At 32.7% G+C, this 71118-nt stretch overlaps 5 protein-coding genes and 2 long non-coding RNA genes across 19 annotated transcripts; 3 read left to right on the plus strand and 4 right to left on the minus strand.

The window, feature by feature from the left end:
- The first annotated feature begins 6567 nt into the window (after positions 1 to 6567).
- On the plus strand, positions 6568 to 10056 carry LOC7496548 (zinc finger protein CONSTANS-LIKE 15). Of its 3 annotated transcripts, none has more exons than XM_024596549.2 (4): positions 6572 to 7726; positions 8236 to 8439; positions 9088 to 9323; positions 9408 to 10056. In XM_024596549.2, exons 1-4 carry the CDS (start codon positions 6713 to 6715, stop codon positions 9508 to 9510), a joined length of 1557 nt encoding a protein of 518 aa, XP_024452317.1. In that variant the 5' UTR covers positions 6572 to 6712; the 3' UTR covers positions 9511 to 10056. The 3 variants fall into 3 exon arrangements, with proteins under 3 accessions (XP_024452318.1, XP_024452317.1, XP_024452316.1); XM_024596548.2 differs by having other exon boundaries at positions 6576 to 7726; positions 9055 to 9323; XM_024596550.2 differs by lacking the exon at positions 8236 to 8439 and having other exon boundaries at positions 6568 to 7726; positions 9055 to 9323.
- Positions 10057 to 14027: 3971 nt separating this feature from the next.
- LOC7481195 (uncharacterized) lies at positions 14028 to 15962 on the plus strand. Its single transcript, XR_002980845.2, has 4 exons — positions 14028 to 14246; positions 14404 to 14536; positions 14624 to 14678; positions 15701 to 15962. It is a non-coding gene; the product is annotated as an uncharacterized LOC7481195 (long non-coding RNA).
- An 8187-nt stretch (positions 15963 to 24149) lies between these two features.
- LOC7481196 (leucine-rich repeat protein 1) lies at positions 24150 to 26427 on the plus strand. The gene is made up of 7 exons (XM_006385824.3): positions 24150 to 24298; positions 24381 to 24513; positions 25124 to 25195; positions 25584 to 25727; positions 25911 to 25982; positions 26065 to 26136; positions 26238 to 26427. The coding sequence occupies exons 1-7, from the start codon at positions 24217 to 24219 to the stop codon at positions 26314 to 26316; spliced, it is 654 nt and encodes a 217-aa protein (XP_006385886.1). The 5' UTR covers positions 24150 to 24216; the 3' UTR covers positions 26317 to 26427.
- On the minus strand, positions 24197 to 33771 carry LOC7481197 (uncharacterized protein At2g33490). 8 transcript variants are annotated; one of them, XR_002980928.2, is made up of 13 exons: positions 33429 to 33769; positions 32936 to 33008; positions 31296 to 31370; positions 30499 to 30560; positions 30351 to 30419; positions 30119 to 30147; positions 29735 to 29939; positions 29428 to 29658; positions 29031 to 29084; positions 27456 to 28467; positions 26973 to 27067; positions 26606 to 26677; positions 24197 to 25228 (listed from the first exon to the last, which is right to left on the minus strand). XR_002980928.2 is itself a non-coding variant. In XM_024597449.2 (11 exons), the coding sequence occupies exons 1-11, from the start codon at positions 33543 to 33545 to the stop codon at positions 27057 to 27059; spliced, it is 1932 nt and encodes a 643-aa protein (XP_024453217.1). In that variant the 5' UTR covers positions 33546 to 33769; the 3' UTR covers positions 26840 to 27056. The 8 variants fall into 8 exon arrangements, 4 of the variants coding, with proteins under 4 accessions (XP_024453217.1, XP_002304659.2, XP_024453218.1 ...); XR_008058757.1 differs by having other exon boundaries at positions 26606 to 26772; XR_008058759.1 differs by lacking the exon at positions 26606 to 26677.
- Positions 33772 to 40634: 6863 nt separating this feature from the next.
- On the minus strand, positions 40635 to 45322 carry LOC7496549 (pyruvate dehydrogenase E1 component subunit beta-1, mitochondrial). 4 transcript variants are annotated; one of them, XM_024598225.2, is made up of 16 exons: positions 45132 to 45322; positions 44929 to 44965; positions 44705 to 44770; positions 44303 to 44383; positions 44194 to 44220; positions 43998 to 44060; positions 43804 to 43890; positions 43434 to 43559; positions 42835 to 42968; positions 42685 to 42757; positions 42491 to 42556; positions 42043 to 42081; positions 41832 to 41956; positions 41626 to 41740; positions 41091 to 41197; positions 40635 to 40974 (listed from the first exon to the last, which is right to left on the minus strand). In XM_024598225.2, exons 2-15 carry the CDS (start codon positions 44938 to 44940, stop codon positions 41129 to 41131), a joined length of 1083 nt encoding a protein of 360 aa, XP_024453993.1. In that variant the 5' UTR covers positions 44941 to 44965; positions 45132 to 45322; the 3' UTR covers positions 40635 to 40974; positions 41091 to 41128. The 4 variants fall into 4 exon arrangements, with proteins under 4 accessions (XP_024453993.1, XP_002304661.2, XP_024453994.1 ...); XM_002304625.4 differs by having other exon boundaries at positions 44890 to 44965; positions 45132 to 45281; XM_024598226.2 differs by having other exon boundaries at positions 45083 to 45249.
- A 4367-nt stretch (positions 45323 to 49689) lies between these two features.
- Positions 49690 to 51527, minus strand: LOC112326891 (uncharacterized). Its single transcript, XR_002980888.2, has 2 exons — positions 50665 to 51527; positions 49690 to 50110 (listed from the first exon to the last, which is right to left on the minus strand). It is a non-coding gene; the product is annotated as an uncharacterized LOC112326891 (long non-coding RNA).
- A 6550-nt stretch (positions 51528 to 58077) lies between these two features.
- Positions 58078 to 60081, minus strand: LOC7496551 (NAC domain-containing protein 83). Its single transcript, XM_002304626.3, has 3 exons — positions 59449 to 60081; positions 58917 to 59203; positions 58078 to 58677 (listed from the first exon to the last, which is right to left on the minus strand). The coding sequence occupies exons 1-3, from the start codon at positions 59627 to 59629 to the stop codon at positions 58378 to 58380; spliced, it is 768 nt and encodes a 255-aa protein (XP_002304662.2). The 5' UTR covers positions 59630 to 60081; the 3' UTR covers positions 58078 to 58377.
- Between the last annotated feature and the right edge of the window lie 11037 nt (positions 60082 to 71118).

The following is a 71118-nucleotide window of genomic DNA, read 5'->3' on the forward strand; positions in this document are numbered from 1 at the left end:
TTTTTTATTTTTTATTTGAAAAGCTGTTGGCGCGTGTTCCACACGCCCCCAACAAGTAGGCGACGCTTGTGCCGTTAAGGAGGTGCATGAGACACCTCCTAGCGACCAAATCTGGCCATACGCCGTCTAGATAGATGCGCGGACATGCCCTCTTCCATATGGTGCGGCGCCTGTAGACATATCATGGTTGGATAGCCGCCGATGATCGATTGTTTGTGTTTTTTCTTTATTTTCTCTCTCCTAACAACTTAAGTGCACAATTGTCCTCTGTTTGTTTGTTGATTGCTTGGGTCTAATAAGGGTTACCGGACCCAAGCACCTTGGATCTAGCCAACACGTCAAACCCAAGCTACTTAGGTCTGGCAACAATGTTAGGCTCAAGAGCCTTAGGTGTGGTAACCATGTTTGATGTCAAACCCAAACGTGGGTCTAGAATGGCCTCAGACTCACGGCTCTTGGGTTTGGCATGGCCCTAAATCTATTTCTCTTGGGTCTGTCAAGGTTGTCTGACCTAGGCGCAGGTCTGGCATGGCCGCTAGACCCAAAGGATTTAAAACATTCTTTACACTTTTAATATTTTTTAACATTTTAAAAAAATAATATTGACTCACTACGAAGCGCGGGTCAATATACTAGTTATATATCAAACCCCCTAGCACATTTATTGTGGAGCGTGGGTTCTTACTGCTGATTTTTGGGGTGTTTTTCAGCCATATATAGATTTATTTGGGTATTTATAATAATTTCAATGTAATTTTAGATATTAAAAAACGATTGAAAATTAAGTTTCAGATACCGAAATTCTTTATACACCACCATACTGGCTGGACTCTGTTTGATGTTTGGCGAATTTTTTATAAAAATGATTTTGTTAAAACAAAAGGTGGGCGCTGACGACAGGAAAATGGCGTTGGCCAAGTTGTCGAAGTGCAAGTTTTATAGCTTTTAGGCGCAGGTTCGTATCTCTGGCTCAACATTTGCCTTTTGTCTCTTTTGACATTTTTTGTTTTAATTTTTATTTGACGATATTAAACAATAGGATCATGAATTTTGATTCAATTCAACAAGTCAAGCTTGGGAAGTCAAAGGGCAGATTTTCCAACTTGGAATTGGAAATCAAACGTTGCCCAGATAGAAATTGTGACGGCAAAAACCTCACTTTTTTTCTCAACTGATTTTTTTTCTTTGATTGTTTTTTAAAAAAAACACCTTGTTCTAACCCGTAACTTAGCATGGAAAGTAACTTGAGTACATTCTAGGCTGAATAGATAGCGGATAAAAAGGTGAAGGTGGAGGATTATACAGACGAAAGAGTTAAATAAATTCCTACGACGGTGGAAGTGGAACTAACCCAAAACGAGCAGGAGAGACGTCATGGATGACGAGTTGTGACATAGGGGCCCACAAATCCTTTCCTCTTATGTGATGCTGCCGCACCTACACCTGACAAAAGGCTTATCTACCTCCACTCCATATGCCTTCGCACGTGAGTTGTTTTTCAATTTCCTTCCATGGTCCCCGTTTTATGGTTACTTCCGCCGTTTGACAATACTGTGTTGGTAAATGTAGTTATAATTATTTTTAAAGTATTTTTTATTTAAAAAAATATTAAAATAGTATTTTTTATTTTTTTAAATTATTTTTAATATTATTATATTAAAATGATTAGAAAACATCAAAAAAATATTAATTTGAAGTAAAGAAAAAATTAAAAAAAATTTAAATTTTTTCAAAAACGTTTTTGAAACACAAAAACAAATAGGTCATTTCATAATTTTTTTTTTAATTTTTAATATTAGATATGTTAGAAGACATGGATTTAAAAGGTTAGTTAAGGTTTTTAGATTGCTTTTTTTAATTGTTTTTTTTTCAATTTCATCATTCAATATTAATTTATTGAAAATTGAGTTTCTTGATTTTTTTATTTGTTTTTTATAGAGTTATTTCAATCTCATGACTCGGATCACGGGTTTGATAGGTTAGTCCAATACCAAATTTAAAAAACAAGGACCCCAATATATTGGCCCTTTTCAAATTGGATACTTTTCAAACACATGACTCGGGTCCTAAGGTTAAGGTTACTCCATAAAAGACAAATCAAAAAAATCATGAAGCTAAATCCTCATTCAATAAAATGTTAAGGAATGGAATCAAAAATAAAAGTTTCAATAAAAAAAAGATCTAAAACAAAACGAATTGCAATCAAAATAATAGGGACAAAGTTTGAAATAAAAAAAAAATCAAATCAAATGACGTAGGATGAAACTGAAAAAAAATTATATTAAGAAAATAATTAAAAAAAATAGCTATAAAAAAATAAGAATCAAATATGTCAGATGAAAAAACCAAATGAGGATAAAATTGAAAAAAAAATGTAATTTTATAAATTACTTTTAAATAAAATAAATAGTATTCAAAATATCAGAGACCAAACTCAAAGGAAAAAATAAATTAAATGGATGCTTTAAAATTTTGAAGGGTCGGGTTTGAAAATTAAGAAGAACAAAGAAAAATAAAAGAAAATGTTGTTGATGCCGGTCCAAAGATTTGTCGGGCGCACTCGTTGCTCAGGCATGAAGGGGCTGCCAAGTCAACTCAAACACCATCGCAAAAGCTGGTGTTTGCTCACTTGGCGACTCCATATGCTCCTTCCAAAGAGTGTGTAGGCATTCCAAACGTCAGCTCGTGCGACGTGCGTGCCAATTATTTTTTGTTTTTTATTTATGTTATGTATTTATTAAAATATCAAATTACTTCCGATCAACTTGACTATAACAAAAAAAAATCAAAATAAAAATAAAAAAAATCCACTTGAAAACAGTTGAAGAAATTGTGCTTTTAAAGGCAATTAAGTTATTTTTTAGTATTTTAATAAAGAAGAGGTGAAAAAAAACCCTAGACTCTCGTTAAATTAATTTTGGTCATTAAATTAATTTTGCTTTTAAGAATAATTTGGTAATTATATTATGTGAGAAAAGTTGAAAATATCAAATTATTCATAATCAATATAATATTGATCATGATGAAATACCATATCACCCATAATAGGTAGTTTCATTGGTTTTTATGGAGGGCAAAAAAGCAATTATGTTCTTGTGATGAGTAGTGATATGTGTTCAGGGGCACAATGAATTCACCCCGCGTCTAAGTTTTTTTTTTTTAATGGATTTATCCACTTTTGCGACAAAATAATGTTACATTTGATGCATACTTAATCTATAAATGAACATTAAGTCAAATAAAAACATCTATAAAAAAAAATACAATATCATGGTTGTCTTCTACAGTACAAGAATACTACACTGAAGCTTTTTAATTTATTAAGAAAAGTTAGAGATGGGTCCAATAAGGCATAAGTTTTAGAGAGAACAAGTAAATATTAAAGACATATTTTATAAATGTCTCATAATTAAGCCATGTATGTATATAATTTTAATATATAAGGAAATTATTAATCTATAAAGTTAGAGATGAGGTCCAATATGCATAAATTTCAAGAGAAAACAATTCATATTTAAGTCATATTTTACAAATATCTCATAATTTACCCACCCCCCGCCAAAAAAAAATATCTGGGATTTTCACAGCAAAGGCAATGTATAAATAAATTACTATTTTTCCTTGGTAAAACTCAGAGAAATTAAATAAACTACCTACCAATAGTCCTACTCCTTTAATAGTTTCATGGGGAAAAAAAAAAAAAGAAGAAGCATTAATCTTGGACGATCGCGACTTTAAAAATGAATCTAACATGCCAGCTCAGCCAAAAAGTTCAAAAGATCAAGTATAGTGGAAAATACTATTCCAGATGGTTTTCCACTGTAGCTCATCACAGTAAAATTATTCTTTTATTCTTTATTATTTAATTTTTGAATTTTTACTTGGAGGGTTTGATAATCTTTATTTATGACCAATTTATTATTTTTGATTTGTTCGGGGGAATATTATTTTTTATTTTATTTTAATAACAATGCAAGTATCGCATCGCCTTTAGAAAGCAAACAATTAGAAACTCTAGTCTAGGAGTCGTTTGATAATTTCAATTTTGCCACGACAAATAGAATTACGCTGATATTTTTACTATGCAAATTTATTAGCCTCAGTTTTAGGAGCTTGATTGTTATTTTCTAATGGTTTTTTTTGTTATTGCTATTTAGTCTTAGAGGCATTTTTATATATAATTTTATGAGTAGTTGAATTACTCCATTACCCTTACCATTCAAATTTTTTAGCCTTGACTTAAAGGGTTTAGTTGTAGTTTCATAAGGGTTTTTTGTTATTGTTGCTTTGTCATAGGGGCATTTTCAGTTTTGTGCACATAAAAAAAGGGTTGTTGACGCCTGCCTGGCACGCATCAGCCACTCTGCTATTTTTAAGTGGTGTGTGCGGCTGACGACGATGATTGAATCAAGCTTATGTTGCATCATTTTTCCTCCCTGGATGGAGTGTGTATAGTAGTGAGGTATAATTTGACACCCATTGACTTTTTGTTTTCTTTTTTTTTTTCTCAGATTACATGCTACTGACCATACAAAAACTTGTACCAGTCCTTTAATTTTTTTTTTTTTTGATTCGGTCATTCTACTTTTGATTGCAAATATTTTATTTATATTGATTGTTTTTAATTAGATTTTATTTTTGATTTCATTCCTAATTGTTTGATTTTGTTAGTTTTTAAAACAAATGTGGTCTTCATTCCTTTAATTGCTATTTTTTTTTGTTTTCAATAATTTTCTTGATTTATTTCTTTTTCTTTAATTTCATCCCTATGCATTTATTTTCATTGAATTTTTATGTCAAGTTTGGTGCCAATTCTTTCAATTGTTATTTTTTCAATTGATTTGTTTTTTTCAATTTCATCCCTGAACATTTAATTTCATTTAAATTTTCCCTAAACATTTAATTTTAGTTGGTTTTTACGTTAAATTTAGTCATAATTATTTTAATTGCTATTTGTTTTATTTTGCATTGTTTTTTTATTAATTTTTTTCCTCGATTTCATCATCGATATTTGTTTGGTTAAGAATCATGTTTCTTTTATTTTTTCAGGTTTCCCTTTAAGGCAGTAACTTTGATCTCATGACCTAGATTATAGATCTGAAAAATTAGCCAGAGTCAATTTTGGTTTTTTTTTAAATATTTTTTTGCCAGTATTTTTTTCCGCTTTGTTATATATGGGGTAATCCCAATTTTATATCCTAGATCATATATTTGATTTGTTCACCCGAGCTAACTGTCGGGTTCACTTTAGACTTTTTTTTAATTTTTTTTATATGTTTTCATCGTACCGACAGCTGTCCATTCCTTATATTTTTCTGATGTGTTTGACTTTTCATAATATTTTTTATGGTGTGGGTTTATCAATAATTTTTGTTTGTATTTATCGTTTGAGTCATGAGTTTTTCATGGTGGATTTGTCATTCATTTATTTAAATAAAAAAGTTTAATAAACATAATTAGATAAATATCTCATTTTTACATTTTTTTTCTCTTGGTCATTGTTAACAACTTTTTTTATTTACATAAATAGTTATCGATTTATTCAGTTAGATGATTGCACAGGCTTTTCAAACGACACTTTTATTTTTTCATGTGAAAAAATACATTAGAGCAACTTACATACCTAGTATTGTTTTTTTTTTAAAATATAACTTGCATGCCAAATTCATGATTTTAATGTTTCTTTAGTTTTCCTTTTTTCTTCTTTGCATAGTATTGTTTTTTTTAAATACAACCTACATGCCGAATTCATGATTTAATGTTTCTTTAGTTTTTCTTTTTGTCTTCTTTGCATTTTTTTTTCTAGAAAAAATATTATTTTTTAATTATTTACACTTGGTCTATTTATACTATTTTATTTTTTTCTTTTTATTTTATTTTTATTTTTTTCTTTACACGTTTTGTTTTTTAAAAATTTATTCTATATAGACTAAGAAAATTATGTTTTGCTACAACAATTGCAATATTGTTCTATTTTTTTTTATTAATGCACATGATATTTATTATATTTTATTACATTTAATAATTGACTATGTGATTTATAATTATATTTTTTACTTAAAATAAAAAAAAATATATTAATAACATTTGCATATTAATATTTTATATTAAAAAAAACAATTCGACATACAATTAGACGAGTTGAATAAACATGTTAACACTTTATTTTTTATATTTATTGACACAAATAGTTCTTATAAATTTTTTAATTTTTAATTAATTTTTTTTAAAATAATTAAGAAGCTTATATATTTATTTTTTTCCAAAAACAATTTATTCAACCGACGGGATAATAGGGATCACATAACTACTATTTTTAGGCTCCATCTTTCCTAGTTTTGGGATGTTTAACTGCGTTTCAACAGAGATTTGTATATTTTTATTTTAAATTATTTTTTGTTGTAATATAATAATATTAAAAATAAATTTTTAAAAATAAAAAAAATATTATTTTAATAATCAAACAAAAATAATTTTGAAAGCGATCTATAATACTATTCAATAACTTTATTGATACTACAACAACATCCCTCTCATGTACAAAAGCTGCTGCTGGCTGTTGCTCTACATTGAATTATTATTATTATTATTAATTTATTCACCTTTTACTACAAAAAGAAAGAAAGAAGTATCTCTTCTTCCTCCTTTCACTCCCAAAACACTCTCTTCCTCATTTCTCTTTAGGGTTTCGCTTTTCTTAGCAGATAAAAATATGGTTACCCACAATTCAAAGACCAAAGAAACAGTACCATGTGATTTCTGCAGTGAACAAACTGCAGTTCTTTACTGCAGAGCCGACTCCGCAAAACTTTGTTTATTCTGCGATCAACATGTCCACTCCGCAAACCTTCTCTCACGCAAGCATGTCCGCGCACAGATCTGCGACAATTGCAACTCGGAGCTTGTTTCTGTCCGCTGCGCAACTGACAATTTGGTACTCTGTCAAGAGTGTGATTGGGATGCTCACGGTAGTTGTTCCGTGTCCGCTTCACACGATCGTACTATTATTGAAGGGTTTTCCGGTTGTCCCACAGCTCTTGATTTGGCTTCTATATGGGGTTTTGATTTGGAAGAGAAGAAGCAGGAGCCGTTGATTGAAAAATGGAGTACTAATAGTTGTGGGGTCGTCCATGATTTGGTGAATGAGCCTTGGGTTTATAATAAATCTAGTGGTAATTTTAGTTTTCAGGACTTGATGGTGCCAAATGAAAACAGTAATAATGGTAATAGGAATGTTGACAATGTTATGGTTTTTGGAAATGTGAGCAAGAGTCCAAGTTGTGGGAAATACAAGCATGTGATATATAAGCAGTTGGTGGAGTTGTTAAAGAGGGATTTGATGGGTGGTGGTGGCGGTGGCGGTGAGGGTGGTGGTGGTGGTGATGATGAGGGTGGTGATTTTGGTGACGGGGAGGGTTGTGATTTTGGCGGTGGTGATGGTAGAGAAGGAGAGAATTTGGTGCCAGAGACGCAGAGTAGGAGTGCGTGGCGGGAGGGTGTGGGATTTGGGAATGGGAATGGGAATGGGAATGGCGGGCGTTTTGGGAATGATAATGTCGGTGGTGGTGGTAGTGATGGTAATGTTAGAGGTGAGCAATTGTTGCACGAACAAATGCCGTTTACTTCTTTGCTTATGCTGCCGACGGAGGTGGGTGTCAAGTCTAATGGAAAACTTATCGGTGAGGATATAATGTGGGACAGTAATGCCAATGCTCATGGCACTCAGGTAAAAATATGAATTACTGAGCTTTTCCAAAGATATACCATGTTTTATGAGTATTTCTTCTTGTTGTCTTTGTTAATGTTGATCGAGTATAAACATTGCCAACCAAAACAAGTAAATGTATCGCTTGCTCATCTTTCAAGTAATACAATGCTCAAATTGATTGCGGCTTCTATTTGGGACCTAAATAATTATACAATGAAAAAATTTTGGGGTGAAATTCGCTGGTCTATCACGAGTATGTGTTGCATTTTGCTTGTAGTTTCTTGAAGGTGTCATTAAGGTTTGAACTTCAAATGCTCCTTAATGAATATAGCATTTTGCAATTAGAAAATTCAATTGTTTAAGGATTTTCAACTGTCCTTTCTAGGAAATGTTTGCCCTGAGGTCATGTCCCTGCTCCTATTATTTTTATCACCTCGCTCAGATGACTGAGTAGTTTTCTATGTAAAATCTCCAAAGAAAGGATATCACGTGTCTCCAATAATAACAGAAAATTCCTACCTTTTCAGATATGGGATTTTCATTTAGGGCAACTGAGGAGTCATGATGAATCTGGCCAATTAGAAATCGAGTATGGTGCAAACGATGCAGGATTTGTGATCAAGAATTTCAGTGAACCAATGAAAGAAACATCTTTAACCAACACGAAAATGTTGGGAAACATGTACCAGATGAATTGCTCCATCGTGCATGATGATATGGCATCATTTAATGTAAGTTCTATTGATAATTTTGGGAATCTTGGCTGGAACCCCTGTCAAATCTTTGGGCAGGAATTTCTTTGGTTTTCTTGCAAACTTTCTATGTTTTAGTTGGTGCAACAAAGTTTTCTTAGGAAGTGTTAACGCGCTACTTATGAAGATAGGATAACGTTTAAAAATCTGATTTGGGATGTCAAATCCCAGTATTTCTAGTTTTGGGCAGTAACAACATAAATTTTAGTCTAATAGAAGGATTCGTTTAAAATGTACTCGCTAATATTGTAGATGGAATTAGTTGAAATTTGTAACTTATATTATTCTGTGTGTTCACTAGTAATCTAACTAACACCAGACCATTCTAACCAGTTTTAAATTATAATTTATAAGACATAGCTATGTGCTTTGAATGTTTAAGCTTTTGAATGCAGTCCTTTTCTGTATGTTCACATATATGATATAGAAATGAATTGAGCTATACTGTTGGGCATTTGATTGCGAAAGCTCCTTGACCTTAATGTGACTGGACCTGTTCTACATCATCTGTTGCCTATTTATGCCAATCCCTCTGTGCATTGTCAGTGACTCATCTGCCTTCTCTTCTTTGTACGTTGTATTTTTTAAATGCAGAACAACTTAAATAATAACTTAACATCCAGCCAGGGACCAGCAACATCTGAAAGTAACAACCTCCCTATTGCAAGAGTGTTGTCAGGCACAGCTTTTTGTAAACCAAAATGTTCAGGTAGCTCTAAAGATGTCCAGTTTATGGAACAGTCTATTCTCGTAAGAGGTGAAGGCTTCAAAACAGAAGCAGCAACCAAGGTTGACATGGAGCTGTTGGTGCGGAATAGAGGTGATGCTATGCAACGTTACAAGGAGAAGAAGAAAACCCGAAGGTATGCCTACCTTCTTTTGCTAGTTATCTCTACTGCATGCTTATCAAGTAATGCACTCTGTACTGTTAAATTTTGTATTAATAGATATGATAAGCACATACGGTATGAATCAAGAAAGGCGAGAGCTGATTCCAGGAAGCGAGTGAAGGGTCGATTTGTGAAGACAACTGAAGCTCCTGACTGTTGAATTCATGCTTAGTTAGAGGTCCTTGATATCACTGTAAATATTCTTTACGTTCGTCTCGTAGAGAATGTATAATTTAGTGGTGCTTGTCTCCGCATCTACCTTTCTTGCGCACATGTGCATTGTTCTTGATCGTGCCAGCATCTCCTTAACATGTTTGCATTTGAAGATGTTTTGTCCCACTTAAAAATAGCAGTAGAGGTGGGACAGCTGGGGAGAACAGCTGTTGGAGAGCAGGCATCGTGGGGATGATGTGGTGACAGCAGGCAGATCTGGAGCATCTGAGAGATGGAGTTTATGCTATATAACCTCTTAACTAATCATCTTTTCCAAAGGAAAAAGGGATAAGATTCGGTTTGGGAGGCAAAATTATAATACAAGTCACCCCTGGTCATCAGGCTTGGCAAATTATTAGATTTTATTGTAGTTATTCTTGCTGATATTCCAAAAGATTGGTTAAAACATGTAGTTGGATACCCGAAATGCCAGTGAACCGATGCCATTTTTTGGAACTTGAATAAAATATACATGGAGAATCCGTATTCTAGATGCGATGACCCAGTTCAATGCACACATTGATTCCGAACCGTAAGTGGAGCAGGTCGTTAACTTCAAGTTTCAGCAAAGATCTTTCGGACTCTTTAACATCAGATAACATTTACAAAATTATTCTGGGATACTCTGACTCCCAAATTTAAATTAAGAACCTTAATCATCAAATTTATTCCTTGCTACATTAGTTTGTTAAAGAACATTTGACATTGCATTTTATTTGTGGTTTAAAAATTGTTTGCCGGTGAATGTGTTTTTTCAAATTTTTAAACATAGTAAAAATAATATATTTTTACATATAGAGTCAACAAAATTTAGAAAGGTTAACCAATGATTTTCTTGGCCTTTTACAATATTTGTAATAAAAATATTTTTTTGCTCCTAATATATAAAAAAAAATAGGCTGTTGGACAATGTTTTTTTTTTTTTAATTTTCATATATAGTAAAATAATGCTTTTATCCTCAGAAAAGATAAAAAAAAGCTTTGCTTTTAGAGTATTTTGGTATTTTCACATGAGTATTTTATGTAATTAAGAGGATTATGGGGGGTATTTTGATATTTTTTGATATTTTTGATATTTTATTTTTTATTTTTTAATTGAAAAGCTACTGACATGTATTCCACGGGCACTAATGAGTGGGCGTGTGCCCGCGCTATTCAAGTGGCGTGTGTGATGTCGCCTGGTGGCTAAATCTGGTCATCCACCGTCTCCCTAGATGCGCAGTCGTTCCCTCTTTCATATGGTGTGGCACGTGTAGATGGATAATGGTTCGATTGCTGCCGGTGATCGATTGTCTGTATTTTTTCTTTCTTTTCTCTCTTTTGACAACTAAAGTGTACAATTATCCTTTTTGTTTGTTGTTTGTCAATTTCAGTCCTCATTCTTTGAATTTCTTATTTTGTCCTTATTCCTTTTATATAAATTTTGTTTTTTCTTTCAATTTTGTCATTCAATTACAATTTTTTATATATTTTGTTTTTCATTTCAGTTCTCATTCTTTTAATTTTTAATTTTGTTTTTATTCCCTTTTAGTTTAAGTCCTCCTAAATCCATCCCTATTTTTGGTTTGTGTTTCAGAATCCATCCTCTTTGTTTTGATTTTTTATTTTGGTCCTTTTCTCTTTTGTTTGAGTTTTATTTATTTACAATTTAGATCTTCAATTCTAATTTGTGTATGTTATGTTTTTCAATTTTTATCATATAATTAAATAAAAAATATATAAAAAAGTTATTAAACCCAATAGAGTCCATGACCCAGGTCGCTCGAGGGGGAGGGAGAGGTTGATCCTATATGTCATCGTCTCAATATTTTTTCAAAAAAATTATCATCTTGAAGTTTTTTTAAACGCTAAATCATGTTTTTATCGATCATCAAGGTTGCATTTAGACCTATAAAATCGATCAATTTAAGTCGAGTTAACTCTCACACGGTTTAACTAAAAACTTGAGTTAGGCAAAGAGTTGAGTCGGAAGATTTCAAAATTAACACACTTGGTTAGATTTATTAATACTATTAAAAAATTCTTCATATTCTTAATATATTTTTTTACATTATGAAAAAAATTAATATTAACCCGCGGCGGAGCAATACCGATATTCTAATACAAGCTAAATGCAGATGCAGTGGTTTTTGGCTTAATCTGTGGCTCTATTGTTGCACTTTGGCCTCATGGTTTGAGTAGAGTTTTGTAAAATTTTGAATTTTTATTTGTTTTTTTGTGTTTATATAAAAAATAAATTTAAAAAAATAAAAAAAATTAACAATTATCTGAATCAGCTTACCACTCATTACTCACGGTGTGCTTGCAACAATTTTCCAAGGAGCTCGTCATTAACTCAAGGTTATACTGTATAGTTTATTCTCTGTTTCGGCTTCAATGGCTCCTGCTGTGATGTATCAGGCTTCCTATTTGTCTTTTAAATACATATCCTGCTGGCTGTTGTAATTACGAAGGTAGCTTGTAATTAACTTGGAAGCTGTGGATATTATCTTTTTGCGCCTGACAAATCTTGACGGTTGATACCGAAGGATGCCACTGATATTGCCATCATCTGATATTCAAAACTTAAAATTTTTGTAGAACTCAAGGACAGAAAGACTCTAAAACTACTTCATCTTGTTTTCCTAACAGGTGATGACCTTCCATGCGTGGAAAATCTATTTGATGGGCATCTAATTCTACCTCTACCATACGTTCTCTGCTGTAACGAAACCAAACCAGTGAAGCTAGAGGAGGGAAGAGGCTGAGTTTAACCAACTCCTGGATTCATTCATGATCATAATTCTATCACGATAGTACAATAAAATAGAAGCAAAAGCATATCTAATTAAGGGCTTTGACATGTTCAATTATTTAGACGGTGGAAAACTATGTATTGCTGCTATGTACGTATACCTATATCTTTCGAGGGTTTCTAGTAATGTTCAATTAATAATGATTCATGATCTTATGATTTTTAAGAGATTTGATTACTATGATGATGTGGGCTGTTAAGTATGTTTATTTAATTCTTATTTATGTTTTTTTTTTTTAATTTTTAAGGGAGTAGTGAGGGATGAGTGTTATTTGCTTTTGATTTAATGGTTCTTGGAGACATCACCATGCATGACTATATATTATCATAAAAATCATTTTACATTTATGAGATTGCACTGAATTTGATATGATGTTAATACTACCATTAGTTTTAATTAATGCATGATCATAAAAACATACATGAATATAACATAATTTATACAAACAAGTTATCTGAATCTAATTGACAATAAATGAAGTAAATTAGCCTATAATGTGAATAAAAGGAATAAGTCATGTTATAACATGAGAGCCTATAACAAGATTTGATTCTAATTCTTTTGATTGTTATTTATTTTATTTAAAATAATTTATAAAATTAGATTATTTTTTTAATTTCACCCTCCAACTTTTTCATCTGTTAATTTTGATATCTATTTTTTTAATAAATTTAAAAATATATATTATTTTTCAGCTTATTTTTCATAGCATAGCTAAATATTAGAAAGTATTTTTTAACTTATTTTCTTATTACATTATCAAATAAAAAAATAATTTATTTTTTAGGATAATATATTAAAAAACATTTTCTAATGCTTGTAAGCATATAATGAGCCACCAAGATAATCGCAAGCCCAAGTCAAGGGCCGCATTCATGACAAATATTGTGTCACAAAGGCACCTCTGAACCCAATCTATGGCCCATTAGCACACGAGCCTAGTTTATGTATTTTCATTTGTGTAAGCTTCGAGACTTACGATTATTTTAGGCCTGCGTCTATACCCAGCCCAATATTGTATTGGACGAGGGTTTATGGTATTTGTCCAAGGAGTATGAGCCCTCGGGCCCATAAAAAGTAAAAACGCCGCGGAGGCCTGCTTCAAATTATGGACTGGAGATTGCAGACGATGAATTTTTTTTTTTAAACTCCTTATAAAACGAGGAGTCCTTATGTTTGTTTTTTTTATTTTTTTTCTTTTAAATTAATTTTTTATATATAATTTTAGATCTGTTTATATAAAAAATAAATTTTAAAAAATAAAAAAAATATTATTTTAATATATTTCTAAGTAAAATTATTTAAAAAACAATCACTAAAATAATTTCAAATAATATCCAAACCATCAAAATTTCCTTAATCTACCAAATCATTTATAAGACCTTTGAGTATCATGCTTCTTGTTGTTTTACATGGTAGTTTAATTGTATTTTTAAAAAAAATTATTTTTTTAAATTTAAATTATTATTATTTATATATTTATATTGTATATTAATATTAAAAATAAATTTTAAAAAATCATAAAAATTTTATTTTAATATATTTTCAAATAAAAATCACATAAAAAATTACCCATATTACACTTCAAGATCTGAACTGTTCAAACTTGACTTTTGAATTTTAAAACGACGAGGACTTCCTGGCACTTTCGATAAAGTTAATGGTGAAATTTCTCTGGAACTTCACTGAAGTTGAAATATTGATTCAAACCTAATATTTTAGATTTCTATTCTTTATTGCGTGTAGGGATCGTGGGAAACTGCCAAATTCTATTCTATACATATCAAAATGTTCACATGGAAATTCAACTCCAAAATACTTTGATCTCTCCTGTTCAGATTTCTCTAATCAATCCTGATGGCATCGTCTGTAGAGTGCAACACAGAAGGTATCAGAACTGAAACACACACCTTTTGGTCAAGCCAAAGTCTGGGGCTATAAAGATCTTTCCTAACGATGATATCAAATCCCTGTTAAATTCAATATTTTCTCTTTGGATATGGTAGTCGAATGCTGCTTATGATAGTTAATTTCTTGCTCAACAGGGGATGCTCTTTCTGCTTGGAACGCAAATTTGGCAGATCCAAGCAACTTGCTGCAGAGCTGGGCTCCTACACTAGTCAATCTATGTGCATGGTTTCAAGCTACTTGCAACAGCAATGACAGTGTCGGCAGGGTGTATGTGCCATCTTTCCGAACTTTACTCTTTTTTAGGTCATTGCCATTTACGTTTTGGTAATTTGAAATTGGATTTGATTATTGAAGGGACCTTGCTAATACTCGTCAGTGAGCTTGGACTTGTCACCAATCTTCAGTATGTGTAAGTTAAATACTTTTATTAGCATATCATGTTCATGATAAGAACTAGTTTACTTGACCTGTAGAGTCTAAATTCTTTTCATTCACCGTCGTCTAACATGCACCGAACCAGTTTAGATTTATGATAAGAGGTGAAAAAAGGACACGATGTTATTATTAGACTAATTGATGCTTCCAAGTTCCATCTAACTGAAATTGGTAATTTGAGAAATTCGAGAAGCTTGGCCCTGCACCAGAATCAACTTACTGGAAAAATTCCGGAGTCTCTTGGCCATTTAAAATCTTCGAGGTTTATGTAAGCATACATATACATATCTCTTGAATGGTTGAGGAAACCTAGATCAAATGACAACAAATATTATAGCATGATATGGTTTGTAGGAGGTTGAACTGTAACCACCTGAGTGGAAAAATACCAGCAGCTCATGAGTGAGGGCAACTTGAGGTTCTTGTGACTTCATTCACTTTTTTGTTATTCCACTTCCGAGCCTCCTCAAACGCTAAAAATGCATTGTTGTCAGCAGCCTAAAACTAAAGAAAAGCAGATGTTTTCGTTTCATGTATGAGAGTCACTATGAGGTGCCAATCGGCCATCTCCACGAGCCATTGTTTGCTGTGATTAACTTAGTCTTCTTCTGTTCTTTTCCCCAGAATCAATTAGTCTCGAAAAACGAACAAAGATGGTTATAGTCTGCCTTCACTGTTAGAAATTCGGGAGAGAGGAAGTGGGAGACATCATGGAACGTCTTTCATTTGTTATACCCTTATTAGTATTATGGCTTATTTCTTACAAAATATGTATTTTGAACCTCCAAGAATTATGTTTTATCTCTATAATCTTTCATTTGTTGTTTGATTTTTAAGCTTATCCTAATGTTTTTAAAGTCAGCGCCCCCATCTTTTAACTTATAGTCCACTCCTATTTGTTACTAATTATTTAATTTAATCGTTGTGCTTAGGCATTTGAATATCTACTTAATTCAATTTTTTTCATTTTTTTTCCTTTTTTTTTTGTTCTATTAGCATTTGAAGTTACAGTGATTATACAAGACGCTTGAGCTTCAAGGTAGACTAATTGAACACCGGGGGACAAAATACCAGCATAAATGCCACTGTTCCAAAATAAATTGTGTTTTTCCTTTAGCCTTATTCTGCACCGTAATAAATAAAAACATGTTCTTTCTTAGTGCATGGGCAGGTTTGTTTGTTTTTTTTATGAAAGTTTATCTGTACAATTGGATTTACACCTGAATTTTATGAAAAATAAGTATGCTTATCGATGCTATATTTTATTTTTTTCATAATTTATTTTTACTTTACGGAAGTTTTGCGTGCATGAAACTCCATTTCAGCTTGTTTATTAATTTATTTTTTGGTTACAAGCTTGTTTAATTAATTGAAGATAATGAAATGAGAAACAAAAGTTCGCTGATGAGGAAACCATTTGGGCGAGGCCATTGCCGTGAGCCCGACAGCCCGTGTGCCAATTGAAATGGGCTTAATTATGGTTTCTCCGTCGATAGAAGAGGTTGATTTTTTTTTTTTACTTATAGAATTGAATTTAATTAATTTCAAAGAAAATTCCTAGTTTAAATAAGAGGTTTTAGTAGGCCGGGCTTCATATGATATGGTGATTAGCCGAAGCCCTTCACTGCATGCCCACCTATCCCTCCTATCCTCGTCAACAGGTGAAAGTTGACTGCCGTATAGCCTAGCCGTAGCCTTGTTTATATATATATTATTAAATTAATCAATATTTAACCTAGATATTAAATTTCTTTCATTTTTTTTAAAAACATAATCGTCCCTCATTTTGTTTTCTAGAGTGAAGAATTTTTGATGTGGCCCGCTAGTTTTATTTAGAAATTGTTACATGTAGATGACCTATGAATAAGTTAATAAATTAAATATATACCTAATAATTTCCTAATAAAATGATGACATAAAGACGCTCGATCCTTTAAGATTGGCGCTACAAAAAGAAAGTTTTAGTTAAACTTACCAAGTAATAATGACAAGATTTTTCGTTTCATTTGCAACAAAGAAAATTATTTGGACTTATCATATGAAATTAGAAATAAAAAATTTTAGTTATAAAAGTTTGAATTAAACTTACTAGATATAATAACAAGGTTTCGTGTCTGAGGGTTTGTTTTTACTTGTTGAGATTTATTTTTTTGAATTATATAAATCAAAGGATAGAAATTATGGGCTTGCCTTTAATATTCAGTCTGCAAACATAGCAACCATCACCATATGCCACCATTTTAAAAACTCATTAAAGCATGCATCTATCTATCATATAAGAAATTATACAAATCATAGTTTTTAGACCCGGTCCGGTAGCCAGACCGGTCTAGGACTCTGGTTTTGGATTTTGACCGGATCACCGGGTCGCCCAGATAAAAAAAAATTTAAAATCAAAACGACATTATTTTAGTTTAAAAAATCAACGGGTTGAACCGGGTTTTTGACCGGGTCTTGCCAGGTGACACTGAGTTTTTTCTTTCCTTATTTTTTCTTTAACTTGACCCAGTTCCAGCCCCGGATCGACCTATAAATTTCATAAATTAATAGATTTCATAATAATAGCGTTTTCTCAACAATTAATGACCTATAAATTTCATATTTTCTCTGAAAATTATTCTATAATCATAAAGTGCATATAAAAATAAAATACTCACTTCCATCCATGGTCAAACTTGCGAGGAATAGTCTAATTTTGGTGAATTAACCCAACATGCCCTGTCCTTATATTTTAAGGATTTTCTCCCAGTATCATTAATTACATGTTTAAATTAGCCACTATCTCCCTAAATATATACATAATCTTTAATGGGTCCTTCCATTAAAATTTTTCTTTTGTATAATTTAAAACTGATATATTTTTATGCGTCCCTTGTATATGACTTATTTAAAGATAACTTTCGAGAAAATTATATATCCTTTACCTATTGACACATCCCTCGCTGCATAAAACGATATTAAAAGTTTTCAAAATGATTATTTATTTTTTGGATCAACAAAATGATTATTAATTTAAAAATTGAAATACCTTAACTCAGAAAAATAAAAAAATAAATTATTTATTTAATCAAGGAAAAAATCTCAAATACAAAAGTTTAACAAATGATAGAAATTATGCAGTGTAGAAGTACGAGAATTATGGAGCATTGTAATAAATAAATAAATAAATGGTCAGGAGTTGAAGATATTAATTTGCATATATTAACTAACTGGTTATTTTGGTTGTTGAAGTTATTTAAATTGTTTTCAGGTTGCTGTAAAATGAATTTCAACTATCCAAAATAAAGAAAAAATAGAGAAAACAAATCAATTAGACGACAGGTTATTAAAAAATAAAATATTACTTCATGGATGTACAAGACACGTGTATACAAAGATGAAAGAAAAATCATAGCAAGCGTCGCAAAAATTGATTTAAATATATTTACCTATAAAATCTCTCTTCTATTTCTCTACTCCAAAATAATATAGAATTTATCGGATATATCATATGGTGGTTGCCACCTTTTATTCTGGCTACGCATCGCAGAGGCCGATTGAGTTTGTTGATTTGGACGACCCCAAAACACCAAGAAAAGTAACCATGGATGGATGAACACAACCCTAGGTTAATATGGGTGAAGCTTTAAAAAGATAGTAATTGAATTGAAGTATGGAGGGAAAAAGGAGATGGAAAGAAAGAAAAGCAGCTACAACTTGCTCGCTTTATTGTTGACATGTTGGACTACAAACATAATTCAAACTAAAAAGATCTTTGACCCCCGATTCGTCCTTTATTCAAGCTTGCCATGGTGAATTCAGCTTTTCCATGGGGCCAAGAGTGCATAATTTAATTAATAAATAGTTTGTCAATTCCGGGTTAAATAGAACTCAGCTTTTCCCTTCACTATAGAACTATTGTTCTCTCAAAGGTAGATATGGGTCTGTTTATTACACCTAGGAGGACTCTCTGGTGATTAATTAAATTAATAGCGTCGGGCTTGTGTTTTGTAATGTGCATTGGAGATAAACGAGGGAGAATTGCCTCGAGCAAGGGGTTCCGAGAAAGGGAAAAAAAAAAAAGCAAAAAAAATTACGAATATATTGTCTGAGGTAATTATATAAATAATAAAGCTAACAGGTGATCAAGGGGCATCTGTTGATAAATATTTAATGAGGCTAATTATTGTTGATCGCCAAGGGATAATTATTATATATTAAAACCCCTTTATTAAAATTTAAATTCACTAATATGACCTTTTTTCCATTTCTAAAAGTTTCTCTCTTTTTTTTTAACTTTAATGATAGCATGACCATTATTTTTTTAGGGGTATCAATTTAATTCTCCTCCTTTTATGGATGTTTTAGGAATTTCTTGTACCAGTACAAAAATCAGTACTCTTTTGTTCTTTATTATTATTTTTTCGTTGAGGAAAACTCCTTCGTATTTTTTTTATATTAAATTATAACACCTTCAATAAGAAGGGTGAGAAGGAAAAAAATAATATGAAAAAAGAACATTTGGTACAAAATCGAAGTATGATTTTTTTAGTTATTAGTTATAAATCTAAATATCTCTTGTCAAAGGATAAGAAAGTCCCCAGCGAATCTCGATGATGAGACTCTTTAGTTCTAGGCTTTTTAGAAAACTTTACTAGATTATTTTACGCGTTGAATCAAATTCTTTCTCAGATATTATTAACGTGTTTTTAAGTAAAAATATAAAATTATAAAGAAATTGATTTGATATGATTTAATTATATTCACATGTTTAAAAATAACTTGAACGACCAATAAAAATATGATTTAATTTAAAAATAAAATCAAGACAGCTTCATTTTTTGATATTAAAACAAAAATACATTAAATCGATTCAGATCAACTCGGGTTAACCTGTTAATCTATCTTCTAGGTCACGAGACCCTAATAACCATAACGAAACCAAATAAAAAAATCATTAAACTCAATTCTTAATCAATCTAATGTTGAAATATGAAATTGAAAATAAAATTCAACCAAGAAAATAAGTCGAGTCAACCTGGGTTAACCTGTTAAACCTGGATTATGATATCGAAATAACCTCATAGAATGCAAAATAAATTATGAAGCTCGATTCCTAATCGACTCAATATGAAAATGTGAAATTGAAAAAAAAATCAACTAAAAAAGGACAAAAAAATGAGTCAACCAACTTAGCTCGCGACCTGGGTTTTCTTATAATTGGGTTCGTGATTTTTTATTTGTTTGTGCTATACTAGGTTATCTCAATATCATTAATCAAGTTGCGAGGTTAGCAGATAAATCTGGGTTGCCTTATTTTTTTGTTATTTTTTAATTGATTTTTTATTTATTTTTTATGGGGTTATTTTAGTATTGTGACCATGGTTGCAAGTTTGACAAGTTATCTCGGGTTGACTTAGGTTATTTTTTTGGTACTTATTGTTATTTGATTTTTCTTCTCAAATTCATCATTCAACATTGGATTGATTAGGCATCGAGCTTCATGATTTTTTAATTTGTTCTTCATGGACTTACCCCAGTCTCATAACCTATTGATAAGCTAATCAAGGCTGGCTTAGATTATTTTTTTTCAATTTCATCTTTCAATATTAGATTAGTGGGGAATTGAACTTCATATTTTCTTTTCATGTAGTTATCGCGTTATCATGACTCGTGTTGTTAGCCTGGAAGGTTAAACCGAGTTGAATATGTTTTTTTTTTTTTGTTTTTTTTTTAAATTTTGAATGGTTTATTTCTCCTTCAACATTTTGTTGATTGAGAATTGACTTTCTAAGTTGTTTTGACTTATTTTTTATGAGATTACCGCAGCCTTGTGGATTTAGCAGGTTATCTAAAATTAGTACATGTCAATCTAATATGTTGTTATTTAAGTATTTTAAAAAAATTACATCCAATATATTGTTATCTTAATATTAAAAAATACGTTACCCAATGTGCATTGAATTTTAAATTCATGATAAATATCCTACTAAAAACACGCTGGTAATACCTCAGTATTTGTTTTTACTAAAAAACAATTAATCAAACCTAGTGTTTGTAGCACCTGTTTGGTATTGCGTTTCAAATGATGGTCAAGTAAAATTTGAATTTTTTATTTAAAATTAATTTTTTATGTTTTTAGATTATTTTGATATTAAGATAATAATTTTTTAAGGAGAAAAGTCTTTTCTTATATCTTTCTCCTATTTACAGCCATGGTAAAACTTATTTTTATTAATTTTTTTTTTATTTTAAATTATTTTTTAGTGTTATTGTATTGTTTTTATGTGAAAAATAAATTTTAAAAAATAAAAAATAAAAAATAAAAAATTATTTAAATATATTTTTAAATAAAAAATATTTTTTAATTCACTCTTAAACACCCCTAACCCTAGATTGAAAGTTGTTCTCTAGTGTCTTTTCCACTAACGGTTAAAATCTTCTTTGCGAGTTACTGTACCTTTTGTTTTATATTGGTTTGGCCTTCCGTTTTCTTTTTTACTAATGTCAATTTTTTATTTTTAAAATTACTTTTGCTTTCTTTTTTAAGTTTAAATCACTCTTATATTATACATGTCAGAATAAAAACATGATATGATTTCATATAGTTAATGATTTAATAACAACCAGATTTTCTAATCAAATAACGACAAAAAGATAATTTTAAAAATAAAAAGTTTTCATCGGTATAAAACCAAGAACAGGGAGACGAATAAAATTTGGCCGCTGTATAGATAGATTGTCACGGTTTAGAGGAAAACCCTACCATGCATGTGCAGATCTACCATGAATTAGCAGTGTTTGGGAACACGTTCAACCCGCGTTCTCAAAAAATTTTAATTTTTTTTTTATTAAAATTTAATATGGTTTATATATTTTAGATCGTTTTGATGTGTTGATGTCAAAAATAATTTTTTAAAAATAAAAAAATCATTGACATGTATTTTAGCACGAAAAGTTATTTGAAAAGCACCCGCAACCATTAACAAGAACTTGTTTTGTACGATGGCTGCCTGAATGTTTGTTAAAAATTTAAATTCAAATTTTTTATTTAAAATTAATTTTTTAATATTATTGAATGGTTTGATACTAATGTTAAAAATAAAATTTAAAATTTAAAAAATAAAAAATATAAATTATTTTAATATATTTTAAAATAAAAAATATTTTAAAAAATAAAATAAAATACAACACTATCCAAGTAGAAAGGCACTGGAAAACTAACCACGGACTCCCAAACGAACAATTATGTCAAACTTTAAAAGACGAGTCTCACATGCCACCAACCACACAGTCCCATCTCCTCCTTGCTAGTGGACGTGGTGTCGTGGTCCATTAACCAGCTAGCCGCAACTTCCAAGTGCCTCTCCAACCAAAGAAGCAACACTTTACTTCCGAGGTAATGACCGCGATGGAAATCGAAAAGAATCAATATTTGGAAAGATCATCATCCTCTGAAACTTTTGAAATTTTAATCTTAGCATTGCTCATATAGTTTGAATTCTTGCTTCTTTTAGCATTTTCTCTGACGTTCGAAAGGATAGATAGGTTTCACCTGAGGAGATCGAAGATGGTTAATTGGATATTTAGGCACACCATTGATTGGGTAGACGCAGAGAATGGTAATGAGAGCAAACAAGATCAATGCCCTTTTGTTTTGTCACTCTTTCTTTTGTGATAAAGACGAAGAAAGTTCATTGATTCCATTCACATGGAGTCAATGGTGAATCTAATTCTACCTCAGATTGCACTAAAGACAGTTTGGCGATGAAACCGTAAAATCAGGTATAAAATCATGATTTTTTTTTAAATCAAAGGTTGTGATTAATTAATATATATGTAGACATTATAGCTAAAACACTCTCGTAGGTTTATCTCCGTTTATTGAGTCGAACAGGCACCTCCCATTTTTAAAAGTGAAGTCAGGAGTATTGCTGACATAGTTGAGCTATCTGAAACTTAAGAAAATATTTCAGAGCTATCTGAAACTTTTCTAAATGTAAGGAAGGGGAATTAATTAGGTCCCATATGACCATATCTATCCAAAGACAACTGTACTCGATCGTATGCAAAGACTGTTGGATGAACAAGAATAGAAAAATGTTCGAGAGCCAACGAATCTCCTCTAAATTGGTTGACTTACAATTTGGTTAATTACTAGAACGATGCTTCCTTCGCCATTAGTGAATTGAGAGAGTACTCTACTCCTCTGAAACTGGGCCTTTCAGTGCCGAATCTACAGTATGTATTTAAGTCCTCGAAACGCATTAAATATACGTTATTGAAGCAACTAGAGGGAGGAAAACAGTAAATAAATACATAGGAGGCGTTTGCTCGACCACAACATATATATTTCCAAGTGATATTATTCTCTTATGCTTATGCTCTTCGGACTTGTCCATATCTATATTTTTAACACCTCTTAAGATACGCAGAAAAGGAAGTTCATTAAGAAAATCCATGCTTTAAATATTCCTTTTCATGCTCGGGGAACTTGAAACTTGGAAGTGGGAAATGGACAAGCTTAATGAGTCTCAAATATTCTCTTCTATCTTGTTTTGGCTCTCTTATTCAAAAAAAAGTCTGTTGATTTCGCTCATTCCGACGCTGCATGCACGCAGCACTCTGCAATCTCTATGACTAGCTACTGTCGTTATGATTTGTTCAAAAAAAATATGATTACCAAATACAAATAGCATTGAAAACCTGCTTGGTGCTTGGATTTAATTAAATCTAATTACATAAGTAATTAACAACTACTAATTTTATCAAAAAAAGCAATCACTACTAACTCGATGATAATTAACAGAGAAGTCTTCACTTGCGATTCTCATTATTACATGGCTAGTGAACACTACACATGCGTGTTTGCTTCTTTCGAGTTTCAACCTTACTCTGTGGAACATAAAATAGGAAATTCCTCATGCATCCAAATGCAAGATATTAATAGGTATATAGTTCAATTTGATTGAATTTGCATCTTTTATTTGTTAAAGTATACCCAAAGTGTCATGGTCGGTCAAGTATGAGGACCATACAGTGGTCCTCAGTGAACTGGACTAGTCTTGTTTTACTTGCCAGGTCTCTCTCTGCTGCTACTCTCCTACCTTCCAAGTTCTGACATGGCCAGCAATGGCTGAAAAGGAATAGGAATATAGACACTGCACAGGTGATGAGGACAGAATCGTCCACGTAGTGAATGAGTAAGGGTAGTTTAGAACGTGCAAGGACTCTTGGCAGCATCAAACAGAGCAACTAAACAATTGAAGAGATAGACCCACTTCTTAAGAACTTTGCAGTGGAGAAATTTGTTTTTCTTTATTTATTTTTTCTTAATGCACAGTAACCGAACTCTTTTATGAGCTCTATAAATTCCCCGACAAATGCTGTTTCCCTTGTGCTTCCATTCTTTATACAAACTTACTGAACTCTTTACTCTCCCTCTCTCTTCCTCTTCCCCCCACACCCCCCCCCCCTACCCGTAAAAGTGCCATAAGCATCTTGACTCTTTACCCAGGCCTAAAGTTCCCTAAATGGCAAGCTGTACTGTGTTACATCTTCTCGTTCTTGTTCTTCCATCAATCATTCTAGCACTAACAAATGCAAATTTAGAAGGTACACATAGGTTTTTCTTTCATTTTTCACCAACTGTGAGTATAATTGAACTGTGATTTTAACCTTTTGGTCCATGAACTAGGGGATGCTTTGTACGCTCTGAGGAGAGCAGTGAAGGATCCAGGGCATGTTCTCCAGAGCTGGGACCCAAACTTGGTGGATCCATGTACTTGGTTCCACGTTACCTGCGATGGTGATAATCGGGTTACCCGACTGTAAGCAGCATACGTATATTTACTACTAATCTTCCAGTATCCCTATTTTTTATTTTTTTTCACATTTTATTTGAGCCTTCGTGCATGTTTGCTTTAGTTTTTGTAGTTTGTGTGTTGTCTGGTTGTTAAGGTTTGAAAACTATGACTATATTTTTGCTTCTCAAAACAATTATCTAGACCTTAAATAGTCCAAGACATCTAATTAGGCACTAGAGACAAGCCCCTCATTTCTGAACAAATTTACTAATCTGCATGCGTGCGTGATATCTATTTGTACATGATGATCTCCTGGGTGGACAACTTTTTCAAACATGATGTTCGAAGATCATAGTACTACTATATCCTTAACTCATTTTTGTTTCTTTTTTACAACTCAATCTTTGAAACAGGTTGTGTGACTCTGATGTGCTAGTAATAAAGGAGAAGATAGGGAGAAAAAAAATATGAAAGTCGTTGCTATGTATATTCATGCACATGTAAATTTAAGAGTAGCATAAATTCTGTCATGGAAGAAGTAACTCAACAGAAATAATTATCTGTTAAATTGTCAAGGAAGTCGACAAATTATAGAAGTAATAAATAGTGAGTACTAAAATATTGGCTGTTGCAGAGACCTGGGAAACGCAAAGCTTTCAGGCAGTCTGGTTCCTGAGTTGGGGAAGCTCGTCCGTCTTCAGTATCTGTAAGCACTTCAAACTATCCAGAGAATTTAAACCTGCCATAGGAGCAACACCATTTTTTTCATTTTCTTAAATACATAGATTAACCATCAAAACGTTTGATGTTTAAGTGATTTGAATTCGTTGAAAGAGCACAGCAAATTGGGCTAAAATGTAAGCGAAATCGGGTTTTATCAGTCTATGAACTAACTGGATCTTATCAATCGAGTACGGTCAATAGGGTTCTTTACTAGTAGTTTATCCAGGACTAGATCAAGACAACATTCACCTCACCTACCATCTGGTGGACTTGTGATCAAATGGATACTAGCATTAAATTCGACATGATTTATAGTGTGCTAAGAGTTTAATGCTAACAATACTAATGTTAGGTTTATGTTCCCTATATAGGGAACTGTACATGAATGAACTGGCGGGTCCTATACCAAGGGAACTTGGAAACCTGAAGAGCCTTGTGAGCTTGGATCTATATCACAACAACCTCACTGGGACCATTCCTGCTTCACTTTCTAAGCTTTCCAATCTTAAATTCCTGTAAGCATTCTTTCAGATCTGTGTTAATTTTAATTACCCACACTTTCATTTACAGATGCTTGATCAGAATCAAGTGGATAAAATCATTAATATTGTCAGGTTCGTTTTCACTTTTATGACGACCTAGCTAACGTATTGCTGATGGTCCATCTTTGCCTGGTGTGTCACGTAATTTCCACGCAGGAGACTGAACAGCAACAGACTGACTGGAAGGATACCAAGAGAACTGACCAAATTGGAGAGCCTAAAGATCATGTGAGTCTTCTTTGTGATCTCCAAATCACCTTTTCTTCTACACAATCTTTTGCCCGTCCAACAATCTAACCTCTCTGTGCAGTGACGTGTCAAACAATGATTTATGTGGCACCATACCTGCCTCAGGTTCTTTCTCCAAGTTCACAGAGGAAAGGTAAACAGACTGATTTATTGGAATCAAAAGCTTTCGTTTAATTTCTTTGTTGGAAGTGTCTTTTAATTGTTCTTTCCTTGGTGCTGGTTGTTCGAAAGCAGTTTTGTGAATAACTCAAGACTGGAAGGACCGGAACTGATGGGATTTGTGAGATACGGTGCTGCCGGAAGCTGTAAATGACAGGCCACTAAGAGGCAGTTACCTAATTCCATATATTAACTCATTATATGGCAACGGTTGTGTGCTTGTTTACTCGTATAATTAATTATTAGATGCATCTAGTTAAAGTCACACCAAGAAATCACTTTATTATGAGAAGAATCTCTAGTCTTCCATCAAAAAAAGAGAAAAAACACAGTAGAATCTCCTAGAACCGCAGTTCCTTTTGCGGTTACACAATATAACGATAACATGTAGTCCACTCTTTGATGATATTAACAAGGTGGAGATAAAAAGAGAGGGAACGAACCTCTGCTGTCAGAAATGGAGGTCATTATTTTTTTATCTTTGGCAAGTCGGTGAACATCATGGAACATGATTCCTGTGGGACAGCGAAATCACTCGAGTGAACATGATACATCACGGGAAATGTAGAGAATAATCTATCCGGTTAGCACTCCACTAGACAACTCAACTCTGCTATGCGAAATGGTCCTTAATTAAGGACAAGAAATCAATGAGATTATACAAATGGGGGAAATGCTTAAGGGGAAAATAAATGGAATTTGGCTATTACTTCCAAGGAGAGCAAAAAAAATATAAAAATCAACGGATTAACAAAAATAACAAAGCAAGCCAGAAATCAGTAGACAGGGATTATATTTACAGTTCTCCACCTGTACCAAATGATGCGAGAATCGTGTGAGCTCAAATTTTGGTTGCTGAACTTGAAGCAAAGCTATCACTATAAAAGAATAGAATCAAACTGCACCTGCATTCACCAAATGTGAGATTTAGAAATGATACCACTGTCATTAATGAAAACAAAGCTCGGATGCATGAGTATGTATACATTAAAAAACTAAATTCATTTACATTTGGTGCATGTTCATGTCTATCTAAGCAACTAAAATTATGCATCTCTATAAATTATTTAAATGGAAAATTGCAACTGATGAAAAAACATGCAAGAGTTTCTCAGATGCATACAATTTGTTCTCATTGGGACTTCAGCTAGTATAAGAATGGTTTTATGCGATCCAAAAATGTACCTAGATCAGTCTAACCCCCAGAACTAATAACCCCACTGTGACGGTGATGCGTGAGCATAACTTATCCTAAACTAAATAACCATTCAAATGCTTTGGATTATGAATTACCTCTGATTTGAACTGTCTGATTGACGATCCGGGAACCAGTGGATGATGGCTGGGTGTTAGATAAAGATATTGGGGTTAGAGGAGGTGAGGCAACATTCTCAACAATCCCTGAATTCTGAGCGACCATTACTCTATGTCTGCTAGAGGGTATTGAAAAACTGCGAGGGACAACTTGAGAAGGTGTAGGCAGTTGAGATTCTACATTTGATGCTGACGTTTTGCTTGTACCAGGAAGCATGTGGCCTTTGGGCAACAGTGGAGCTGAATGACCAACCAAACCTCCAGCCCCCGGAGACTTGGAGGTTGAACTGACTGGGGGTCTGGGAAGCTCATGTAGCTCGCTGATTTTGGGTGAGGACACAAATGGAGGGGAAGAACTAGGAGATACTTTTGGTGAAATTCTTGGAGACACTTTCGGAGGTGATGAAAATAATTGGGCCGTTGGATTTCGCAAAAGGGGTCCAGAGAACAATTGTGGATGTTCTGCGGAGACTGCCTTGGTAGACCATGGCTGGGATGAAATAGGACCAGAAAAGGCATATCTTTTGATTTTCTTAGATTCAGCGCCAGCTGGTGGCTCAAGCCTTGAAAAAAAGAGTCCATCAGCTAGAGGAGGAGGTAATCGGGTGGATGCCGTGTTGTTGTTGCTCTCCTTGAGTACTGACTGCGAATTTATAGCAGGGGGCTTGCTAGACATTTCAACTCCTAGTAACTTATCATTTTTTTTATGGCCAATAGGGGATGAGTGCCACAAATTCAGAGGACGTCCACTCAAACTTGTCTTTAATGTTTGAGAAACCGGGCTACCAGGTCCTGTAGAATTTGAACTCTTTGGGTCTGCTGGAGTAGGCAACACATAAGTGTTGAACTTTCGGGTGGATGATGGCATCAGTTGTTTTGTTTTTCCAGCTGGATTAGATTTCACTTGAGCAAAAAGTGGAGCTGATTGGGTGCCTGCACTAAGTTCTCCCTTAATAGGAAACGATGTCCTGTAACTTGTATCTGGATTTTCCTGCAAGCAGTCCAAAGAGAAGTATAAAACTCACCATCAGTCAAAGATCTGATGTCCTGGTTTTGCATTATAGAAATAGATTACAGCAAACATTCATGTTAGCGCTGAAATAGAGCAAGATATACGGTGCTCTATGAGTAGAAAGGGTGAAAGTCTGTATGTATCTGTCAACACATCCAACCCAACTCAATTACTCAAATGGGAGATCTATAAATACACGTTCAAGTGGATATCCAAAAGGAATAAATAATATTATCTAATAGCAGGAAACACTAAGAGCAGATATGGCATGTATTGTGTTCCATTACGTTACTTATCATTGAGATTATCCATGCTAAGGCTTTCATACTGATTTTGCCAGGTTATTAGTTCAAGCACACAAATCATTTTTAAGAAAAAAAGTTCAAGCGTGCAAGGATGGTGAAATATGATAGTAGTTCTTAGATTTAGAAAGCCTGGCCAGGCAGATTAGATCACTCATTAACAGGCCTACAATTGCATTACACAGATATGAAATCAGCATGATCACTCAGAACACCCAAGTCCATAATATGAAGGTTTACCTTTGCCATTTCCAATGTCACAACTTGGGGAAATGTAATGTCCTCTAAATCCAACTGCACAAATTGTTATACAGCAAGTTGAAGTTAAAATGGAATAGAAATTCAGTTGAAGGATGCATTGATTGAAAAAATGGAAATCATGACGAGTGACTATAAAAGATCGTCTTGAATTGTTTATCCTGTGGAATACGTTTCAACATGAACAGGTAACACAGAAAGGTCAATCCTATAATTCAGAATTCATGCACTAGAAACCACAAGTGAAACGTGCAAATTTCCTCCTTTAAAAGGCAATGCTATTCATAAAATCCTAAAACACAATGCATTATAGTTGCTGTTCTGAAAAGAAATGGTAAGCTGATTGGCTCCACTGATGACAAGTGCATTGAAGTCTTACCTCCATTGACTTTATTGATTTGGAAACTTCTTGCTCCTGGTCATTTTGTCCATAGTCAAAGCTCAATTCTCCATCATCAATGGCATCATCATAATCTTCATCATCATCATAATCCCTCCCATCATCATCAAGGCCACTAAAGTGGTAATCTATATGCTGCTGTTCTGAGACCAATTTGACATGCGGCTCAACAGCTTCAAGAGATTGAAGAGCCTTCTTAAAGAAGCAGAGCTGCTTTCAAGAAAGAAACAGAATTAACTATTAAACCAACAGGTTTAAAAACAAAATTGTTTGAAGAAAAAGAAACCTGAGCAGCATGGTGCCGAGCCGCCTGTGTAAGAAGACTGCGAGATTGTCCTTCCTTCAGGGATTTAAGACGAAAAACAAACAAAGTGGCCTCCTCATCATATTCATCATGAGCTGCTTGTATTTGCTGCATAGAAAAACACTCTCCCTTTCCATTTCTTCCACTCACTCTTTCTCTCTGTCTCGCCATGTGAGCATATACATCTCTGTAAACCAAGTAACACGGGGAGAAGAAATTTATATCAAATTTCAGGGCTTTCATTTTATTTTTTTTATTTGTTTCTGATCTTTCCTTCCTTCCTTCTTTAGTTTTTCTTTCTTTCTTTTTTTGAGTGTGTGGGTGCAGGTGCAAGTTTAGAAAGGTGCTTGAAATAGTACCACAAACCTTTTCTCATCACACTGCTGCTTCATCTCCTGTATGAATGAAAAAAGTCTTCAGCGACTGCTCCTTCAGTAAAATGCTTTAACTACCATATACAAGATAATAGAAAAAATAATAAAATAAATGTTTAAGTGTGAGCACTGATTTCAATCATTAAGAAATTAAGCATTTTCCAAAGATAATTTAACATGAAAAGTTATAGATAGTCCAGGTTAATGAAAGCTTGTAAGCTGACCTCAACTATTTGAAGTTCATTCAGAAGAGACTCTGACGGGCTTATGATTGTCTGATTTATGTGAGAACGCTGAAAATATCAAACTAAAAATCAGTACCACAACAAAGCCAGGACTCTTAGTAATTTTTATTACAAAACAACAACTCACATAGCAGTCAACAAGTTTCTGGAGTTCAAATTGCACTTTTCCCAGCATCAGCAAGACCCTGCCTGCAAAGAAAACAGAGCCAACTTCAGCTTCACTTCCTGTCACCTTCTAGGAATGCAACTATATGTAATTGAATATGCACTCAAAAGGAACAAATTCATTGAATTAAAGACCAATTATTATCATTGCATTAAAGTTTGTCTAAATGTATCACCATAATCTTTTTGAAAATTGAAACTTGAAATGGTATCTTCAGTTAAAACTGATGAAAAAACAGGTTAGATTGTTGATTCTGTAACAAATGCAAAAGTAAATTCTCTAGCAACTTAAAGAAGAGAAAGCAGAATCAATTTGAACATTACTTAAATAAAACAAATATGTTAATAAAAACACAGTTTCCAAAGTACAGGCTCATGAAAACAACTCTAGTTAGGACCCTGGATCTGTAGCATGTATCAAGACAGTAAAATATTGACTGTGAGTTAAGTATTTCTCAGTCAAATGTGATTTTCTGAAGTAAGAATTAGTAGAAAAGGATTAGGATGGTTTAGCTTTATATCTTCATTGCAAATTTCAATAAATCTATACAAAAGAAATGCAACTCAGATGTTACAACAAACACTGAAAAGAAGTCCTAGTCCCCACTAACAATTTTCTTTTAACTTTTAACACCAATATCATGATGAACAAACCTGTCCACCATGAAGTTATTAAGATCCTTAGTAAATTAAGTCACCTACTATCTATTCAAATTATCTACTGAACAAGACGAGTAAAGAAAGTATTCATTAACTTACCACTTTCTTCATCATCATTCAATGCAGTTTTCGCAAGAAGGCAAGCACCCATTTCACGCAGTGATTCTGAGAATTCTGAGGAAAGATAGAAGTGAGAACATTCTAGAATCACACACCAAAACAGGATCCTTCAAAACATGCAAGTGCTCTAAATCAACACATAAAACACTGTGATGTTCACTAATGAACTCATTTTAAATCCTCACTCAGTAAATCCTCACAATCTATAAACCAAAAGGCCAACAGCAAGCTAAAATGCTGGAAAGTGCCACATGTGCATAACTTAGCAGTAGCCAGTCATGGTTTCATCTGGTGGGAATCTATCGCAACTTAAGCTTCCAAAACAGGTTTTAATCTTAGGGATGACTTTCTTTTGGATAATATTTTGAGTCACAACATCCCCCAGGTATCACATAACAGTCACGGTTTATTTAAGAAACTTGTTAAGCAATCAACATAATTTTTAATAATTTTAAAAAATGGTCATTGTAGTAAATACATTTAGTAATTAATATCACAAAAAAAAAAAAGCAATATAAGATGCTACATAATCTTGTTGATTCTTAATTTGTACAAATAATTTGCAAAATCAAATGTGGAAGAGAGTTGAGGTATTTGGATTAGATCTTAAAATGATCGCTAGGATGTTTAGTTTAGATGCAGAATCTGAAGAGTGAAGATTGATATTGGTGAAATTATTGAACAAAATTAAAAGTGAATGTGAAGAGTTGTTGGAGACTATCAATGACAAAACAAAAAACAAATTGGCTGCAAAACCGAGGTTTTCTGTAGCATAACAGCCAGAATATGCATGATAGCTCTTGTGGTTATGTAATAGGCTGTGGTGGTGTGAAATGAAAAAATGCCGCAGAAGTGGTTTGTAATGATAAAGGCTGCCTGATTTCCGTTATGTTATGTATCACCAGTGTTATGCAAAAATTTAGTTCTTGCCCATTTGTTATGTACACCAAGTTTGTTCATGAAATTGGGTACTCCACAGACCTCCAACTCACTCATTGCAGAGCAATCATCATGCTCAAAACATGATTCATGTGATCTAAATAACTCCATACCCAGTGCCAGCAAAACAAAGCTAATAAGATATTTTAATCGCAACTACTAAGCCTTTCCTTTCTAAATGTTTTGTTCTGTGAACCATAATAATTAGCTTTTGCAATGTTGCCATTGGATGTTAGTTGATGACTGGGAGCTGAGACTTCTTCAAATTTATAGCATAACATTGCCTTAAAAAACTTCAAGCTTCATTTCTTAAGGGACGATATGGCTGCCACTTCGTTCTAATTGAACCACCAACTATCAATAAAGGACTTCCACCAAAACATTATCATTATTAGTTTCACACTTCAAGTTCCCCCTCCCAGAAAAAGAAAAAAAAATTAGTAAATGAATGCGAGTTTTACGCTTCATTTATTTAAGCAAAAGACAATTTGTTGAGGGGAAATGAGAATGGCACTAGTGGACTAACAATCAAATGATAGTGTTAGTAAAACTGTAAATACCCAGGCCGATACAAGAATATCAAACTCGATGCCCCTTCTTATGAATTGACGGTGGTATCCATGGAAAAAGAATACAAGGAATTCAAGTAAAATACAGCACGAGAAAAAAACGAGGAGTACCAAAGGCACAATTGGCGGTTCCAGCGGCAGCAGAAAGTAAGCTATCATAGCAATCTTTCATATCTTTCATGTCCTGAAAATAATAAAAAGCAACCAAATTTTATAAGAAACAGAAACAGAATCCCAAGAGATCAAAAGCACAGAAAAAAGTAGCAAACATTCGATCATTAATATAGCTTAAAATAATGGTTTATTAAAGTAATTATACATAATCTATTCACTAACCAAACCAATCATTTCATTGTTTATGCTTTCCCTTTATTACAATTATTACTACTATTATTATTTTTATCCAAACAAACTCAAAAGACTCTGATCAGATCAGATTAAGCTTAAAATCCTCAATTATCTATTCAACAACAACAACAACAAAAAGTTGCAATTGACCGACACAAAATGAAAATTATTTAAGTAAGAAGAAGCAGCAGTCGTGTTTGGTTGCTGCGAAATCAAGGCAAAGCAAGAACGAGGGAGGGAGAGGAGTGAAGAGTACCTGAGAGGCTTTAGCAAGCTCATGTGATTGAGAGAAGGAGGGAAGATCCCTTGGGTTTTTATGTACTACTTGTTTGTGAAGTGAAGCAAATCCTCTCAATTTCCTAAATGATTTCATCTCCTTGCCTTTGATGAGGAGGGAGGGAGGGAGGGTAGGAATTGAATTCGTTTCTCTTGCTGGTGTTAAAATCCAAAAAAAATCAAAATTGAAGAGCTTTTCTTTAGTCTACAACGTAATTAATGAATGGGAAGGAGGAAGTGGGAATGAATAATATTCCCTCTTTTTTTTTTTTTTATGGAATATATACAGAAAGGAAGAGAAGAAAGATCAAAGCAAAGAAATCTCAGTCTCACCAAATGACGACTATTCATTTCATTATTTATTTAAATTAAATCAACAAACGACTTAAAGGGGCAGTAAAAAAATTAAGAATTACTTTAAGACAATTTCTTTTGTTTCTCCTCTTCCTTCGATTGTTTCCTTGTTTTTGGACACTAATAATTAATAATTAATAATTAATAATGATGTATTATTTTTTATTTTTTATTTGAATTTTAAAGTAGTATATTGGTCAAATACGAAACATACTTTCTCATTTTTGGTCCACGGTCAAAACCACACTACTTCTCATTTCTCCCCCTGGACAAATACAATTTTTTTTTCTCTTTATGATGATTAGGTTATAATCTCGGTTTTTCTCCTTCATTTTAATCAATTTTTTTATATATATTTTTTTATTTTTTTCTATTATTTTACTGGTATAAAAAATAAAAATATATTATTTTATTTTTTAAAAATAAAATTCTTTTAAAAAACAGTTATTACCACTCTTTCAAACACCCCAACTAAAAAAATAAAATCAATTCATCTGTCTCGTTGGTGTTATATAGTTTTGAGATGATCATCAGTACGTAAGCAACACCACCAATGATAAGATTTCACTTCATCAGAGAATTTGTAAGTTTAAGATTTACTTGTTAATATTATTATTTATCGTGTATTTAAGATGCTGATGTTTCAAATAAAATATTAAGATATTTTGCAAGTGACTCTATAGAGGTCAATTCAACCAAGCCCTCCCATAGTTATATCCTATCTCCGTCACTTACTGTGCATGATTCTAGAATGCCACACATATCTTTATTAAGGATATGCTGGACAAGGGATGAGTGGAATTAAATATTAGAAAGGTAATTGTTAATTTTGTTTATTTGGTGTTAAATTATTTTTTTAACAAAATTATATTTACAATTATTTTTTTATGTTTTAGAATAGTTTTAATGTGTTGATATTAAAAATTATTTTTTAAAAATAAAAAATATTATTTTCATGCATTACCGAGTGAAAAACACTTTAAAAAATAACTGCTACTATACTCTTAAACACCCTTTTAATAAGAAAAATATTTTTATCTTTTCTTTTTTCTTCCAACTTATTATAATTAACTCAATTTCCTCTCTTTTAAATCATACTCTCTAGTATACATTGTTAGATATTTATTATTTTATATTTGATTATAAATGATCTCGCTAATACACTTGATTTTAGCCTCCAAGCAATCAATCTTAAAAGTTGACTTTCACATCATTAAATATTACTTTTGTAATTGTTATATATTTCTCAAATAATTCACCCTTCATTCTTTTAATCTTGCACCGCACACCACCTCTAAGGGGAAATGTTATACACTCAATAAACATAAACCAAGAGTCTATATAAAAAAACACCGAGACTTGTGGCCCAGCGGCAGAGACAGGGTTTCTTTGTCTTTGTCACTTGGGTTCGAGCCTCAGCGTGCACGTCTGTCACCCCCGCGGTGTCTTACCTGTTTACTGGGCTTGCAAGATGTTTAGTGGATCTTAAGATTAGTTGTGGTGCACGTAAGCTGGCCCGGACACCCCGGGTTATCAAAAAATAAAAAGAGTCTATATAAAAATATCTGGAAAGGGGTAAATATGCGAGTGTACTCCTTCTAGCCCTTTTATTGTTTCACAAATAATAAGTCGAGATCTTTACTTCCATTTTAGATCCTTTGAAATGAGAATCTTAATCGAACAAATACCAGGAAAGAAGAACATTTCCTTAAACGGAAATTTTGTCCATACAAATTTCTAATTGTAGGAGGCAGGAGACATATGAAACAGTTATAGATAAATACAAGGGTCAAAAAGATTTTCAAAACTGTATCGAGTAAAGTGATCATCAATAATTATTTAGACTGTGGGATTCTATTGTTGACCTGGAAAATCATAAATATTAAAATAATATTTTTTAATATGTTGTTACGGTTGTTTGTTTTTTAAAAAAATTTTATTTAAAAAAATATATTAAAATAATATTTAATTGGAACGACTGAAGATGGGATTTAGCAACAGCTTAATTGGGATGAAACTAACTAATATTTTTTTAACTAAACTATGTTTTTTTTTTTTTTTTTTTTTTTTGTTAATCCTATGCAACTAAACTAGAAACCGTGGAGATGGAGACACGGTTTGATGTAGGATTGACGTCAGAGCTTTGAAAACTTATATTTTAATGGATCACGTCCCGCGTTCGAGTACCAAAATATTGACCACAGAGGAGGGAAAGTGGTCATTTAATCTCTCATTTCCCCAATCAAACAATTCTACAGACGGGAAGCCTGGGAATTGTTGTTGAGATGCTGGAGGGGACAATAATGTGTACTCTACGGTTTCCAATTATTTGCATGTATATTTCTTTAAATTTTTATTATAATAATGATTAAAGCCAGGAGGCGTAGACTTTCTATGGTCAACAAAATCGCCTTCCTTGGTGTCTAAGTTAAGGAACCTCCTCTCAACCTCCATGACCTTCCACTTCAGATTCGACCGATGAATCTGCCGCGTCGGCGACTCCGGTAATATTTGTTATGATGAGTCAAAAGCAGTCCCAGGTATGTCTTTTTTGACTGACGTTTACTTTACTAGGAGATTGACGATGTGAAAAGATAAAAATCCAATATGCTCGCTGACCCGAAATTATATATACTGTCATTTCATAAAATTATATATTACATTTTAAAAATCCCCTTGAGCAACATAAGAAAATGATTTTATTTAAGAAAAAAATGACGGCTGGGTATTTTTTTTCTTATTTCTTAAGGAATCTACATAAAATTTTATATTATATCCTTATTATATAGATACAAATTGAGCCATTTATCCCATTATAGTTTCTAGATTTGAAAATTATGAGCTAAAATATAAATTTAAAATGTAGATAAGCAGATTTAATTATACTTTGAGGAGATTAATGTGTCATTTTAGTTATTCATGAAATTAAATTATAGATCAGATTGTGTCCTTTTAATTGTTCATGATATATCTAGATCTTTACCAACGGAGGATGTAAGAGCTTTTATGGAAATCCCAGCAAAACTTAGTAGCATGTGCTCCAATTAAATGCCATTAATTAGATCTATTGTCATTAAATATATATTAGCAATAATTGGCTATATATTTAAGATAATACAAATTAAATATAAACTAATATATTATAATCTTAAATTGGGACCTACTCTCATTTTCTCTATAATTAATCTGGGTTTCTTTTAGGGTTTTATTATGAGTTGTCCTGGTGTAGTTTTCGACAGCAAGGCTTCTTCTTTATTTTGTTTATTTTTCATTCAATAATCCTAGATTTAGTATTCTTTCTTCTAGATCTAATATTTTTTTATATCATATTTGTCTAGCTTACCCGATATTTTCTTTAGTTTAAGGCTTGGTCTTGATCTTACCTGTTATTTGTTTTTCCTGTGTGTCCTCTTGACCTTTTATGGGTATTAATTTGGAATGTAATGAAGGTTTATGTAGATTGCTAATATTTTAATTTTTCTAAAAAGGCGTATCAAGTGGAAGATCAAGGTAGTATATATATATAGCTACTGATAGATCGATACTGATTAAAAAAAAAAGTGTTAATTGTTCGTCCATTTGTAAGATGATTTTGATTTTTTTTCTATTTGAATTTTAGATCTTTAGTTTTCTTTGCAAAATTCACGTTGTATTTTTTATTTGGACGTCCTTATAATAACATGTTAAATCATTTCATTTTCTATGCAGAGAATTGTATTGTATTAGGGTTGACTTCATATCTAGATGTCGAAGTCTTCTACAATTTTAATTTAATGAAATACCTATCTTTGTCAAAAAAATAAAAAAATAAACTTGGACCTGCTTGTAGGTTTCACTAGTAATCTAATGATACATGTGTATTTTTTTAATGTTTAATTAATATATATTAGTATTCTCTTAAAAATGCTTCAAGCCTCAGTAAATTGTAAGAATGTACATGTATTATTAAAAGAAATCTAATTAGTATGGTGTTTTTACTCTACATGCACCATAGCAAGTAAGGATAAATACTATAGATTGTAATAGTATTTTCCTTTATGTTTTTTTAGTCATTTGATTTTTTTCTACCCCTATCGTTAAAGTTTTTTTTTAAAAAAAATTATTATTCTGCATTGCGTTGAGAATTATGCTTAATAATTTATTTATATTTATTTTCTATATGATCATCGTGGTGTTAAAAAATATTTTCATATTGGATAGATACTTAATTTTACTTGCAAAAAATTATTTTCATTACTTGCAAAATATTAAATAATAAGAAGACCAAAAGTGAAAGTGAGGTAACTATTCACAATTTTTTTAACTGTTCATTGAGCACCTTTTCAAAGATTTTGGCCTATAGAGACTTTTCATTTTCTTTTTATCCCTTTAGTTTAAAACTTTTACTTTTAATTCAAAACTTTATTTTATTAACATTTATGTGTCTAAGTTTAAAGAGAGAGATGTTAAAAAATGATGAAGGAAATGAGAGGCTATGTGGGTTTGAGAACTTCTAGGGCCAAAGTTCGTTAAAGAACAAGAATCTTGGTTGTGAAGGGGAATTTAGTGCTGAAACAAGCTTCTTTCAATGGCAGAATAAGCACCCTGAATTTTAGTCTGAAAGGCTGGCAAAATTTAGCAGAAAGCCATTTTTTTTTAATAAGCTTGTCGATAAAACAATGCTAAAGCCACGGTATTACCATGGGCTGCACTAACTGGTTTACTGCTCTGTCTATTCCTACTGTGATTCCACAACCAATGAACTTCCTGGTTATTGCTTCCCTTCTCCGCAACTTTTTTCATGCTTAGATACTTTGCTTCCCATCACTTATAATATTTGAGAGGTTCAGGGATGGAGAAAAGAAAAACAGCTGAATAGAAGGCCCGTCATGAGTAAACATAGAAGAATGATTTAATTTGCCGGAGCCAGATGAAATTGTTCCAAGATACCGTGCAGACAAAGAGATAAGAATAGAATTGGAGTTTATATCAGACATTCTTAGCTCAATTCTGACGAGAGGCAGCTAGGGTCAAGCCAACCAGAGAGTAGGTATCAGCCCCCAGCATTATTATTTTGGAAACTACCAGTGAGGAGTAGCAATTTCCTTGTTTTGCTTTTCTTTATGATAATTTCGTATTGCGTTCTTGAGTAATACTAGATCATCTACTTATTACAAATTATTTGATTTTCATTTTTCCAGGCAAGTTGATCTGGTCTCATGTAACCTTGCATTTCAAAAGACCATTTTTGCACCTGAGGGTTATAACCCAAGTTTGTAGTCCTCTGTTGGAGCTACTTTCAGAGTTCATGGATCTCATTGTTGAAAAACCTCACCAGACTCCCTTGCCGGCGATCTCATTTGTTGGTCTCAGATGCATTGGTTTATTGCGTCCGGACCGCTTCTGAAGATCATTCTATCAAGATCACGGCATTTATGGTCTGTTGCTGTCCATCAATGCTATGGTTTATGGCAAAAGCTTTTAAATGTTATGCCGAAATTAGACATACCACAGTTTGCTTATAACACTGTTGATCACTGTTAGATGTTTGGTCACTTTCAAACTGACAAGAATTATTTATTATTGTGGTAGATAATCCGACAAACTATGGGATGGCCTAGTTGCCAGCGTTTCAGACTACGCGCATAGCCTTTGATGTGTGCTTTACAGGTCCGAGGGAGATGATGCGCGAGACAGATGCTTTCAAAAGATTTATACTGGGTGGGGGTGTGTGCGTTTTGAAAAGCGAGCGAATCCATGTTTTTTTAAAAAATTAAATTTATTTTTATTTAAAATAATTTTTTTTATATTTTTTTTAATAGTTTTAATCTTAAAAATAATTTTAAAAAATAAAAAAATATTATTTTAATACATTTCAAAATAAAAAACATTATTAAAAACAACCGATTAGTAATGACTGAGTGATTTGTAAAAATATTTTTTTATTTTTTATTCAATTATGATTGGTAATTTATTTTTGATTCAATCATGATTAGTAATGACCGAGTGATTTGTAAAAATATTTTTTAATTAAAAATAAATTAATTTTTTTTATTTTTAAGATTAATATATTAAAATAATAAAAATATCTTAAATTAAAATGAAAGCAAAAGCAAGAGCACCGCTCATCCAAAACCAAACAAGTGCGCACTATATTTGTTTTTGACACTTTTTTGGACCATTTCCATGCTAAAAACTTACAAGTCGAGCAAGCAATGAACCCTGTTTTTTCATTCGTGCAGCTAAAACAGAGTCGAACATTTTGGACATTTAAAAATCTAATACTAATAAGTTTATCTATAATTTATTTACGAACTTACAAGAAATATGACTAAATTGAGCGTTTATACCGGGAAGGGTCCTGGACATTAAAGTAATAATATCCTATTCAGTGGGGAACCTGACAAGACGAATCCAGGCCACCTAAATCCACTCGAATCTTTAATTAACCAAATCCAGACGGAAGACAAGAGGACAGCAGATATGAAGGAATAGAGGAGAACAGCTAAACATTGCCAACTTGATTAGATAACTTTGATTTTGGTCATTTCCTGATAAACCCCATGTACTATCCAGTTCATCACAAGATTCTTAAGTACAAAAAAGGAGCGGCAAAATGGATTGATATCTCGAGATAGGAATAACTTCGGAGGGAGTTAAGCCCCAAACAATGAAATATCTTGGAACACATAGGTTGAGTGCAGGCTGTGACTGGTTAAATAACTGTGCCTTTGTGTCAAGAAAAACCAGAAGAGAACATGTGTTAATCTCAATGACCTTCGTATTTCTAGCAATGTTAAACAGAAGCAGATGAAACTTCTCTAATGCGTGCATTTCACATAATATACTCGAGTAACACCCAGAACACGTTAATTTATTAACTAGGGGCTCTAAAATTCAAGCTGATGTCATGAAGAGCATGTAATACATCAATTTATGAATAAAAGGGAATCAAATTGATCATATGAAGATAAACTTGGAAACATCATGGACCATTCAAAGGAGAATGCGCTCTAAAAATCCACAAGTAAACATATTTATTGGCTCACGTGTGAAACGGGTTCATATCAGGTACCAAATTTGACAAAACATGGACAAAAATTCCCGCTGTCATCAACACACTCCATGTTATTCAATGAGCTGTTCCTTCCCAGCAGAAACCAGGAGGAGAAAAATGTACATCTCTCAGATTCCTGAAAGCATCATTGTTTGTCATTACGAGAATAACAAAATAAAAGTGAAGATATTATGCAAAATATTACAAAACAAAACTAACCAATGATGGGCAAACAGCCAGCAGTAAACTGACCTGAATTTAAGAGGGTTTCTAGACTTTAATGAGTATCATCAAGCAGCTGCAGCCATTGGCACAGATCTGTAGCAAGCTCTCTTTGCTGCACGAACAATATCTTCAACCTGCACATGGCATGAACCAAAAGATTAAAAAAACCCAAAAATGCAGCGTGCTTGAAATTCCCATCATGCAAATAAGTCAACATATAAAAGCTTTAGCTATAAAGAGAACAAAACAAAAGGCCATATAAAAGCAGTACTTGGAGGAAAACGGTACTTGGAGGAAAAGGATTCATAGGGGAAAAATTTTTGTCGAGAGGAAAGTAGCAAAGACATCTATCTGATTTAATTCACAGATTGTTTATATGGATACAATTTTATTAAATGTTGAAAGGATTCTAACTAACCAATAGGTTTTGGAAGTCCAGTGGAAACAGCTAAGAATTTAAACATCTAAGGTAGTAAGCACATCTATGGCACGCGCCAGAAAATGATCAAACTAGAAGAATTGATATATAAAAACCAAAAAAGAAAGAAATGAAACAGCAGACCTGTGGAACAGCCAATCTCTCTAAATTAGCTGCATAAGGCATGGGAACATCAGCTCCAGCAATTCTCTCAACTGGGGCATCAAGATAACCAAAGCTCTCTTCAACAACAGACGCACTGCCCACGAAATAGCATATTGTGTAAATACATGTGGAGCCAGAATAATTTTGCAGGAGATATTAAATATATTAGTGGAAAGAATACGAACCAGATTTCAGCACCAACGCCATGCTGAGGAAACCCTTCTTCAACTGTCACCAGTCTGTTAGTTTTCCTGACTGAAGCATTGATTGTGTCTCTATCTAGCGGCCTAATTGAGCGCAAGTTAATCACCTGCATTAACAAGATCAGTTATTTTTGTCATCAGACCTGAAAGTGCTATAAGCTGTATGGGCTTGACTGTCCTAGCAACGGTTTACCTCAGCGTTGATTCCTTCCTTTGCAAGTATCTCAGCAGCCTGTGAAACAAACAACCTTGTGATTTCAGATGGAAGGGGAAATGTTTTGTCCATGGCATGTGTTATATATAAAAACTTGGCACAGGGAATTCTCCAAACAAATGGCTTCATATCAGAATGTTAAACACATCCCATTCTGCACTACAAAATAAATACAGGATGCCTCCCAAAAGAGGGGCTCAACAAAATAACAATACAATGTCACATCACAACATTAAAGTAAAAGTAGCATCCACAACCTCCACCCAAATTCAACTCCATCAGTTATGGGGGCCTGAATATTAATGCAATGCCATGTCATTAAAAGAAGCAAGACCACTATAATAGCCATCATCTTTTTCCTCCTGATAGGTGATGGTAAAAAAATATTAAATCAATGAGAGGAGAACATTTGAAGCACAGAACAAACCTTGAGAGCATAGCCAACCATTTTTGAAAAGGCTGTAATGGTCACATCCTTCCCTTCTCTCTCAATCTGTTGAAAGTAAACAATTTGAAGGGAAAATGTAAATGCAGAAATAAATAATTAAAGAGCACAACTGAATAGCAGATAACTGCAGAAACATTAAGAGGAATAATCTTTAAGACTTCAAAGAGGGGTACCTTGGCTTTCCCAATTGGAACGCAAAAACTGGAGTCGAGTACTTCAGCAGAAACAGGGAATGTCTCACCATATCTGAATAACAAAAGATCAATCAACTATGGACATCAACCTAGGAAAATGTAATAATCACCACTTATCAAGATACTTACAACAACTCATTTTCAAGGAAAACAACGGGATCAGGGTCCCTTATGGCAGCCTTTAACAGACCACGGGCATCTTCAGATGAGTAAGGAGCCAGTACTTTCAACCCAGGGCAGGAGGCATACCACGAAGCATAACACTGAAAGGAGTGTCATCGAGCATTTAGCCCTCAATAAACTGAGTTACAATCACTACTCTGAACAATTTGGCAAGTACACACGCATATACACAGAACTTGCTAAACAACATCTTCAACAATCATGTTTCCCTCTTTCCACTATCAAATACTGGGAATCAGTTGTAATCAATAATTGTGTTTGAACCAAGATTCTCCTAAAACAAAAGAACAATGTTGCTGTCCTCTCCAAGATTTAATATGATCAATTATAAAACCCAAACAATAAGACGGAAAATAAAAAGCATGCAGCTTCTTTTCAGAATACACTGGACTCTGGAGCAACAACCAATGACCACATGACAAAAATGATTTAAGCCATCAAGCCATATACTCTAGTATCAAACTACAAAGTCATCATTCACAGAGACACAAAAGATGGGAGAGCTTGCAAAATGACAGATAGATAAGAAAGCACAGCCACCATACGTGAGAGTGTTGAGCACCAACTCCAGCAGCAGCACCATTAGGCCCTCTGAAAACAATGGGCACTGATATCTGCCCTGAAGACATATAATTTGATTTTGCAGCCGAATTAATGATGTGATCAATTGCCTGCATCAAAAGCCAAAATTGAAGAGCAACTAGTAACAATTTCAGCAAAACCCATCTGAAATCCCAAACAAATATAATTTTGGCATAAGAGATCTGAAATGTCAAAGAAATATACTCCATCAACATCACTCTAAAACACATGTTCAATCATTGTACTATCTGGCATCCAAACATTTATTTGTCACTATTGAATCAGAGAATCTCTTTGCACAAGGTATTTATAAACCATAGGAAACCTACAAACCTGCATAGAGAAGTTGAATGTCATAAACTCAATAACTGGCTTGAGACCATGGTAAGCAGCACCAACTCCAATGCCAGTAAAACCAGCCTGTTAGACATGTAAGAAAAGCAGATGGTGGTCAGGGAACAACCATCACCAAAGAATAGAAGCAAAACATCAAATTCCACATCATAAAGTCCAGCGATAAAACCAACCTCTGTGATTGGTGTATCAAGGACTCTCTCGGGACCATACTTGTCTAAAAGCCCCTTGGATATCTACAGAAAATGAAAAATTCAAGGTAAATGGACCATCAGACTCGTCAACAGAAAAAAATAATAATAATGAAAGAGAGTGATAGCAACAAATATGGAAAACCTCAAATTTATATCATTGGCAAGAAAGTCTGACCTTATATGCACCCTGATATTCACCAACCTGCACTTCACATAAACACAAGACACATAAGAAGAGAACATCAAAAAAAGAACTCCATTAAAACATTGGAGGCTATTCTCACCTCTTCACCCATCAAAAAGACCTTAGGATCAGCTGACATTTCCTCATCGAGCGCAGAGTTTAGCGCTTCTCTAACTGTTATCTGCACACAATTATAGATTCACCAAGTGCAAAATCTCAGTTTTATCTTCTCCAGGAAAACTATGCATACCTTGGCTAAGAGATAACAACAGCATTTAAAAATTTTAAAATGTAACTCCACAACGCCAACTAAAAAAAAAGGGGGGGGGGGGTGTTGAAAACCCAATACAAGACTGGCAATTACGAAAAGCTGAACAAGAGATTTACAAACAATCAATTAAAAAATAATTTTACCAACTATAGTAGCAAAAAAAGTAAATTCTCCTGATATATAACACAACCGATAAATATACAATGAAAAAGAAAATGGCTTTGCATTTACCTCTTTTGCTGCAGATGAATAACCTCTCCATGCCGATACCGCAGGGCGAATCCTCTGCCCAAAAGCCTACACACAAACGAACAAAAATTACAAAGAACAAAATAGCAAATGTAAAAGCTACAAATTAAATGAATCAAAAAATAAAGTAAAAATACAAACACATAAAATATTAATAATAATAATACCAGGAGGGGAGAACCTCCGGCACTAATCTTTTGCCTTACAATTCCAAACATATTCTCTCTTTCTCTATCTCAAAAACTGCATCCCCAAACAAAACGAAATGATTAAAAACCTAGAGTTTAGGAGAAGTTCAAATAAATAAATAAAATAAGAACTGTAAAAGAAAAAATAAGAAAGCAGAAGCCGTGAGAGCACTTTGTTTAAGGCGATGATCTAAGAAATAAATAAATATTTTTTTTCTCACAGGCAGAGCAGGATCTGGTGATCTGGTAGGGGAGATGAGATGAGGGAATGACGATCAAAACAGCCACCTCCACCACCTTCTTCACTTACTCTCTTTTTTTTCTTATTATATTATTATTAATGTTAATTACTCCGCGCGTACTTTTTTCCGATATTTTTATTTATTTGAGAGGGTGGGCACTAATAATATTAGTTTTTCATTGACTCCACGAAAGACAACTATGACTTTACTATTTGGAATAGAATAATGACTGGAAACCTGGTTAGCTGGTACACTTGTGTTGTGAGATCATCTAATGATATCGTAGTGGGGAATCGGACGGCGGGCGATGATGAAGTCTTAATCTGATGGTTTTGGTGATTGTTTGCTGTTACTAGTTTGAGAGAATGTAAAGTACTAGATTGTTTCTCGTTACAGGATCTCACAATTAAATATCTTCATTTTTTCAAAAAACAATCTTGCTGACAGATTCTCTCTCTATATACATCCTTGCTGACGGGGACTTGTTTCTCCGGTGGTCACTTTTGATGCGCTGTCCTTTTTCTTTGAAAATATGAATTAGAGATGTATTGTATTTTTACTGACTCAAATTAAATGAAATTTAAGATTTATTTCAAGAAAAAAATTAATTAGCGAATTAAATCAGTTTATTTAAATATTTGAAATCAATTCTATTAGAAACACCTGTTTGTTTTTATATTTTAAGAGTGTTTTAAAAAAAATTAAAAAAAATTATTTTAAATAGTGAGTGCACTGCACAGGTTATTGTTGCATATAGAATTGTGGAAGTAGGTGGGTGCATCATGCGGTAGATGGGCGAGCAGCTCGAGCCCACCAACCACCGCAGATATTCAACAGGTACTAGTTTAGAAACCACAGCAGAACTAATTCGATATTATTTCAATAATCCACCAGAGTAATTCCACGAGATTTGAAAATCTCCCTGAAAGTTTGAATTGATTAGCAATTAGATTTTAAGAGAAATGATAGCCCGTTTGGGATTACAGAATAAACAAAAATTGATTAAACCTTCTAGGAAGAAAAATTATCATGATTAAAATAAATTATAGATAAATAAAAAAATAAACTCAAATAATAATTGATTGACATATTTTTTTTAAATTCAAAAACTTTATCTTATATGCAAAATAAATAAGATTTTCTTGTTTTATGTAAGGGAAAAATTAAAAATTAAAATTGAGCCCAAATATCACCAAATCTTTTAGAAAATAATAGATCTAGACAAAATGAATTTTGAGTTGAAGTCATACGCGCGTGCAGATCAGGCTCCGGGCCAGAGTCTGGGTGTGCTTTAAAATAATCTAGAGAATCATTCTTTGTAAACCCATGAATAAAAAGTCTAAATAGTTAGTCTCTTTTTTTCATCAACCTTAACAAATACTTTTAGCATGAAAAACATAAATTTAAATCCAAAACTTTCCAGCCTAATATTGTTTCATGGCGAGTAATTGAAACTGATAATTAAAAGAAATTATAACAGTAATTACCATAATTAATTCTATAAACAAAGTAGTATTTGGGTTTTCACCACATGCGTATGTGACTTGAGCTCCAAGCTTGAGTCTGGGTTTATTGTGGAATAATCAAAAGTATTATTTTTTGTTGGTCCATAAATAAAGAGTCTGAACAATTAGTTTTTTTCTTCATCAAACCAAATAATTTTTGTGGTTGTCAAGAACAAATATTTAAGGTTTGTTGGCCAAAGCGGATAATATTTTACTAGTGAGGTGGGGTGTTACATTAGAGCAGCAAATTTGTAAGGTCCGTGAGCCAAAACGGACAATATATTGCAGGTGGGGTGGGATGTTACAATTTGGCATCAGAGCTCGGCTCACTAGCTGTCCGGTGGTGCCAACGGGGTCATCGGGCTCTTTAAGAGGGTGGATTGTAATATCTCACATCGGCGAGTGAGGACTTAGAGGAGGGCCTTATATGAGCATGATCACCTTGACTAGTAAGACGCGTTTTAGAGTTATGTGTGGCTGCCAAGAACAAATCTGTGAGGCCCGTGGGCCAAAACGGATAATATATTGCTAGTGGGGTGAGGTGTTATAATTTCGCATCAGAGCCTAACTCACTAGCTGTCCGGTGAGACTTGAGAGAGGGTTTTATATGAGCATGCTCACCTTGACTAGTAAGACACGTTTCGAGGGCAGACGTGACTGCCAAGAACAAATCCGTGAGGCCCGTAGGCTAAAACAGACAATATCTTACTAGTGGGGTGGGGTGTTACAGTTAGTCTTCTTCTTCATCAATCTATACAATTTTTTCAACGCAGAAAAAAAGTCATATCTAAAGCTAAAACTTGTTTAATATTGTTTTATGATAAATAATCAAGGTTGACAATGAAGGAAATTTATTATGATAATTACTATAGTTAGAGCATGTTTGGCTGTGTGGTTGCGGGTGCTTTTCAAATAACTTTTCGTGCCAAAATGCATGCCAATGATGTTTTTTCATTTTTTAAAAATCATTTTTGACATCAGCACATCAAAACGATCCAAACCATACAAACCATATTAAATTTTAGTAAAAAAAAAAATTTCAAATTTTTTGGGAACGCAGCCGCAGCCGCGTTCCCAAACATGCCTTTAATTTTAGATTAGTTTTATTTCTAAAATTCTCTATAAGATGAGCTGAAAGTGGAGTGTTTTGGATAAAATTCTAAAGATTTCTCACACTCTTCTTCACCTTGGTTTTAACTTAGTTTTTTATATTTTATAAGCTCTATTTTCCTTTTTAATTTTTTATTTTATAGCTCAAATTCAGTTTTTATAGAGAGATATTTGAGAATTATTTCTTTTAATTCATGGATCTTAATTAAAAGTGTATTTAAACAAGATAGTTTTGTTGGAATCTCATAAAGTTGGCTGTATACAACTTGTTTGTACCTGGTAAATAATAATAAAATCTAAAAGATAAATAACTTATCCTTAATTTTTTTTTATACTCAACTTATTATATTCTAGTTGATTTAAGAAATAAGTAGTTATATTGTTTTAGTTTAAGTCTAACATATTATATAATTAATATACATGCTAGATTTTTTTTTTTTTTTTTTTGATTTACATGGGGTGTCCGGGCCAGCTTACGCGCACCACGACTATTCCCCATGGCCCACTGGACATCCTGCAAGCCCAGGAGCAGGTAAGGCACCGCGGGGGTGACAGGCGTGCACATAGAGGGTCGAACCCGGGACGGGGACGGAACAAGTCACACGATTGACCACAGCAGCTAGACCCTCAAGTGCACATGCTAGATTTTTAGTCTGATCTTCTTATAAGTTTTAATACATTCTTAAAATGCAAGTTGTATTAAGTACTGATTTTTGAAGAACAATAACCACCGTCAACAACCACTGCGTATTTTAGCCTAATTTTGACAATGAAAAATTCTTGTAGGAAAGCAACAAAATTAGAAAAAAAGAAGTAATTTTGGAATAAAACAAGCCCACTTTGATAACCTAAGAAAGTTTGGCACGCGTCCAGGCTGCCCTGTTTGTTTTGTGTTTCAAAAACGTTTTTGAAAAAAAATAAATTTTTTTTATTTTTTTCTTTACTTCAAATTAATTTTTTTAGTGTTTTTAAATCATTTTGATGCGCTGATGTCAAAACTAATTTTTTAAAAAATAAAAAACATATTATTTTAATACATTTCTAAGTGAAAAGCAATCACAACCACACTCCCAAACACGCTCGCGTCACAAGGCACTATCAGTGTCATGCATCTATTATCTCATTTGTTTTTACATTTTAAAAATATTTTAATATTTTAATATATATATATATATATATTTAAATTATTTTAATATAATAATTTCAAAAATTTTAAAAATAAAAAATATATTATTTTAAATATATTTTCAAGTGAAAAATACCTTAAAAAATAATTCGTACTACAATACCAAACAAGATCTTAGAGGCATAGGAAGAAAAACTTGGATTTTTTTAAATTAATACAGTAAATTAAAAGTTTTGATAAAATAATATTATTTTTTAAAAAATAGTAAAATAACACTCTTTTACCTTGTCATATTTTAACTCATACTCCAATTAAAATCTTTAAAAGTTATTATTTGCAATAGTTGTCCTCTATTTTTTAGTATCAATAATATAATCCGACTTGCGATACCAAATGATTATAGGCAATAAAATGTGAGTCTGTCATAACCAGATAAGGATTTATTCTAGATAAATAACGTAGATCGCTTAACAGATGTATTTATCGACATGTGAGACAGATCTAGACCTAAGAGAAAATCTAGTTACGCAAGACCAAAACAATGGCTAAAAGATACCATAATTTTTGATCCAACCATTAGAATATTAGATCACACTCATTTTTTTATAAGATTTTCCAGATGGAATCAATACTCTAATTATCAGATCTTTAAATTTCAAAAATTTCATCAAGGGGCCTAGTTTTGATATTTTTTTGATTTTCTTTACGAATCAGCCTATTGATTTAATTGATTATTATGAACTGATCGACCGATTAATTTTAAATTTAATAGATATTGTCGTTATAAACCATGATATCAATTCAAATCTTATCATAATTTCAAATTATGATATTTAATTGATATGTGATTTTAAAATGTAACATTTAATTAAATGTTACAGTTTATTATCACGACATTTAGAAGTAACTTGTTGCTGACATGTTAATTGGCGAAATAAAAAAATTATTTTATTTTACTAAATGCAGGGCTATAAAAATGCGTTTTCCAGTGCAAGAGAGAAAGCAAGGTTTTCATCTTCTTTTATAGGCGGCTGAAGCAGTAGCAGGTTCAATTCTGAAGTAACATCAAAGATTGTGCCAAGTTTTCTGTTTCTTACAAGAGTCCATTAATTCGAGGCCTTTGAAAAGTTCACACTTCGAAGAACACGAGACTTGGTTTGTCTTGATCTGCACCTTAATATCTTGCTATAAGAAGCAAACAGCTACCAACCTTTTATCTTCAACATAAAACAGGATTAGTGAAGTCAATTATGTGACATCGACTCCGATAATTAGAGAAATTTCGCAGCATATTAGATCAAGCCAATTGTACTGCACTAGATCGAGCCAGTCACACTGTTTTGTCTTACTAATTAAATTAATTGAACTGATGAAATAAACTGTTCTGGTTTACATGTAATTAGTCATGTAACGTAAAAATATCTTTAAAAAATAATAATAAAATGATAGTCAAGGGTACTTCACACGCTAAATTTCAACATCAAAGTCACGCGGATGAAAATAATATAAAAAAACAATAATTAAAAAGATAGAATTGACTGAATTCATACTTTATCATTGATTTTTCAAATTTGTTTATTTAAAAGGTTTACCACTCCTAAATAAAATACTTAGGTTAATAAAATATAACCAAGTTTTAAAGTGACTCAACTCATGTATAAAACTCAAATCGAACCAACCTAGTGGATTCAGATTTCGGACAGGTCAATCTTATGGTTCAGATTTCTAGCAACAAGCATGTTAAGTGCGAGGTAAGAGCATATGAACTCACCTGCTTGGTAGGCACGATCATCGCTCCACTGTTATTTACAGAAATTGCATTTCCTTGTCAATGTGACCTGTCATTTCACTTTGCCAATCGAAACTAAAGACTAGTAGGGTCAAACTAACACAAAAGAAAAACAGGAAGATAGAAATGCAGAGAACCAGAACAATGAAAATCAAAATAAACAGTAATATTCCAATTTCCAAAACCAAGATTCAAATTAATTAGCTAGAAAATTAGCATGAAATCCTTCTTAAAAAAAATAGAAATATATAATCACCGGCTTCACTCCAGTGTCGAAGCACATGCTAAAATGCTCGAGTACTGAAAAAGCATGGCATAAGAAAATGAGGAATACAAGGAGAATATGATCAAAATAAAGAAGCAAATAATTGAACAAAACAAAAAATCATTTGGCAATTATAAAGATCACAATAAGTTACTCAAACAAAATTTGGAAAAGCTAACATCTCAGCTCTTCACCATTTTTCTTCCAGTCCAGGTTTGATGTTTGAATTCCTTCAATTGGCGTTAATTATATGAAAAAGAAAAAGAAAATCAAGGGGTTAAAGATTTTAGACGAACGCAGCGTGGCACCATCACTCCTCTTGCAAGTTTTGGTGGCGCAACGCTAGCGTGCGTCTAAAACCACCCCCTTCTCTGCCAATTGCAAATCTTCCGTCTCTCATTCACGCTCTCCCACCCGATAATACCTTAGTCCCTCTCTATCTCAATTACATTATTTGTGAGGATTGGAATTGGATCATGGAAGACGAGGATTGCTTTATTCATAACGATTTATAGGCTAGTGCCCACGAGAGGAGGGGCAGCCAAGGGGAGTAAAGGACACAACGCATGCATTATCACCGAGGATGGGACCAAATTTTAGCCGTGCACAGGATGGAGTTTTCCTATATTTGAAAGTTTAATTGCGGTTATTTTTGAAGTGATTTTTATTTGAAAAAATATTAAAAAAATATATTTTTTATTTTTAAAAAATTATTTTTAATCTTGAAAACATAAAAAATATTAATTTAAAATAAAAAAATATTAAAGTTTTTTAAAAATATTTTTAAAATATAAAAACAAAAGTACCTTCTTCATGTACTGTAAAGCTCCCAGTACAAATGTAGGGCACACGCGGGCCGCTACAACCGGTGACAAATGGGCTACTGTGCTTTGTCAAGAAGTGAGAGCTGATTTATAAAGTAAAATCCTTAACAATCCGTGAAGGACAAGCGGGCGGTGGCTTTTGTATAGTTTCTGGCACTTTATCCCAGTTTTGCATGCGCTCGGAGGTAGATACAACTTCCAAGATTTTATTAATATTTTCTCCTTGCAACTTGCAAATTTAGATTTAACTTCTTGTCTCTACACTACAGCAGGTACGGAAGCAAAAATAAATCCTCTAAAGATAAATTTATTTTTTAAAATTACTAATTTAAACTTTATAAATTTTAGAATCACTAAAAACTAAAAACTTATATGATGATTAACTAAATTTTTTTATTTTTATTTTGTACCCAAATATATCTGAGATTCCAATCAGAATATTATCCCCATTATTTTTAAGCCGGATTTTCTTTTTTCTTATTGTTTAAGTAACTATTAAAATGAAAGCTACGTGACTTTAATTTGTAAATAAACTACCTAACATGGAACCATTAGCTTGGATAAAAATAAACCCCGGGTGCATGGATAGACAGTATCTATGATTAATTATTTTGGTATTGCGATAGCTATTGTGGTTGTAGTTTGAAAAAAATTGTTTTATAAAAAGTACTTTTAGTTGAGGTTGGTTTGAAAAAATAGGTATTTGGTTAAAACTGTGATTGAAATTGAGGTTGAAGAAAAAATAGTTTAATGTGTTTGGTTAAGAATGCTTTTGAAATTGAGATTATAAAATAATTTTAAAAAATATATATTAATATTGATGGTTTTAAATTTAAATATTGTAAAATTAATTACTCCTATTACATCATGAAATAAATAATACTTTATATAAAATATTTTTTATTATTCCATTAAACTATTTATAATTTCATTACGTACAAAATTCATCCGATAAAAACTACAATTTTCATAATTATTTGAGCGTGTAATAAAATTAGATAAAATATTATCAGGTATAAAATTGATATTACAGTGCGAGTGAATTTAATTCACTCTATAGTAGTTTTTCAGGAAAAAAAATATTGTTCACATCACAGTACGAGTGTAACTAGTTTTTTTTTAAAAAAAAAACTGTTAAAAAAATTAACACACTAAAAAAAAAATTGTTCAGTAATTGCATTTTTCACTGAACAGTACAATTATAGTGTACAGTGTATCAATGTACATTGTTCATGCTAATTGCACTGTTAAGTGAATAGTGCAATTAGCATGAACAGTACGAAAAAAGCATGAATTCTCTGCTTCCTAAAAATCAAGTTACAGCCGCAAATAAATGATAGGACCCACGTTTTTTCACAGTTAACAATCCGTAACCAAACAGCAAATTACTGTGTTTTTTAAGAAACGCAAACGCGAACACATAGACAAACAGATTATTTCATATTTTAGCTAATTAATCTGTAGTTATGATGGTTACGAACAATTATGTACAACTTAAATAAAAATAATTCTTGTTACCTTAAGGAAGGAAAAATAATACTATTTAAATTGTAAAGAAATTATATTTTTAATGATCACGAACTAATAAGTATTTATACTTATTCTATTGAAAATACTATCTTGAAGTAATTACACCAAACCCCAATATGAATAGTACGATATATTGAAATCAAATATGTAATGAAGTAATGATTCATCACATTTATTTGTTTAGGTGAAAGATTTTTGGTAGTGTAAGAGAAAATTTCATAATAGTCTTTATATATTTTAAATTTTATTTTAGTCCTTATATTTTATTTTTATTTTAAAATGGCCTTTATTTGGAAACTTTTTGTTCTTGTAGTTTATAGAAATTATAATTTTCTTTATAATCAAATTAATTTTGCAATTAAATCCTTATATGATACTCTTAATCATGTAATAACCATTAATTATATTATGATTTTAAAAGAATTACATAATTAAACATAAAAATGTGATGAACTATTACATCAATGACTTGATGAAATTTCTAAAAGTTCAAGTACTAATAGTAGGCCTCAAAGCCCATAACTTGTAAATCCTAGACGGCTAGACCCAGATGGATGCGAGGGAGACGCAGAAAGAGAGAAGAGAGACTAGCCAGTGGCAGTATAGTAGCCAGTCCAGGAGCACAAGAGAATAGAAATGGCGAAGAAGAAATGTGCAGGTGCCTCACCTCATCATTTCATCAGCTTATTTTGTTTTCCCATCGATTAATTATAGCTTGCTTACTTTCTTTCTTAATTGAATTCATTTAATTCTGTTTATCACTTAATTTAATTCTTAAACCAGAAAATTCAGGTGTTTTAAGGCCTTTGGAAGGTGGGATGGGAAATCATTGATAATGCTAAGAAAGATGGAGAGATTGTATGTTTTTAAAGACATTGAGTAAGATGGAGAGATTGTATGTTTTTAAAGACATTGAGTATAGTTTTTAATTACCAGCATCATGTTACTTCATAATCACTGATTTATTCTACTTCATCCTAGGTAATTCAATCTTCTCTATGTCGTTCTGTCCAACATCAAACTTTTATGGGTGTTGTGATCTTTGTCAATCTTTTTTTTTTTTTTTACTTTCTTCAATCCAATTCCAAGCTATTTTTGGCTCACCTCTCCTATTTTGTCACTCCAACAATTTAAACTAATTGCTTTCTCATATTGGTATATTTATATGTTTGCATTACACATGGTGAAAACACCTCTTCAACTTATCTGTGTGCTCGGTTGATTTGTGTTTAAATTCTACGTTCTTCTCATAGAAATCACTGCGGTGGTTGAAGAGTTATATTACCATATTTGAACAAGGCCACGTGCCTGTCCAGGTTGCCATTTTTATATGTTGCTGTACTTGTTGAACATCTACCCTTGTGTACCCTGTTGGCTCGCAAATAGTATAGAGCACATTTATGTGTTTTTAATGTATTTCCATGCCAGTAATTGGACTTCAATATTTATTTTTTTAAAAAAGTGTCTTTCTCCGGTAGAATGAGGCTGTTTTAAAGGCATATGCTGCACAACTTCCATAACCTTTGGTCATTGGTGGTGGTGGAGAAGGCGAGAGTGACCTCACAAGTAGCCAAGTTGGCATGATAAACGAGTAAGAATGTGACTCATATTTGAAAGGACTACTTTGTGATATCTGGCTTCATTTTTGTTGGAGTAGAGCTATGACACATCCTTATATTGTTAGAGATTGTGACTATCCCTTTAGTTGCCATGGGGCAGACACTAACCACCGTAATCGTTATTCTATGCTGAGCTCCTTAGGCTTCTAAAAGCCCAACAAACAAAGAACTAAGAGATAGTATGTGCATGAACATATCCATGAGAATTTCTATGGCTACCATCAATGGAGAGGTTTTCTTTTGTTCAAATGCATATTGAACACTTGACTCAACAAGGACAACATTTACATGGAAATAAGTTTGGACAACTATGATGACTTGACCAATCCAAGGGAGCATGTGTAAAATATGCGCAGTAGCTTAGAATTGGTCATCCAAGAGCGTGTCTCGATGTGCAAGATACTCCCTACAACTTTCAAAGGGTCTGTGCATGCCTGATATAACAACTTGGAACCAAACTCTATTGAAAGATTTAGTAATCTCTGCACCAAGCCAATGGAACGATTTAGCACTAGTATACCCGCCAAGAAAAACTCCACATAACTTTTTAGTGTTGCCTAATAAAATGGTGAGTTTACACGGGCATATTTAAGGAGATTTAATGGAGAGATGCTTAAAGTGAAAGAATTGCTTAAGCAAGTAGCCGTAGAAGCCTTAATATGAGGAGTAAAAAAACATGTCATCTGGAGAAAACTTTATGCCTTACCAGATAAAAACTTGTCCAAAGTGAAACAATTCATGGAAAATCACATACGAGTTGAAGGGGTTAGTTTGCTATGACATGAACCTCTTTATTTTTGTAAGGATAACCAGCGTGAATGACCTTCAAATGAGGTAATCAAGGTAGTCAAATCAAACATCTTAGTGCCACCTCTAAGATATGTTCCTCCTAAAAACCTCCCTTATAGATATCACTCATATCATCTCAGGATGTATAATCCTTAATAAGAATATAAGTTTTTGAATATAAATGATTTATTCAAAATGATTTTTTATTCTTTTTAGGTAATGGCTGAAGGCCCCTTAACATCAATTCTAGGAATGTGCATTCTCTTAAAAAAAGGATGGATGTGGCCTCTCAATGCTATATGTACCACTCTTCAAGGGATGGACGTGGTCTCCTAGTGCTATATGCATCACTTTCCAAGAGATGGACATGGTCTTCCAAGTGCTACATGCACCACTCTTAAAGGGATGAATGTGGTCTTTCTAGTGCTATTTGTACAACTCTATCTTTACAGAGCAATAGCCTCACTCTCTGAGGGATGAACATAGTCTCCCTAATACAATAGCAACACCATTCAATCACCACTCTTCAGTGGGGGGCTCTCATGCCTTGTCAAAATAAAATCATGATGACCACTCTTTAGTGGAGGGCTTTTAAGCCCCTTGATAATGTTGGGAAAGCCACGGGCTTCCACACTCCACTCCAAAAGTTTCTAAGATAATGGTTTAACCTCATTGGGTTCCACATAACCACTTGAGATTTTTATAAATGATGGGTATGATATCCTCAATCTCTAAATTTTTTTCTATGTATAGATTTTTGATACTTTATGTCTGAAAAAATTTCTTTCAATCTAGATACATATTTTGTTTTCAGGCTTACACCCCTTTTCATACGAGCAAAACTCACTACTCTAACCGAATTAAAGAATTAATTAAAGTTTTCCGCATATTAATATATAGCAAAGACTGGAGGGTTACTGATGAATCAAGATTTCATCAGTATATCTTTATATATCTTTACCAAAAAGTGTCAGATCAAGAAAAACAATTTTTCTGAATTATGGAGGCGCGTTGGGTTTGGCCAAAGCCATACCTAACCATGGTTATGCTTGGAGTGTGCCAAGCCCAATTGCGTTGAGTCTGGCCACTGCCAGACCTAAAGGTTACCGGGACTAACACTGGCTATACCCAATTGCCATTTTGGGGCTGGCTAACGTTAGACCCATATTGAGGATTGGCGTTGCCAGACCCCATGTGTAGGTTTGACAGATGGCGTTAGACCCAGTTAATGGGTCTAGCAGTACATCAAGCCCAATCATAACCTAGGTTTGGCGCCAACCATATCCATACACCATGTAGGTCTGGTAGGTGTTGCCAAGCCCAGTAGCTTGGCCTGGTGCGCTGCCATGCTAATTGGATGGGCTTAACGTGTATTTTCTAAAAGTGTCGAGCCTGAGGATTTTTGTCATCACAGCCCATGTATGGTCAGATTTGCTACACCCATTGATTCAAACATAATACTTGAATCTAACGTCGTCAATTCTATAGATTTTTATATAAAATGTTAGATGGTTTATTTCTCAATAAATAGGCTTAATTAAACAAGTCTATACCCCGCCAACACTATTAGGTGTATTAAAGTCTTTTATGACCCACCATATCTCCATCTTTTAGCTAGATTAAATGAGTGGGAATATAGTCCACAATATAACTCAAAATATCACAAAGGTAAAATTACATTTCAATTCCTCATCTTCACAAAAAGATAAGACTTATGAGCTATAAATATACCATGAGACCTTTAAAACAAATGTTCACAACCTTCATTCTCTATTGCATATATATTTTCAGAACATCTCTCTCTAGAATATTATTATATTTTTTCTCTCTAAAAAGATATTTATTTAAGCATAAAAAAGTTCTCTTCTCTACCAAAACGGACTCTTTACAAGTATTAGCCACAGGTTATCTTGACCTATCAAGTATCAAATATAAGCTATCAACCACATTGACTAAAAAGAATAGATGGGATAGCTATAACCGATTGATTAACCAGCTATCCAACTCGTGCTATTAGATTTTTGGGACTTCATCTAATACAATTTTTTCCCCCGACATTGAAACGGGTACAAAGAGTCCTTAAGAGATTCTTTCCATTTTGATATAGCTTGAAGGAATTAGGTTCTGCCAAGTGATTTTGCCTTTCCCATGAGGGAGATAGTAACCTCGTGTGGAGGTTATATTCTTGCAAAAATCTTATTCTTATTCTTATATTCCGATGCTCTTGCGAAAGAATTTTATTTTTCACAAAATCCACTCTGATTATTCCATTGGAAATCATTTGCCTTTTTTTTAAAAAAAAAAATCAGCTCCTGCATGGTTTAATGGAGTAGCGTATAATTGCTGCTTAAACATGATTGAAGAAACATTTCTATTTGCAAAAAGAGAGAAATATCAATTACTTTGAAATTTTGAGGTTGATTACATGATAACTTGTCGACATCCACATTTCTTCTCTGCATTACTGACAACAGTAATGCCGGGTTTGTTTTCTTTTCCTTTTTTTTTTCTTGTGATTTGCCTTCCTGTTTTAACCATACTCACAGATGAGAGAGACGAAACCTAAGGACACAAGCATTAGTTTGCTTAAGATGGCTATTATGGTTGAGAAGCCAGAACACCTAAATACGGTACAAGAACTAATGGCTGATTAAGAAGGGCATTGTAGTTATGGTTTTCTTCTAAAATAAGGAAAACTATTGCAACTACTGCTTTCTTCGTGATCATCTGATTCATTACAAGACACCTCTGTGATTCCACTGGACCCTGAGGATGATGAAGGAGCTAGATTCAAATCAGTTGTCCTGTGCTTTGTCATGAAATCATAGAAAACAGGCTTTGTGGTCCTGAGCTTGGACAGTCTATTATCATTGTCAAATTGCATGTTTTCTTCCTCATTTTTGGTGCTCCTCTTCTTCAAAAATATGCGGCACAGAACCCAATTTTCCATTGGCACCGCAACAGAGCCCTGCAAAAAATTCGACAGAGATTATCAATTTGACCTTCGAGTATGAATGAATTTGGTGGAACAATGCATGCGAGTGATTAAATGAGATCATTTATTCTCCTTTTTTTTTTAATAAAAAAGGAATTGTAGATTGCAGGAACAGAGAGATGAATCTCAGTGGAAACAAGCTTCAAAGCTTTTATAAGAATTTCTTACAATTTGCTTGGTAGAAAAGAAAATGTACCCAGTAAAAACTCTACCTGAATTGAGTTCTTATTTAGCAGGGCATTGCAGGCTGCGGTTTCGGTGCTAGCAAGACGGTATTCATGCATGATCCAATCAGTCCTAGTGCCATGGGGGGGTTTTCCTCTGTAAAAAACCAGAGTTTTCTTCATCCCCACAGCTTGATTGCCCTTAGAAGTCACAATTTGCTTGTCTATTCCAGTTGCCTTCCAGTAGCCAGAGCCTGTGGCTCTGTTGGATCGATTCCCGTTGGGATACTTGGCTTCTCTGGTGCTGAAAAAGTACCTCTCCTGGTCCAAATCACCTGAACCCACAAACCCCATGTATCAGAGCAAAGTAGCAATTATCTCCTTGAATTTTCTTGCTACCTCGTTACTCAAGTGGTGTGATAGCCACGTGGCAATGCATTTTGGTTTTAATTGACAATCTATCTCTAAAAATGCCTTTGCTGCTGATAATTTTGGTTTTACAATCTAACTACAAGGCTATAATTGCAATAAATTTACCACTTCAACTTTCGTTGCTAGTTGTCTATGCATGATAACTAACCTGGCAAATCCCAAGGGTCAGACTTGCAAACATCGACTTCAGGGATTATGGAAGCAGGCAAGGGGCAAGCAAACACCTTTCTCTTCAAGTACTGGACTACAAGCTCCTCGTCTGTAGGGTGGAACCTAAATCCAGGAGGCAATCTAACAGCACCATTCTTAACAAAATTAAGCTTCTCCATGTCTTATTAGAGCACCTCACAAAAACGTGAAATTGAACAAAAACTTTATGTATATATGTATGTGCCTTGTGGCTCAAGAACGTCTCAACCCACTATTGGAGCTGCACAATTCTAGCTCAAAAGTCCCAAGACTCATGCACCCTTCTTATAGTCACAACCCACCATCAAAGTTCGCATGAAGAGAATATTTGACAAAGAGCCTCAACAAGAACAGGAACAAGAAAAGGAGAGCTAAAGATAGATTAGAGAATAGAAAGAAATGTAGAGGGGAGAAAAGGGGAGAGAGAGGGAGTAAAAGAGGTGTGGCTATTGGAGAGGGAAAGTGTGGCTTATTTTATAGTGATGGGTGTGGTGGAGAGAAAGAAGAGAAGAGGGACCTGTCTTTAAGAATAAGGACGACTCATATGGCGTAAACAAGACTCAAACTCTCTTTTTTCTTCTGACGCTATTCGTTGTGAGGAAATAAACGCTGAAGACTTTTAAGCACTTAATGTTTTCGGTTCTCTGCGAAAAAAAGGTTGGAAGTCTTAATAAATTAAACCAAACCCATAAGAGTCTGAAAACTAAGCTTAGTTCTGTTCAACCTATGGGGATAACCGATGCTGTTAAAGCTCTTTTCAACCTTCTTCCTCTTCTCTTCTTCCACATCCCATATTCAATTTTTTTATTCGAGATTACCCTTTCACCCTTCCTCTCTTACATAAAATCCCTCTTCTTTTCCTTGTTTTTAAATCACATAGAAGCAAAGCAAACTGGCAATGGAGCAGAGGAGAGGAGAGCAGAGGATGATGTGACCATACAGGCGTTGCATGCATCGACAGATCATGAAATGCTGGTTCATGTAAAACCACTATATTTTTCAAGCCTATGCCCCGGTTCCTTAACGATCGAATGAGTTCTTATACACTAATTAGCTGGAAAAAATAAAAATAAATATTTTTCATAGGAGAACACGTTTTTTCTTTTCCTTTGATAGATAGAGAACATGATTTTATTTGTGGGAGTGAAAGAAATGACAGTGTAATTAAATTTTTTTAACTATCTTGCTTGGTGACATAGATTTTTCCTTAATTATACGTACGCATTTAATTGATTGAGCTATATAAACTAGGATTTGTATAGTTTTTTTTTTTTGTTATTCCCACTCCATATTTATTGTAAACTATATTGATAGATTACATGACCCCTTGTTTAGTAAAGTTGTGGAGTATTTTTTTAACATAATCAAAATGTTATTCTGTAATCAACTATTGAAATTAAAAATTAATTCAAATAAAAAACATGAAGTAAATAAACTTCAAGTTCTTAAAATTTCAAGCTCTAATAAATTTTTTGAAATAAATATTTTATTGGTGGATAATATCTAAAAGGAAAAAATTATAGTATAAGAAAAAAAAGGGTAAATTTTCATTATCCTAAATACACAAAAGAAGAATTTTTAATTTTAGTTATATTTATAAAGAAAAATATAATTAAGGGTATTTTTATGTATCTAAGCAATTAAAATAAATTGTAGGGTATGAATAACAAACTATAAAGTGAAAACACCAGAGTCTTTTTTCTTTCTATTATCTCTCATTTACTTTAGGCTTTACATTGCCAAGAAATTTTCGAATATCAACAAAATTATCGGTGAAATATTTTTTATCGGTAATGTCCAGTAATAATTGTGATGAAATATTTCTATCGATAATTCTCAATATAATTACCAACAAAAAAAATATTTTAGTAATTACCGACTAAATCATCATCATAATAAAATAATTAGAAAATGAAAAAAATATTGCATCGATGATTCCATCTTTAATAAGACATGTCATCATTTTTCAACGGATAGACCAATAATATTTTTCATCTCAATATTCCGTTGAAAATTCTGTCAGCAAATTTAAAAGTGTTATAATCGACATCAACTCTATTCTTATTTTCTTGTTATTTCTCTTTCTCTTGAACTAAAAATCAAAACAATAGCTCTTCCCATCTATTTTGGCATAAATCTAGTCCTCATCATCATAAATTCAGCCACCCAACACTTTATAGTGTCAGCATCATTGTCCTAGTACTATTGTTTTTTAAATATTCTCAAAGTTTGATTTGTATGTTAGGGTTTGTTTGAATGCAGAGAAATTTGAATTTGTTTATAATTTGATGAAATTGATTTTATAACTTAAGTGTGTTATACTGAAAGAAATAATGAGTTATTTAATGATCAACAATCATATTTTGTCAATTTTATTGTTATGTTAGAAATTTCACAGAAATTGATTTCTTGTGGAATTGATAGCAATTAAATGGTATTAATTTAAATTGAAGAAGTTTAAATTGAACAAAAAATAGATAATTAGTTGGGTACTGATTAATTGTTGTTAATTTTATTTATTTAGTTAATATTTTGACACATCATTATATTTTTATACAAAAATAATAATTGGTTATTAGATTGTGAATTCATTTTTAATTAATAAAGTTGAATTTTGAATTGATTGTTATATTATTAAGAAATGTTATCATAATTATTCTATATAGGTTTTCTAAGTAATAAATGATCATTTTTTGATGTATCGAGATTCATCTCAATAGTTGTATAGAGAAGATTATTGTAAAAGGGTTGGTTTCCTAAATAATAGATGATTATTCTAAGATGTATTGAGTTTTACCTCAAAAATTGAATATAAAAGATTATTGTAAAGGGATTTAATGATTTATTAGTTTTGTACCTTCAGGTCTGAAGAATATTCTCGAAGACGGAATTAGATGTTTATGTGTGAAGAGTAAAAATAAATCATTTAGATATTATGATTATGCATATCCTAAAGAAAAAAAGGGAGTTCGTTGAGAAATATTTATGTTGGTTTCCACACAAAGAACCATATGCTCCTTATAAGATCATTTTGGAAAGGATTTTTGGCTTAACATCTAGTTTTAGCAACATACATTAAGTTGTAGATGATAATAGTAATCGTTATAGAAGTAAAGTGATGTATCCAATGAGAATAAATTATAGTTATTCAAGTGAAGGTTTACATGTAGATGAAGAATCAAATGTAAATGCATCTAGATTTTTTGAACTTCTAAAAGATTCTGATGAACTATTATGGGATGAGTCCACAAATCATAGTTTATTATCGATTGTTGCACGAGTGTTTACCGTTAAGTTTGATTATGATAGCATGGTAGAATGAGTAAAAAACATTTTACCAGAAGAAAATAGGTTGAAAGAGAATTTCTATACTGTAAAATCTATGATGAAACCATTTGACTTAGAATACTAAAAAATTATCGACAAATATGAAATCACTAATGCAATATTAGTTGACGAAACGGTTGCATTGATAAAGTCGTTAGTTAGAGATATTTTTACCGACAAATAAACAACTTTGACATTGACAAAATATTTTATTAGTGTAATTTAATTTTCTAATGATGTTACACATTTAAGGTTTTAACTCCTGATCATACAAGTTCCACGAGAAAATAATTAAGGAGATGAATTGCTTTTAATTATGTAAAAATCAAATTTGGGTTGTGTTTTTTGTATAAATTATACTTTATTATTAAGCAAAGAAAAAAGAAAGTGATTGCCCCTTCTCGTCCATATAAGGTTCTACCATTGTAAAGATTGGAAGACAAAAATACGTAAACTAACATATAGTTACGCAATACATCCCATTACTTAATTTCTCTTTTCAATTTATATGGTATTTTTATCAGATTTTTTTTCCTTGTTTACGTTTTACAAAATTTGTAATGATAATGTACATTATTATCATCAATATCAATAAAATCACATTTTCTTATATATAGAAAAACACTACCTCTACACTAAAATCTTACTCAAAACAAAAAGGTCACATTTTGCTGTATATGAATTACAGGGAAGAGCATTGCATTGTAATGATATATAACCCTAGCAAAGCAAATTGAAAAAAAAATTATAAATTTAATTTTTAAATAATTTAATATTAAAATATAAAATAATAAAAATAAATAAATAAAGATTGAGTTGTTGGAGGTTGAAATTGAAAAAAAAATCAATTAAAAAAAACTTTAAAAAATAAATAGAGTTAACTCAAGCTAAACCCGCTATTTGAGTTATAAGATTGGAATAACCTTATAAAAAACAAATTAAAAAATTTATGAAACTTAATTCTCAACCATTCAATGTTGAATGATGAGATTGAAAAAATAATTAGAAAAAAAGGCAAAAAAATGACCCGAGTCAACTCGAGTTAAATTATTCAGTCCACGACTTGATTTATGAGATCAAAATAAATTTATAAAAAAAATAAAATAAAAATTATGAAACTCTACTTTCAACGAATCTAATATTAAATATTAAAATAAAAAAAATTAAATATATAAAACTAGTATATAACCCAAAAAAAATTGTTTTAGGTAAAAAAAATGAATATATAAGATTATCTCTAATGGGATAGCTATATGGAGAGTAAAAAAAAAACCAAAAGGACTTTTTATTTATTGATTTTGAGTCTCTAAGGTAATAGTTATATGGGATGCTAAAATGACTTTTATCAAATGATAAGCTATTTCTATATGTTTTTGGAGGAAAAAGAGAAAATTTTAACTATTTTTTTTCCATTAAACTTCCCCTCTCTTTCATCATTTCATATGATGTAAAATACAAAATAACTTATTAAAATATATATTTTTTTCATTAAAGTGTCACAGGAAAATAATAATTAAATAACACTATTTAAAATGTTATATAGATGATTTAACTTCTTCAAATGACTTTTGTGGATGGAGATGCCCTAGGAGGCGAAGAGGTGTTTTGAAGGTGTCAGCCTAGTGAGGGTGAAGTCACCTCATGTCTTGCATACAGCTGGAGGTCACTTCCTCTCTTGCCTTAATTGTTAGTCTCAAACAATTTTATGGCCTGTTTGTGCTCTTATTAAGGGAACAATTTTTTGTTAGCCGCTGGTTTCTGAAACCCGCCACCTTCTTCAATTGAGTTTTAGCTGGAAAAAACGAAAAAACAAAAGAGGTAAAGGCATTGCCTTTGTAATTTATTTATTTATTTTTTTGCATAATTCACTGTATTTTTTTTTCCTGAATTCAAGATCTAGTCACTCGCCGAATCACATCACGCAGAATTTTTTTTTTTTTTATGAATTCAGTAAACATATTTTAACTAATTTGAAAAAAAAAAATCTAATTACAATATCTCATAGGTATCTTAGAATTTGATCTCGTAACTATCACAAAAGGTAGTTCTGTAGTAATATATAAAATCTCATATCATAAAGTTTCATATTCAGCACTTTTTAATGCTATTAATTTTATGACAAATATATTGCAGAATAATATAAATTATATTTTAAGATTTTATCTAATAACTTAAACTTCTGAGTTAAATTGATTTTTTAACATGATATTATAGCCCCGATGACCAAATGGTCACGAGTTCGAATATCATCATTCTTATTTATTTGATAAAAATTAAAGACAAGATATTATGAATCTGTGCAAATTTTAAGGTCAAAAGAATTTTATTTGAAAAGATATTTTACATAATAATATAAATTATATCTTAAAAATTCACCTAAATCACTAAAATTTTTAAATTAAATTTGTTATTTGATATAATACCATGGAAAATGCTTGTTTCCTGTGTATACGAAGGGATTGCATACCCTAAAGTTTTGATTTGACACGTGCCCTTACAAATAAATGAGGTGTCAGTGAATTATTTTTTTTATAAATAAATTATATGCAGTACCATCCCCTTTTCCATTTCAAAAAAGCTCTTTGTTCCACCATCGGTATGAAAATGAAACTGACCATATATTAATCCCATGCCTACGCAAAGACAATGATGCCATGGAAATGGAGAAATGAAAAAAATTTGGGTGCTCCAAACGGCACGAAGTTTGTATTCTCACTCTACAGAATATATTAGTGCAAGATAATAAAACCGCCATCATTTTCTTATGTGTAAAGGTTGGAGGCATAACTAGTTTAATGCATATTATCTTGTTCGGTCAAGATTGTTAATAATTAAGTATAAAAACAGGATTAAATCTATCTTAATTAGCATATCAATTTTTATTTTAATACAGGGGAGGAACATGGCCATAGGAGCACGCTAGATTATCTTCAAATGCCAAAGTTTGCTTGCACAACTTGGAAAAGATCCCCCAATGTAACATATATATATATTTATACAATAAAGTAAAGCAAGCGGAAGGAATTTATCAACCCAAAACGGTCTTTGAGCGTAATTTTTCTCCTATGGTTTCTTGAAAGGATAATAATAAGGGCATTTAACTATTACATTATGGGGTACACGCATGGGGATGCGTGTGTAACTAACTTGGTTATTTCGTACAAAAAGGCCTTATTTGTGACGGGTCTTCGAAATTGACAACGGTGCTCGATATTCTTCCCTTGGAGGGTCCATTTGCGTAATGACTTCCTATATTATTTTTTGTTGGCGTCTTACGTTAATTGACTTTGTTTTTTTGATATTTAGGATTTTTTTTTGTGTGGAGGCGTGGGATAAGATGATATTTGAGTATTGATGGTTAAAAGTGATTGTTTAGGATGTGTTTGGGAGTGAATTTGGTTTTGATTTTAGATATATTTTTTTTAAAATATCTAATTAATGTTTTTTTTTATGATTTTAATGTTGTGATGTTAAAAATAAATATTTTTTTAAAAAGTTACTTCAACTTAATTTCAAGTAAAAAAACAATCTTGAAAAGCACCAAAAAAACACTCGCTGGAAGAAACTTTCTCAGCAGGATTTGATATTGAGGTCGTAAAAATTCAAAACTCACCTCCCACATGAGAAGAGGATGAGAGAGATTAGAGCAGAAAAGAGATACTTCTTGATTTATTCCCATTCAAATGTCAGAAAAGAAACTTTATGAGAGAAGTTAATGTGATTAATGAAGAAAAGAAGGTATCGGGGATGGATTTGGAGAGGGTGTTTTCGTCATTTGGATATTGTGTGACCTTGAGTGAGGTGGGTGAGGGAATAAAGATAAGGGACCTACTTGCTTCCAAAACGACGGACACCCACGTCGGGTTCAGGGTAACTGACAAAAGAGCCACCTTCAAGTGATGCCCCATTTCCAGATTTTCTAAATCTTCTTGTCTCACTACTTTGGATCAGATGGAAAATTATAGGAGTAATCGTCTCAAGAGAATCTTTATCTCAGGGAAAGGACAAATGTGCCCTTATGAACCTAATACTGTCCATGCATCCCATCTTTCTCCGTGTTATCTTGAGAAGAAATACACTTTTTTTTTTTTTTTGCGCTTCATGTGGTAAATTAACTCCACATTAAAACTTCAATAAAACTCCCCCATCGTTGATTGAATTTAATGGAGTGAGAGCCATTTATTTGCTACCTGTTCATCTAATTAACAGATTTTCAAACCAAGTTTTTCACGAACTGTAAGTTCTGGGTTCTTGCTTCTTCATTCATAAATAAAATTATGTTACTAGCTATGATCAATTTATCAAGAAAATAATGCTAAACGTTAAGAAAATATGATGGTTATCGTCTCGATGGATGTTTAAGATCATGATTCAGTCGTCCATGGATATTTAATTTTAAAGTTTCTTCTTATCATATTTTCTTAATCATTATTCCCCAAAAAAATTTGTTAAAGTTCGAAAGAATTACAATTCAATCTGTAGTTGATGATTTTAATGGAGAGGTTTTTCTCTAATTAAAATAGTCACGCAGCCATGTGGAGAAGGGAAATCTCACTTGTAAATGAGCAACATGAGTTTATTTTCTGTAAAAATTAAAAAAATAACCATCTAACTAAATTTATTACAGCCAACTTGCGAGTGCAGTTGTTTTTTTTTTTTTGCAGCAGAACCCATGTAAAATGTTTTTTATTTTTGGAGACAGCACAATATGCAAGGATGCTGCAGGTAGATATTTATTCCTTAAGAAAACGTTGTAAGATATGGGGGGGTTGTCCGAAAATGATGTCCAAGGGCCAGTTGATCATAAGCATCAAATTAATTTAAGATTAGTAGTTACCATAGTTTTTATAAGCTAAGAGAAGCTCGAGGCTACAAATAAACTAAGGAACCAAACAAAGCTTGCAGGAGGAGTGGTGATTGTATCCCATGTCACAGGAGCACTCCAACAGTTCCATGCACCATAAGGAAAATCAATTTAAAAAGAAGATATTTTTGGCTTCAAGAAATAAAAATAATAAAATACAAGGCGCAGATAAAGCTAGAATGGCATCAATGTAGTAGTGGTGAAATAATAGGGGTGGTTGAGGGGTTATAATAATTGAAGATGCGAGTTAGCGTGGGGCAGTTGAGATTCTGGGGCCTCATACATTGACAAATGAAGATGCCTAATTCCGTGTGGAAAAGGGAAACTCTTTTTCCACGATCCTAAAAATACCGATCGAGGACTAAATTGGGAAAACAAATTGCTGTAAAGGGTCAAAAAAAAAAAAAAGATGAGAGGGGGGAGAGAAGGCTTGAGATACCTACAAGCAAATGAGCTAGGCCAACTTGTATCTAGTGTGGGAAGGAAAATTGGCTTTCGTAAGCTAAATTGCGGCGATTTATTTATTTTAAGCCCTTGTATTCCCTGTTTTTCTTTCTTGCTCTCCTTTGCCTTCCCCTTTTGTCTGACAGAGTCAAAGGAGTTTGCGTGCGGGTGTTGAAGAGAGTTTTAAGGAGTATGAGGGAAACGTCAATGGCTGCAATTATTGTCTTTTGAGTAAAATATATTGTTCAGTGGAAAATCTCTTTGTGTGCTGCTTTGATTTTTATAACCTACCAAGCTTTTATTTCCTCCATATCATACTATTTTGTATAATATTATATGGCCCTTTAGTTTGGTTTTTTTAGGGTAGGATGCCTTCCTTCTCCTCCCTCCTGTTTCTTTCTTGGCCCTTTAGTATTGGATTTAACCTTTTTAGGATTGCCCTCCTCAGAAGCATTTCAATACCATGGAATTGGACTGCACATAGACCTTGCATGTTCTAATGTTGACATAATTGGAGGGAGAGAGAGAGTTTCAGGGAGTGGGCTAATTTCTGCTAGATTGATTGATTTGATGGCTTGGGTTCTTGTAGAAAAGTATGAGAATTTTATACTTGGAAAAATATAAGATGGAAATGAAGAGTATGTGCAACGCATTGAGAGAAAAATAACAAAAGAAAAGGTGCTTATATTTTTAATAAAAATAAAAATAAAAATAAATAGTATTCTTATTTATTTTTAAAGTAAATATAATTTACATGGCAGTGCAGAACGAAGAGCCAAGTCTTCAAAATATAAATGGTGCTAAGAAATTGATTATTTTGAATAATAAAATACAACTACATGTAACCGAGCACATTATAAGCTCATCTTTTCAAAAACGTTATAAGGTGATCTTTTCATTTAATTATTGACTGAAAAAGAGCTGCAACAAGTAAAAGGGATGTGGAGGTGATGAAGAACTAGCCAGGTAGTGCTCTAGTCCTTGATGCCAATCATTCCTTTACAATCCCTCTCTTTTTTTTCTCTCCTTCCTTTTCGCATCATATGCCATGTTTAAAGTGGAGCCTTAATCACACCAATTTTCCCAGAACAATAAAAAAATGAAAGCTATATGTCATGGGGTTTAAAAGTAGCGATAAGCAATCATATGATAAATGAACAAACACATATGGGCATAAACAATATTGTAAATACATAAATATTCATCGCGCACAAGAGTAAAGAAACCTCCATAGAATTGAAATTCTAGAACAAGAAGTGGAGAAATTCAAAGCCGCAATGGATTTCAAAGTTGACCCAAGCGTATGTGTGTTTATATATATATATATTGTTAATTTGTTCAATATTGATGGTGATACCTTGAACAGGTCATTGCTTTTTCGTAGGGGTAATTTTTTGCGCACAATTTCTTCGATTTAACGCTAATTCTAATGGGTGCTTGTCAAGCCGCAGGAAGAAAGACACGGCAGATTTTTAGATGTATACCTCATGCCAATGGAAGAGCTGTCTTTCTTCACTAACAGGTAAGACAGGGTTTTGGGGACTGAACATAATTAAAGCAAGACTAGGACCACACAAATTGCATAAATGGACATCTTCCATAGGTCTATACGCTATTCCACCTCCACACGTAAGCCTCAATCAGACTGGCGACCGCAAGGTTGGGACACATGGGATAGGGTTCCATCCAATCCAGCAAATGGCCGGCGGATGCGACCGAGCAACTTGTAAAACCAAACTGAAAAGACAACTACTACATTCTGAAATTGATTGTTGCTAAATATTTCATTAACCCTTCTCATTGCTCAAATTTCGTAATTTTGGTTTGGCAAACTTCTCTTCATGTATAGCCCATGACAAGTGGTACAGTAAAATCCAGGATTTAATCACGTACTGGGTTGATCAGTAGAGCGAATTAGCTTAATCAATGTCACTGCCTGCCTTATATTCATAGATTATACCTAATTCTCCGTTAATTTGATGACAGGTTTCCCTCTTGAATTGATATAAGAGAAATTCAATTTCTTAATTAGTGGCAATGGCTGAGTTTGAGCATAAACACAAGCTCCAAACTAACATTTCATCGACCTGAACTTTCAAACATCCCTTTTTTTCTCTCTTCTCTAAAGAAAAGAGAGTCGTTTACGCAAATAAACCTTACAAAATCTCCATGTTTTAGATCACTCCGGACTCTAAATTTCATGAGAGAGATTGAGTCAAGATTTCCGTGCTCCTGCAAAATATTCCAAGCGACTTGTGAATGGAAGCCAGTGTAAAATAATGTAAAGACCAGACGCATGCACGTGGAAATTAGTGGTGGCCAATCGTTCAAGTGACATTCAAATTCAAGATGCTGCATCCTCCATATATATATTTTCTAAGTATAAAGTTCCAACATGATTGATGAAATTTAAAAGACAGGAGCATCCCTCTTCTTTATTAGTTGGAAATGGTAAACAAATGTTGTTGGGTCATAAAATGTACAGATCGTACTCGAAATCATCCCTTTCTTGGTCCAGCTACCGTGCACAAGTTGTTAATTAACCACCAAATTCAGAAAAGCAGCTAATTTCCAAGGCTTTGAATCTCGTGAAGTTCATAAAAACCAAAAAAAAACATCGGCAGCAATATTAACAGTACTCTTCAACGAAACTTCCTCCAAAGATTCAAAAGAAGCAGCATCAAGTTAAACAATGGTACCTCTGGTCATGTGAACACCCTGGCTAGCTTTATTATCAATTAACATTGACATTAACAAAAACACTAAAACTAAAACCAGGTTCATAAGCATCTCCCTTCTTCTTTTTCTTCCACTTTCGCCTTTTTTTCAAAAAACAAATTGCCCTAGGACTTTTTTATTCCTTCTTATTTAATCGTTGCCAAGTGAGTTGATTGGCCTTCAGTCTTGATTATTTGTTTTGCATACAGCGCTCTCAAATTCCAGCACCTATTTAGTGCTTGTTTTGAAAAAATGAAATCTTATTTTACTTATTCA

This window comes from Populus trichocarpa, chromosome 3 (assembly GCF_000002775.5).
Source record: "Populus trichocarpa isolate Nisqually-1 chromosome 3, P.trichocarpa_v4.1, whole genome shotgun sequence".
Classification (NCBI taxonomy): domain Eukaryota; kingdom Viridiplantae; phylum Streptophyta; class Magnoliopsida; order Malpighiales; family Salicaceae; genus Populus; species Populus trichocarpa.

Excerpts from the sequence above, each read along its gene's own strand:
- LOC7496548 (XM_024596548.2), top strand. The coding sequence starts at position 6,713 with ATGGTTACCCACAATTCAAAGACCAAAGAAACAGTACCATGTGATTTC. Across the intron at positions 7,727-8,235 it reads CCAATGCTCATGGCACTCAG|ATATGGGATTTTCATTTAGG; the intron begins GTAAAAATATGA and ends CTACCTTTTCAG. Across the intron at positions 9,324-9,407 it reads GAGAAGAAGAAAACCCGAAG|ATATGATAAGCACATACGGT; the intron begins GTATGCCTACCT and ends TTGTATTAATAG.
- LOC7481196 (XM_006385824.3), top strand. The coding sequence starts at position 24,217 with ATGGCAAGCTGTACTGTGTTACATCTTCTCGTTCTTGTTCTTCCATCA. Across the intron at positions 25,728-25,910 it reads CTTTCCAATCTTAAATTCCT|GAGACTGAACAGCAACAGAC; the intron begins GTAAGCATTCTT and ends ATTTCCACGCAG. Across the intron at positions 25,983-26,064 it reads TTGGAGAGCCTAAAGATCAT|TGACGTGTCAAACAATGATT; the intron begins GTGAGTCTTCTT and ends CTCTCTGTGCAG.
- LOC7481197 (XM_002304623.4), bottom strand. The coding sequence starts at position 33,545 with ATGAAATCATTTAGGAAATTGAGAGGATTTGCTTCACTTCACAAACAA. Across the intron at positions 29,659-29,734 it reads CTCGGCACCATGCTGCTCAG|CTCTGCTTCTTTAAGAAGGC; the intron begins GTTTCTTTTTCT and ends TCTTGAAAGCAG. Across the intron at positions 29,085-29,427 it reads AATCAATAAAGTCAATGGAG|TTGGATTTAGAGGACATTAC; the intron begins GTAAGACTTCAA and ends CAATTTGTGCAG.
- LOC7496549 (XM_002304625.4), bottom strand. The coding sequence starts at position 44,940 with ATGTTTGGAATTGTAAGGCAAAAGATTAGTGCCGGAGGTTCTCCCCTC. Across the intron at positions 44,771-44,889 it reads CCGGAGGTTCTCCCCTCCTG|GCTTTTGGGCAGAGGATTCG; the intron begins GTATTATTATTA and ends GTTTGTGTGTAG. Across the intron at positions 42,557-42,684 it reads TTCCAATTGGGAAAGCCAAG|ATTGAGAGAGAAGGGAAGGA; the intron begins GTACCCCTCTTT and ends TACTTTCAACAG.
- LOC7496551 (XM_002304626.3), bottom strand. The coding sequence starts at position 59,629 with ATGGAGAAGCTTAATTTTGTTAAGAATGGTGCTGTTAGATTGCCTCCT. Across the intron at positions 59,204-59,448 it reads TGACCCTTGGGATTTGCCAG|GTGATTTGGACCAGGAGAGG; the intron begins GTTAGTTATCAT and ends TTGTGGGTTCAG. Across the intron at positions 58,678-58,916 it reads TAAATAAGAACTCAATTCAG|GGCTCTGTTGCGGTGCCAAT; the intron begins GTAGAGTTTTTA and ends AATTTTTTGCAG.